This window comes from Hoplias malabaricus, chromosome 8 (assembly GCF_029633855.1).
Source record: "Hoplias malabaricus isolate fHopMal1 chromosome 8, fHopMal1.hap1, whole genome shotgun sequence".
Taxonomy (NCBI): Eukaryota; Metazoa; Chordata; class Actinopteri; order Characiformes; family Erythrinidae; genus Hoplias; species Hoplias malabaricus.
Window position 1 is genome coordinate 13,491,030 of NC_089807.1, and position 68,007 is coordinate 13,559,036.

The 68,007-nt window shown below is 37.7% G+C and overlaps 2 protein-coding genes and 1 long non-coding RNA gene across 7 annotated transcripts; 1 reads left to right on the forward strand and 2 right to left on the reverse strand.

Moving 5' to 3' along the window:
- Positions 1 to 28,498: 28,498 nt before the first annotated feature.
- On the reverse strand, positions 28,499 to 33,979 carry LOC136705001 (uncharacterized). Its single transcript, XR_010803990.1, has 4 exons — positions 33,891 to 33,979; positions 29,604 to 29,731; positions 29,312 to 29,336; positions 28,499 to 28,691 (listed from the first exon to the last, which is right to left on the reverse strand). It is a non-coding gene; the product is annotated as an uncharacterized lncRNA (long non-coding RNA).
- On the forward strand, positions 32,357 to 40,931 carry cuedc2 (CUE domain containing 2). 4 transcript variants are annotated; one of them, XM_066678207.1, is made up of 9 exons: positions 32,357 to 32,474; positions 33,832 to 33,906; positions 34,137 to 34,280; positions 35,059 to 35,120; positions 35,217 to 35,335; positions 35,970 to 36,140; positions 37,070 to 37,134; positions 37,576 to 37,636; positions 37,788 to 40,931. In XM_066678207.1, exons 2-9 carry the CDS (start codon positions 33,833 to 33,835, stop codon positions 37,932 to 37,934), a joined length of 843 nt encoding a protein of 280 aa, XP_066534304.1. In that variant the 5' UTR covers positions 32,357 to 32,474; position 33,832; the 3' UTR covers positions 37,935 to 40,931. The 4 variants fall into 4 exon arrangements, with proteins under 4 accessions (XP_066534304.1, XP_066534301.1, XP_066534302.1 ...); XM_066678204.1 differs by having other exon boundaries at positions 32,367 to 32,503; XM_066678205.1 differs by lacking the exon at positions 32,357 to 32,474 and adding an exon at positions 32,519 to 32,654.
- A 2,185-nt stretch (positions 40,932 to 43,116) lies between these two features.
- Positions 43,117 to 60,551, reverse strand: hif1an (hypoxia inducible factor 1 subunit alpha inhibitor). 2 transcript variants are annotated; one of them, XM_066679595.1, is made up of 10 exons: positions 60,490 to 60,551; positions 60,279 to 60,401; positions 59,489 to 59,747; positions 55,670 to 55,920; positions 50,149 to 50,297; positions 48,775 to 48,920; positions 48,094 to 48,200; positions 47,828 to 47,891; positions 45,692 to 45,802; positions 43,117 to 45,379 (listed from the first exon to the last, which is right to left on the reverse strand). In XM_066679595.1, exons 3-10 carry the CDS (start codon positions 59,666 to 59,668, stop codon positions 45,323 to 45,325), a joined length of 1,065 nt encoding a protein of 354 aa, XP_066535692.1. In that variant the 5' UTR covers positions 59,669 to 59,747; positions 60,279 to 60,401; positions 60,490 to 60,551; the 3' UTR covers positions 43,117 to 45,322. The 2 variants fall into 2 exon arrangements, with proteins under 2 accessions (XP_066535692.1, XP_066535691.1); XM_066679594.1 differs by lacking the exons at positions 60,279 to 60,401; positions 60,490 to 60,551 and having other exon boundaries at positions 59,489 to 59,857.
- Between the last annotated feature and the right edge of the window lie 7,456 nt (positions 60,552 to 68,007).

Below are 68,007 nucleotides of genomic sequence, written 5' to 3' on the forward strand. Positions count from 1 at the left end.
GGTTTATTTTTCCTGCTCTAATAAGTTGTGTCAGCTTCTTTTCCTGCCTTATCATTCTGTATTTCAGTTTGCATTCTGGTTCATAAAGTATCTTGTTATATTACAACACTAAAGCTAATAATCAGCAGCCCTCTCTGCTGTGTGAATCTTTTTTTAACAATAAATTAATATTTGCTAGTCCAGATCATGCCTGTGAAGGCTGAAATGGGGAGAACTCAGATATATTTTTGGGCAAGAGTTCAGGGCAGTGTGGTGTGTGTGTGTACTGCCCCTCCCCACCCCCCACTCCAACCCTTTTAAAGGTTTTTTTCCTCAAAGCATCTCCTGTTTTATCAATTAAGAACTTAAAAGAAATCTCTATGGACTGTGGGAAGTGGGGAGTTATTAGTATCCTCATCACACAATAGATGTCGAGGAGCTGAAACTAGTGGGCCACTAGCAAATACAGCACATAATCCAATTTGAGACATGTCATGTATCATGTCTGGTTTCTGTAGTGTTCAACAACACATAGGGCCACTTAGGGTCTAAATTGGAGGTACTAGTTAAAGACAGGATAAATCAGTTTTTCTGGCTGGAAAAATGTAATCAGGAATGTACAGAGATACATTTTTAATGCTGGAAAATAAACATGGTGCACTTTCAAACTCAGGCAAACCAACCACGCCTCTAACTACTGATTCTACAATTACATCGCAGGAACTTTAATTAGGCCTGGGAAATGTTGTGTGTGTGTGTGTGTGTGTGTTGGTGGGAGGGTAGTTCTTAAATTGCATGGGTGATATTTTAGGACTTTAGTGGGTTTAGTTAGGTTTTATCTACTTTTAAACCAAGAATGCAAGAGCAAATGTGTGTGCTCTGAATTAAAAAGTGCAGAAGTACACATTAAGAATTAAACCTGTTAAAAACATAATCCGCTGTCGCATAACCAAATCACAAATGCGTATAATCATACTGCTACCCTCTTACTCCCTCTTAAATTCTTTTGAACTCTACATTTTGGTGGGTTTTTCTCAACAGATTAATAGGCTTTAGCCTCGGTTCTGTCCTGCAATGATCATCCATAACATATCAAGTCCTGTCTCAGTATGAATGAGTTTAAATCAATTAATATAAAAACACATATTTTAACTCTTGCCTTTGGTACAGCTTAAAGTGTTCTCTTGGTTTTCAGTCCAGCTTACCTTTAATATAGTTTTAACATCCACTTACTTGGCTTTAATCGGTTTTCAATGCTGTCCTTGTGTTTATATTTGTCTGATGTATTTTAATCTTAGTCTTGATTTAACTTGTACTCTTAATTCAGACGTCCATGTATGTTTGTTAACCTACCTGCCTCAAATGTGCTATATACATAAATGTGACTTGACTTTCAGCTCATTTTATGTTCTCAAATGTGTTCTGGATAAACTAAACATGAACTAAATTCTGTTGTTTATTTCTGAAATTTTATATATGTTTTTAAAAAAAGAAACTCAGTATATTGGTCAAAATTGTCCATCATTGTTTCTGTCCATTTTAAAGTGGGAATAGCTCAAGTAAATAGTGGTCCTTCACCACATCTAGGCTAGGGTCAGTCTACTGAATGAATTAAGGGGCACAACTTAGTCAAGAAAGTGCTCTTATTTTGACTTTACTATGTTCATAAATATCTACCCTACAATTTAAGTTCAGAGACGCTTCATCTATATTTAACTGCCACATAAACAAGTGCTTTGACAATAAGGCTCACTAGCTTTGTGATTTGTTAAGTACCTTTTGCCTCCTGTCCCTGCTCTGTTCTACTGACATTTGTGGAATATAAAATTCTCAACCACAAAATGGATGCTACCACTGACAAAAAAGGCTTATGATTTGTTGAGCAAGCAATAACAGGCAACTGATGAATATTTTGAGGAGCTGAATGGTGTTTATTGAGCAGCTGGGAGGCACTAGAGATGCGTGTGTGTGTGTGTGTGTGTGTGAGAGAGAGAGAGAGAGAGAGAGAGAGAGAGAGAGAAGGAGAGGGAGAGTGGGAGAGAGAAAGAGAGAGAGAACAGGGGAAGTGTTTTAAGAAAGGGACGAGGCAGTGGGTAATGCTTGAGTGGCTGTGAATTAGAATTAGTGGCATAAATTGATTGCTATAAGCGGGCTGGCAGACTGGCGGGATGTTCTACCTGCTCTTGATTCCTAAAGATTTCCCTTCATCCAGCATCACCTCTGGCTCACTCCTCAAGTCTATGTCACCCAGAGTGCTTTAATGACTGCTTGTGCAAATTTTTAAAATGCAGTTTTACAAACATATTGCTTGCAACATTTGAAGTCTAATAAATGTAGCTACACTTACTATTTGATTTGATCCATGACTGTTCCCAATGCTGTGTTCTAGCAATATTTTATGAAAGAATTAGTAAAGAACATTTTAAATAAACGTCTTAAATAAACGACAGCTTAAAGACAGGAGAGGTGCTGAGGTGAGTTTCTGATTTGTGTTGATTGGTGGAAACTTTCGTGTTTTTAAATCGTGCACTTTATTTAAAAATAAAGTCCACTTCCTTTTTGCACTGTCACATTTTAACACAGTAATATCCCATTTTAACAATACAGTGTTACACCCGTTTCAGCTCTAAATGAATACAGTATTTTTTACACAATGAAATATTCCATAGACATTTTCATACATTTTCCATGTTCATAAGTATGTTCATTGTGCCCACAATCTAAATGACGAAATAATATCATTCATTCATTATCTGTAACCGCTTATCCAGTCAAAACAAAATTATATTTTTAAATAAGTTGAAGATATGTTTTAAGGTTAGTGTTAGGGTTAAATCTGTAAGTTATCAGTTTTATCTGTATGTAATGTGCCACAATGCTGTAAAAGGAACGTGTGTGTGTGTGTGTGTGTTTGTGTGTGTGTGTGTGTGTGTGTGTGTGTGAGAGAGAGAGAGTGAGAGAGAGAGTGAGAGAGAGTGAGAGAGAGAGAGTGAGAGAGAGAGAGAGAGAGAGAGAGAGAGAGAGAGAAATTATATAAAGTTTATAAATATACTGTGCTATTATTTTGTCACATTAGGAAAATGAAGATGTATACAATGCATTTGTCAGTGACCCTCTGAAATAGGTCAAATCTTTTATTTACGTACTAAATATTAAAGTACATAAACTGTTATGTCTGTAAGATTAAAACAAAAATTATTTTTTGCTTATATTTATAGGTTATGTAATAAATATACAATGGATTTATTAGCTCATTGCAAGCTGCAATTAAAATATGTGATAGGGAGAAAACATTTTGAGGAGAATGAATGAAGGTTAGCTTGACACCACAGCTAGGATCTCGGACTAGTTAACTAAATGATTTACAAAATAGTAAAATTTAGAAATGTTATTGTCATAGTCAAATGTCAAGACAAACAAGTACGAACTGAGCCGTTGCAAAAACAAAACAAACAAACAAAAAGTTTATGTATCAGATAAATATTACAGCTGAATGTATTAATGCTTTCTTTGCACTGTAAAAGACAGCATATTTTAAATTTCTCAATCTGTGTGTGGGTGTGTGCTGTGTGTTTGCCCCTGGAGACTGAAGCTGCCAGTGTAAAACCGCTCCAGTATTTGTTGTCAGGGCTGAGGTCACCAGACCAGTATTGACCTTTGCAGGCCTATTTCAGTGATGGGCATTTGTCACTCTGTGGAGGCCGATGTGCTGTAATAGATTATTGACCAACACACAAGTCTCATCTCACCATGTGGTCTGAGCCCTGCTGCTTTCTTTATTACTACAGAGGAAGCCTCCAGCCATGGAGAAAGAACCACCTCATTCACATTTCACACTCCAAATGCTGAATTACACACATAATGCAGAGTGTAAGGTAAAGGGGAGGACACTTCTGGAACACGGCTCTTCATTTCAGCATGGGTAATGCTCTCTCTAGCATCACGAGACACATGTAACTGCACTTTATCTCACACAACCAACTGCCTGTCCTATGGGTGACTGACTGAAAAAAAGCACGCTGAGCAGGCATTGGCTGAAAGAGTAAACCAAACGCCAAGTAGTGCGCAAAAACATAGCAGTGTGAAGCAGAATAAACTAAACATTTCAAACTAAGGAAGCTGAAAAAAGTGCAGCAATTTGCTCCATATTGTGTTTTGTTTTTGGCACAGTCTGGAATTTTTAATTGTATGATAATTCATCTCGGAGCTCTAATTTACCCCCCACTGCTTGCTTTATATGTTGGACCATTTTGTGAACCATTCCCCAGAATGCTAAATGAGCTACCAGTTAAAAAAAGCCTGTCTTCCAGCTAAAGCACATATTTATGGGCATATTTGTTAGCTTTTTGTCAACACTAAACCTTTGGGCAAATGAGTGTCCGTATGCGATATTTCCTGTTAACAGAGCAGAGTTCTATGAACTTCTATACTGATGTCCATGAGACATCCTCTCCAGAATCTCAGGTACTTTCCTAGTGTTACTTCATGTTCAGCAGCATTGAAAAGCAACCACACTACTAGATTACGCACTATGTAAAGATTATTATGGATTAAATCTAAGGGAATTTAACAGCACCAAACAGTAAAAAAATCCTATCAAGGCTTTAGCATAAAGAAGCTGTGCTCATGAAGAATGGGTTACTACAAACTTCAAGATGCTGTGATATGGAAAATAAGGATATGGTATTTGATCAGTACTTGCCAGGACTAAACATATCCTTATTATTAACACTACCGTGTTTCTGTTTTGTATTTCTTATGCAAATAAATACTACAAATGAATGGCAGCTAGTAAGTCAATGGCAAATGAGCCTCTATTCCCACTGTCCACAGTGGTATGATATTTTTGATGTGGCACTGTAGGTCTGCAATATGTCCCCGCACTCTTGCACCGTGTAATAACTACCCGCTGTTCAGAGTCTTTGGCCCTGTCTGTCAAACAATTCAGGGACATTTAGTATTATTTTACCATTGCTTATTTAACCGCAGGAGGCCTATTAATTTCACTGAGTTCTGTCCTCTCCAGAGGCTATCAATGTACAGCGGGTGCCCCATTATTTCAATATATTTACATCAGCAGTCAAAGAATAATAGACTAATAGCCTCCACCAATAATTCACCACGTGAAGACAAAAACACAATCAAAGATCACATTATAGGCTTCACACAAATATCCCCAAAGCACTGAGTGCATCAACACCACTTCTCAATCACAACTATTAACATTATGTCAGTAATATTAGGAAATGTGTCTCAATGATTTATTTTACTTCTTTAACACTTCCAGAGGGTATATAACAGCAGGATGCTGAGAAGAAGTCTGCTGCAAGATGAATTTGGGCTATTCTTGGCATTGTCCCAAACATGTCTGACCCTTTGGGTGAACTACATCCCCGTCTATAGCGCTAGGCTAATGGAGGTTTATTTTCTATTGGATGCCGCATCCTCTTGGCACAGATCAGCCTGGTTTGACTGGCTGTAGAGGCAGTGCCAACAGAAAACATCATAGAATATTAACCCTTTTTGTTGTCTGGCATCAGCACCAGATGGTGCAGCACATCGGAGCACGGTAACAGCTGTCAATTTCAAGGTACTGCCTCTAGTGGAGCCTTTTTTTACTCACATGGAGTGGGAGAAGATTTTTAAAACATAATAAGCAAAACTGAATCGGCCTGCTTCATTTGGGAAGCAAAAAGAAAAAAAAAAAACAGCCCGTCAAATTCCCTACTGTAAAGAAAACTACAGACACGTATCAGTAGCACATGCAGACTTATCCACGCTGCTTGGGCTGGAGATGTAGTGTGTTAGAGGGGAGAAGTCAGTGGAGGTTTGCCCTCCCTCTTGAGAGCACACACACACACACACACACAAATACATACGATGAACACTGAGTCCTGCTCCCTGGAGTCACTGCTGACTCCTTTTAAATTAAAACTGAGTCTTCCAAATAAATTCCTCATTGTGGGCCCTCAAAGCACAGGAAAGTTGCATTTCGCCCAAGTGGCGGCTTGGGAATTGTCCTCCTAACCCACTCCCAATTCTCTGATTTACATGATAAAGGCAGAGGCTCGGCAAACTGGCCCTGGAGCGCTGCTGCTTCTCATTTATTCATTTCTTTACCAACATCACTCGCCTTCCATCCGAGGCGAGTGAGGAAATCATAGGAGCAATTTAGATTTAGTTTTACATACTCCCAGCGAGAGGGGACAGGGAATTGCCTCTGTGTAGACTGTCTCCCTCTCCACTCACACCTGGCAGCTCAGTAGGACTCTGAGAGGGAATAGGCTGGAGAGCACAGAGCAGTGCCTGACCTGTCAGTCAGCATTGCGACACAGATGCTGCCCCATTATTTCTTTAAACCTATATTACCCTCTCAAACTTTGCCTTTGACACTAATACTGCATCTTTAAAGCAGAGCTGACAACCTGTGCTGATAGCTGATCAGCCATGACACCTGCCTCAATTGCACACATGATTTCATTTACAGTTTTAAATGTACATCACCCTCCCAAACTTGATTAACCTTTGCCATAAATAAAGACCCTTAAGGCTGACAGCATAATAAGACCATAACTACTGATAGCTAATCATACCCACCACATGGCTCAACTGCACACCTGACCCCAGCACACTTTACAGACCATGCCCCAACGATCAATTGCAATGGCAAAAGTTTCATGTAAATTGATATCAATTCTACACCTGAAATAAATCAACTGGGAGCTGACCTCAACTCCCTCATCAACTAGAATGGCAGTCTTTTTTATACTTGTCTTCCTGTCCTTTCCAGTGAATTCTACTGATGTCCAGGCTGCAGAATGTCTTCAGAGAAAACATTAGCAACTCCTCAAATTGCCAAATCTCACTTTTTTTTGTACTTTTAAAACGTATAATTCAGTTACTCCAAACACAAATTTCATACCATGCATTTAATATATGGCAATTTGAGGTACTGGTTAAAAACAGAAATGCAATACACTAATGTCTTGGAACACTGAAATTAACCTGAGAGTAAATATTAAATGCTGGCACTAAGGACAGGATTATGTGGAGAAAAAAAAAGAAATTCGTTTTTTCGAAACAGGATGAACAATACAGCTTAAAGAAATAGCATGTCATTTGCATACAAATTTATCATTGAGTTTCAGTTTTAAAAATTAGCCTAGTTTACTGTTCAGATCTTCAGTGTGCCCAACTAAGCTCCCCCTTCATTTATCTTAAATGGTATCCTCCCCCAGAAAGATTAATCGAGGCTGGAATAAAACAAAATGGCTCCCAGGGGGTGGACGACTGTTTGTTATTCATGTTGGTCTGAAAACGGCAACAGTAAATCCTCTAAGTTGTTGTTAAGCTGAGGGTATTACCATATGTGTGCCATTTCCATAGAGTGACAGCCCCCTTGGATCAACTGGGGACTATTGATCCAGCAGCACTCCATTTCAAGTTAATTGTGCTTGAAATGAGGTGCACACTCCCGAGCATACCTTTGTTTGAAAGGTGGTTATTTATTTTTATTTGGCCGGATGTTGATTTCTGAGAGCAGGAAATATTCCATATCCCAATCATTCTTTTCGCTTCACAAATGTAGTGATTAGCCAATTCAAATCTCTTGATAGGTTAAATATTGTGCCGTTTTTGTTCTAGGGATGTCTATAAGATGCTTAGACAGAGCATTCTTAACAGCTGCTCAAAATGACTCTCTTAAATAAGCATGCACAAAGAGCACAGATAAAATTCAGAATCAGGCATAGAACCTCTTACATCCCGATTGTTGCTTGACTTAGTCAATCATTCATTGATCACCAAGCATTTTAGATTCTAAAAAAAAAAGAGGAAAAACAGCCTCAAATCATTTCTAGCTGAGGAGACCAAAAAGTTATGTATAAAGCAGTCTTGTCTCTAAGAGCAGCATAATGTGCAGTCGCTTCCAGAACACTTCCTGGGGATTTTCTCCAAGAACCCAGTTTAGCGTTAATTCCTGATCAGAATGTAATGCGGCTGCTGTAGAAACCTCATTCAGGTGGGTGAACCTTGTCTGAGACACCACCCAGAGAATATGAGTCGAAGCTTTGTGCACTGTATAATCTCTGTCATCATTAAGGCCAAAGCCGATTAGTGTATGTGACACGTGCGAGGCTGTGTACCTTCAGCTTCTGACAAAGATGCACAGAAACAGGATGCACAGGAGGAAAGAAAAGCAAACTCTCATTAGCTAAAGAGGGAGAAAGGGAGAGAAGGGGAAAAACAGGATAAGCTCAGTTACAGACCAAACAGTGGCACTCTCTTGGATTACAGTCCTAAGTGGCTGCGGCATGGTAATCCCCACCGAGAGACAGCAGTGAATAGAAGGGAAATGAGAGTGGATCTAAAAGAGAGAAATGACAGAATATGGCTCACTCCTCTGCTGTGATTGAGTTTTTCCTAAGGCAAAACAAGCCACTAAACCCACCTCATCTTCTCAAGTAATTATGGTTAGGCCTGCTCCCACACCAGGACGGACGTTTCAAGGCCTTTATCAGAAATAATATTAGATCTAAACAAATAAAAGGGGTGTAATGGATCGCATTAAACAGACAAGCATACTGAGACAGGATTTAATTTGCATGCCAGATTAGCCTACTACTGGTAGCACTGTAGCCTCAGGGGCAGCCCCCCTTTATTAATAGGATCTAGTCCCTTAAAATCCATTAAGTCAATTGAGGGAAGCCATATATAATCTGATTTCAAATCCACCATGAAAATGCTTAACCAGTAGCCTTTGCCCCAGGCTGCCTTTTGCAGCACTCTGAACACCATGCCAAGCAAAGGCGGCTAGGCCAACAACCCGCGGAGAGCTGCCCACACAAGAAAAAGCAAAGCCATGCACTGCAAGACAACCCAGACCTTCATTATCCGCACTATACCGTGTACAAATGCCGCATGCCACAGATTAAACCAGGTCCAAATTAACATGCACCACATTAGTGTTCATACTTCATCCTAAAAACATTTTCAAATTTTCAGTGTTCCTCAAAATAGCGCACACTACTAATTAATAAGGCTGTGTTTTGTTAAATAATATATACTTAATACCAATAACCAGATACCTTCTGTAAAATTATCTACGGGGAAAGAATGGGGGTTTAAAACTATAATGTGAGATGCTGGAAGTGGGTTGTGGATTGTTGGTGTACACCAACACCTTAATTAATATTAAATATATTCAAACCATCCAGGATGTTGATCAGATCAAGTTATTAAAGTGTAGTATCTAATCACATAAATACATATTGGCACTCTATGGTATTGGTTTAATCTCACTGTTTTAGTCAGTAAAACAAAAGGACCATAAAATTATGAAAATTAAAAAGTTAATTAAAAGCCTGGGTATTTAATTAACTACATTTTTCAGTATTTTTTAGGGAATCAACAGTGGTTCTTCTAAGGCTATGAAGGCACAATGCAGAATGCAGGTTTATAAAAAAAAAAAAAAAAAAAAAACACACTACATAACCTCACTAATGCAGCTGTGCTTGAATTCAAGCAAATCCTCATTCCCTTTTTTTATTATTATTTGTCACATTCAATTTAAACAATGTATAAGTATAGTTTTAGCATAACATCATTTATGAATAATATCAAGCCTTACAGAGATACAAAATACAAAAAAATTAAGACTTCAGCATTAACTTTATTTAAAAGCCTGGACCCCACAACCACAAAGCCGATGGGCTGCAGAGCTATGTAAAAGATGAGCAGGCAGAGTGTATTGTGTATTAAAGAGGATGGAAGGGTGTCCATGGGCAGCTGTTTTTGGGCTTGGTGGAGCTCACTGCTGGAGGCACTCTGCTCTGTGCCCCCAGCACACACGGCCTGACATGGTCAGGGTCATGCCTGAGTGCCCCGGCCTGCCGCCCATTTACAGCTGCTCTCCCCTCCTCTCTCTCTCTCTCTCTCTCTCTCTCTCTCTCTCTCTCTCTCTCTCTGGGGCAACTGGGGGATAGACAGTCAGAAAGCATAGATCCACACTGGGCAGCTGCACAGGCCAGGAGGACGCATTCGTTTTGGGAAAAATTCATGTAGTTTATAATTGGAGCCAGAACTGGAGGGGATGTGGAGAACATTTCAGAAAGCCAACAAGAAGGCATGCATTAAGCCCTGCTTGTTTTGGTTCTTGACATGAACAGACGAGTGCTTTTGTTTGTCCATTTCCCCTCTATGAATCAAGTGTGAAATGTAAGAGATTTACAGTAACTTACTTTTTTTTGATGTTAAAATGGTCAAGAATAATCAGGATGTTTAAAAAAAACCAAAATACATAAGGTATCATTTAAAAAAAAAATCTTGTGTCTGTGAAAATTTAAAATTATAAGTAAAAACAACTAAATTCAATGGTATATTTTTATTTTATTACAAGTTATATAATTTGGGCTATATCCTTACAACCATTTTTCATGAAATATAACGGAAAGCAGATGATTTTAAATGATGTAAAAAATGAAGTTACTAGATTTTTAAATTACTGATAACATTCTAAAACAATGATACACTTTTCTTTCATATTCTGCAAATGAGACATCTACGTTATGAGGTAAACGATGTAAATCCAGTACCTACACTAGGCTGCTTGAAATTCATTTGATGTGAGCCTGCAGAAAAAAAAAAGCCACATAATCATTTCCCTTGCATTATGACTAAATACTGACGTGCTGTTTATTCACCATTTCATGCAAAGTTTTTATAAGGTCTGCCAGCTGCTTCCCTCTCCAATGGTGCATTATGAAAATACTGATGTTGGCCCTGAATTACATCTGTGTTCTTTTCCTGTCTGAATCCCATTAACATATAAAGTACTGCAAGAGCGAGGTTTGATAACAGTTCATGCATTAACACTCAAGGGAGGACCGTGCATCCCTGCATTTCAAACACCAAACGCTCCCAAGTGCCATGTTGTATCAACAGAATCTTGCAAATCAGAGCCGCTTTGTCTCCTTCCTGGAGGAAGCCCCCCCACCAACATCCCTCCCTCCTGACAGCTGACCGTAGTGCAGTTTGCCCATCACTGATTAATAAAATCTCCATTCTCCCAGCCGGCACCCAACCAGCACACACACACGTTGTCTTTGGGTGTTGACAACAACATCAGCAAGCAAACCATTCAGCGTGGCTACAATAGCACTGCAAGCTGAATGAGGCTCCGCGGTGAGCATCAGCGCTCATTTCATTTGTAAAACACCAACCACAAGGAAAAAAAAACCTTAATCGAACGAAGCAATTAGTAGCCTTCCTCCTGAGGACTTTGCTTTGCCCCTAACCTTTACACAACGGTTTATGTCAAAGGATTTGTCACCTCCACTGTGAAGCCTTCTTGGCTTTTCAAAAATACACAATAGGAGGAAAGAAAGGAAAAAAAAGTCCTCCAATCCTCCACTGAGGATTTGGGCACTTATATAACTCCCAATTATCAAAACTTCTCCAGGCAGCCTCACAGCCCTCTGCTCTGTTTATATGACTCACAAAATATCTAATACTCAACTGTGTATAATGCCAGTGTGGCCACATGACTGCAGCAAAGGCTCTCGCACTTTCTGCCCCACTGAGTCAGGCATAATGGGTGTCTTGAAGGCTCCAGGCTCAGGCCAGCAATGCTAACAAAGCCTCGGTGGCTTGCAGGGAAGAGCATGTCTTCAAGCAACTTGCCAAAAACTCATTTTCAGGAGCACTCAGGGATTTCTGCAGGATGCTTTGGTAGCGCCATGACATGTCCGGCTTTAGATATCATGGCACAGAGGGGATTTGAGGATGCAGCGTAAAGTGTAAAGTACCAAAATAAACGGCTTGAAGATATTTACAGATATTTACCAAAAGAAAATAAACCGGTAGAAACGATTTTCCCAAAGATAATTTAACTACTGAACATTGAAGTCACTATAAGAGTCAATGTACAATTATATTTCTTTTTATTATTATTATTATTATTATTATTATTATAGTAGTTTTTGTTCAAATCACTTTTAAATTCTTTGTTGACTAAACCAAATCAAACTGCAGAATTTAGCAGTAGCAATATTTTCTGTATATATACAGAAACAGAAAATAACCACGAACCGTATCAAATGTGATGCACCTGCTCTTGAGGGTTAAATTACATCTGTTTAAAATATGGAAATCAACTGGGAGTAAGGCTGAGGGACTTATACTTTCCTCAGCCACTCCTGTCTCACTCACCAAGTCTCCCTCACTTTCTGCCTGTCATTCTCTTCCTCTCTCGAGCCTTGACTCTTGACTCTCTCTAGGGCCACATTAATGTACCTGTTTACCTGATGGGTGGTCTTGAGCCGAGCTCAAATAAAGCCCCTTTCCCTGCAGATCTAAGTGTAGAGTAGCTGCTAATCCGATTTCAGGAAACAGCCAAGCCGCCCTCTAGCTTCCCAGCTTATTTCTACACCACTGTTCGAAGGAGGTGAGGGACGGAGAGGGTGGGGGGTGCAGAGTGCATCATTCAGCAAATATTCAAAGCCAGACTTCGGGACCACCTAACCTGTGGCTTTTATTGCCGACCCCGTAATGAGGGGGGGAATATTACCTTTTCACTGCCTGTGCTTTCTTAACTACGTTCTGCCCTCACAGGGACATTACAGTGGCCAAATATAAAGCCGGGTTTCATGGAGCCCGGGCTTATCTGGCCTCTGAAAGTATGTGAGACATGCCGATGAACAAAGGGCCGTCTCTCCGCCAGCAAGCAGGGTGAGGGGATCTCTTTCAGTGGCCACAGATTGCCCTGTGTTCCCTTAATTGACAGACCCTGGCCGGCTGGGACAGAAATGACATGCAGCTGCCCCGGCAAAGCCCGCGCAGGTAGACCACCTTTCAGCAGGGAAATTGTCTCCAATCCTCCATTCTGCATGGGGGTCCTCTGCTCTGGCCTCACAAGCTTATCTTGCCCTACAAAATCATCAGAATAGGCAGGAAAACATAACTGGCTCTGACAATTCACTGTACATTTCAAGCCGTAGTTTGCTCACAGAACAAAGTTTGATTTCAGGCCTTTTCCATCTCTGTAGAATCGAAGAATATGGATTTGCAATTTTAAACAATTTTTGTGCAGAAATATCATACACCAACAGCTAAACATGTTGTAGTGCTTCAACAAAGGCAGTGTCAGTAGGATACACCACACAAATGCTGGGGAATATGGGATGGCACTCTGCTCCTTTGCTTGCTTTTTCCCTTCATTCAGTCTGGGGAAAGCATGGCCTCAGCTGGCCAAATACAGGCAATGCAACTTGTTTCTGAAATTCTCTTTCCAGACTCAACCAGATACAATAATACAGAATTAAGGAAATTACATATATATAAAACAACTAATAGTGACTTACTGACTACAACATTTATTTATTTATTTATTTATTTATTTATTTATTTATTTATTTATTTATTTATTTTAAAGAGATGGTCACCAAAGGCCTTGTAGCAGGACTGAAGCCAACTTATAGCGGTAAAGCACAATACATTGCACAATAAGATGCCAAGTGAAGCAAAATTTAAAAATATCACGTTTAAAAAAAATTCAAATTCAAATGCAATAAAAGGAGCTGTGTGAAGTAATCGACTGAAAAATAGACACATATTAATTAAAGAAAATCTGGAAATGTACCGTTAAAACAATTAACACACTTACATCAACAGCTCATATTCAAGAAATTTTGAAATAAAAAATGTCTGATGGCAGCATTAAATTTAATTAATTCCTCTCCACCACGGTCAGTGACTTGCATCTCCCAATGAACATCTCATATTCATGTTTTTCCTATAGTCCAAACAGTTGCTTACAATTAAATTATTAAATCACCATATTTGTGGAAGCCAGCCAAACCCAACTATTAGCACAGTTATCACTATTCATAAATTCTGAAGAAAAAAAAAACAAAAAACAAGGATTTGCACTAAATAGAGAATAGCCATGCACATCACTTGACAGATGACACCAGCTTTAAGAGCTTCTTGCAGCACGGGCCAGTGTCTATGCGCATACAGTACGCAAGTGCATCAGGAGACATGAGTGTCAGTGCTGATCCCTGGTGTACTGTCAGATGTCAGCAAGCCCTAGGGACTTCCCTTTCAGCAGGGAATACAGCCGGCCATACGGCATCTGTCGCTGCCGCTCAAATCAGCTTCCACACCAACCTCACCCACAGCACACCGGACCTGCACTGCAACACAGCCAACTGCTGGTCAGATTTAATAAGGCTCCTTCAGACTTTTTCAGGGGTTTTTTTCTCAGATGTGTGAAAAATCATGCTTTGCATGATTTTTTTATTGTTTTCTTAGAGGTGGCCAATTCTGAAAATATGCACTAGTAAAATATTCCCTGAAGGTATTATGGTTTCAGGCTACTATCCACAGCATAAACAAGATTAATCAGACATGAAGCCTGCTCACAAAGGAAACTTTTTATTATAACTGACTGTGCACAATCAGAGACCACCCTTCACCAATTTTATGTCTAAAGAGACATTAGGTTAAATTATTTATTTTTCTAGATATATATCTGAAATAAGATACAAGTCAATCCACAGGCTGCATGAGGAGGAAGGTCAAAGATAAAATAAAAATGGGAAAGAATAAGTGTTTCCTAAACAGAAGTTCAATACATTTTCAAATATATAATTTATACACACTTTATTCAGATGAGAAAAAAATCCACAGGTGCATCTGTCCATCTTTCCCCTGTGAGAAGAGTGCGTAACGGTCTGGGTCTGAAAGGATGTGGTGTTGTCTAAAAGCTTTTACTAAGAAAAGGAAATAGACATAAAAGAAGCTAAACAAAGAATTAAACAAAGAAGCTGCTGGTGTTCGGAGAACAATGAAAAGACCACCTCGGAGTCCAGATCTCAACATCATTGAATGCGTTTGGCATTATTTGGATTGCGAGAAGCCAAAAATGCAACATGCTTCTGAACTTTGGAGGTGTGGAAATGATCCCTGCTGTCTGCAAACAGAAGATTTACTTGAAAAGTTAAACGCATGTTATTTAAATCAAAATGGAGACTGTAATAACAAACTTACACACTAAAAACTGAAAAAGGAGTAAGCTGTTGAAGCATATGTGTAATTTTATGTTAAACTTATATTATCCACTTTTTTCCTGACACAAATAAACATAACTTTTATTTAATAATTAATTCTTAATTAAGAAAGGTCTCTGATTGCCACACTGTAATTTTCATAGTTTACCAGTTTTTCCCAAATAAATCGAATTACTCTGAAAATGTGTTGAACACTGGTTTACATTTATTTTGTCTAAAGATTATTAGGAAATAAAGAATATTATTGTCACAATAATATGAGTAAATTGTTAAACAAGATATATTTTACATATCACTCACCCCTGTCTTCTGTTAATGTTTTCTATAAATAAATGTAACGTGGACTGACACCTTTGAAAGTACATCACAAGCTCAGGTAACATACTGCAGTCAAGACAGCAATGCGCTATCTATTCCTAAATACTCCAGGTAGTGAGTGTATTTGATGTGGGGCCAAGCAGGATAGTGGGGTTGGGGGGGAGGGGGGGCGGGGGACACAGCGGAGGTAACTCCAGCCTGAGAGAAAGAGCAAGATAAGACCGTCCCATCTCAGCCCAGCCTCACTGTTACCTGAGGAACGCTGCCTGAGTCAATAAAAGCCCTCTTGTGTCTGTCAGGGTTCTTTCAGTGCTCCGTTTGATGGCCCATCATTCTACCACTGCCCAGAGATGACCTTGATCCCACACTTAGCCACAGTGTGGCAAGAGCCCATAAACATGGCCTATAGAGTCCGGTTCTCAGCCCCTTAACAGCCCTGCACATTACAAACAAAGGTAAATAACACATGGCTGTGAATGCAACAGGGGCCATTTGCTCTGATACCTGGCCGTCTGCGAGCCCCCTTGAGGGAGTGAGTCTTCATTACTTGTCTCTGAAAAGAGAAGTGCAATGATAGCCAAGCCTACAGCAAATCAATAACCTTCTGTTTTATGGAGCAGGTATGGGAGAAAGCCAGCCTCTATGACTATTTAAACAGAGAATGGGCATTCTTAAAAGATAATTGCAACCCTTTGGTGATACTCATTACTAATGCATCCGAATTAGTTAATACCTTGAGTCTAAGAAAAGACTTAATATTAATTTCATTTTAATGTCAAGTCTACTATGATACTACATCGTGAGTTACGTAGTTTTCAGAGTTGTGAAATATAAGCCACATTCCTGCCCTTTGTGTATAAGGGGTTACACTTTACCTTTATCTACATAAGACACTAGAAAATACTGCAGGATATAAAACATGTACTTTGTTAATGATTATCTTTATAAGAAAAGTTCTAAATCTGTTTCCCTTTATACTATACTCCTCCAAATGTTAGAAATTGTAAGATAAACATGCAAATGTCCTGCTCTATTTTCTCTAGTTTGAACTGTTAATCTCCAAGGGCAGTTAAAAGAACAGCTCAAATCTCCCAAGTAAGTCTCAGCTTGGTGAAGTGGTATGAGGTCCTCTCCACTGGCTCCTGCAGTACTCAGAGAAGTGACTTTTGTCTCAAGCACTTCACATGTTATTGCAAGCTCAGTGGAGCTTTTACCAAGAGACTAACAATAGCCACCATCACTAAAGAGTTTTCTAGCTCCAGCAGGGGCCCATGAAACTTACCAAACACAGTATGAACAGCAATAGAATCTCAGTAAATAGCGAAAGATATCTAAAACTGACATTCAATCAAAACTGAATTACAACAGCTTCTTAAATATCTGCATAATTTAGTTACTAAGATGTAAACAAGTCATAGGTGTATGATATAATGTGAAATAATTGTTTTTCAGGATAATGAGGACAGGCCAGATGAGGTTCATGATACTTTAAGAAAATATGCCTAATATGCTGGTAAACAAGATGGTACCATTCAAACTGATTTCCACATGAATGCCTAGACCTTGAGTTTCTGAGCAGAAACATCATACCACACCCACTAATCTTCTTTCTCAGAGCATCCTGGTACCTCAAATAATTGACAAACTTGCATCCAGTAATCCATGTGCTATAAAAGAAAATTCATCTCATTAGACCAAGTGACCTTCTTCCATTGTTTTACACTGAAGATCTTTGTATGTCCACTGTAGGTGATTTTGACAGTGGACAGTGGTCAGCTTGGACACTCTGACCAGCCTCATACATTTCAGTCTGTGTTGTAACACATTCCTCCCATAACCATCAGTCAGAAAATTCTGTGCCTTTTCTGTGAGATTCTTGTGCTACAGTAGCTTTCCTGTGGGTTCAGAGCAGACAAGACTGCCCTTGTGCATCAGTGAGACTTGGGCACACAACGACCTGTCACCAGCTCAAACCTGTGTCCCTAGATACTCACCACTGCAGACAGAGAACATCCCAAATTTTGCTCTTTGGGGCCAAATCATTTGACCATAACGATTTGGTCCTTGACAAATTAGGTCAGGTTTTCAGACCTGCCCATTTCTCCTACATCCAATATATTAAATACAAGACCCGACAATTTACTCTCCAGTATATCTCAGACATGTACTATGTGATGTTATGAAATAATATATAGTCGCTGTCCAATTGAAAACATGTATGCTCATTTCTGTGTTTACTACATGATTAAAACACAGCACCTTTACAGCTTCACATTTCTGGACGAATGAACCAATAGAAATGCTCCAAAAGTACAAATGCTCAAGAAAAAGAATAAAATCTTTTTCCGTTCACTTCCATTAAAATGTCAAAATGCTTTTTCCTTCTCCTGTAAAGATACTATTTGGAAGATACATGTTTTAATTGGGTGGCATGGTGGTGCAGCAGGTAGTGTCACAGTAACACAGCTCCAGGGGCCTGGAGGTTGTGGGTTCACTTCCCGCTCCGGGTGACTGTCTGTGAGGAGTTGGTGTGTTCTCCCCGTGTCCGCATGGGTTTCCTCCCACTGTCCAAAAACACACGTTGGTAGGGGGATTGGCGATTCTAAAAGTGTCCGTAGGTGTGAGTGTGTGAGTGAATATATGTCTGTGTTGCCCTGTGAAGGACTGGCACCCCATCCATGGTGTATTCCCTGCCTTGTGCCCAATGATTCCAGGTAGGCTCTGGACACACCGCGACCCTGAACTGGATAAGCGGTTACAGATAATGAATGAATGAATGTTTTAATTGGGTGGCACGGTGGTGCAGCAGGTAGTGTCCAGGGACCTGGAGGTTGTGGGTTCGAATCCCGCTCCAGGTGACTGTCTGTGAGGAGTTGGTGTGTTCTCCCTGTGTCTGCGTGGGTTTCCTCTCACGGTCCAAAAATACACAATGATAGGTGGATTGGCGACTCAAAAGTGTCCGTAGATGTGAATGTGTGTCGCCCTACGAAGGACTAGCGTTTCCCGCCTTGCGCCCAGTGATTCCAGGTAGGCTCTGGATCCACCACGACCCAGAACTGGATAAGCAGTTTCAGACAATGAATGAATGAATGTTTTAATTGGAGAGTGACAATATATTAGGGGTGTCAAACAATTTTAGATTACAATGGTATATAGTATATAGAACAATGTAGAATTCATCTGTTTTATATGTATGGCTTTACTTAAACAAATTTAATCCATGTTAAAATATTAATAATAATCATAAAGATGATGTTTGCATAACAAGACAGAAAGTTTATAAAAATCCTGAAATGTCTGCTCCAGCCATATTCAAATCTGAAACTAAACAATCATCTGAGATTACCATCTTCACTTAATATTAATGTCAATTTATCCTCATCAAATCCTGGCAATGTGCTATGTAAGTGGGGGCAATTTTCACACAGTAAATTAACACACAGCCAGTGCTTTACACCTCTTGTGACAATCCTACTTTATATCTCTTGTGACAAACAACATACTGTAAGTGAATCAATAGTAATATAGTTACACCACTGTTAGTGCTGTACATATGCAAATTATATTTTTTCCTTAATCAACTAAAGGATATGCATTATTTTGTCATTTGCTTTTCAACCATAAATCTACTTATATTCTACTTATTTACACCATTCAGCGACAGTTAAATTGATGCAGTACATGATACAAAGACATCACACATAACATTCATAGCAGTGCTTGATAGTGTAAATAAGTAGAACAAATTTACTCATGCCTATAATTTTCCAACTATTGGCCAATGATTGCATTTCAGCCCAAGTGAGTATTACATGCTCACTTAGCACCTGAGATCAAGCAGAATGCTGAGCCTTCACCTCCAGTGGCTACTTGGAAAAGCAAGACTCTGTGAACTCGACGCACACCATGCAACATCTACCACAGACAGCCTCTAGTGAATGAGATATTCTGCTAAGAACCTGTTTGTGTGTGTGTAAATAAACAAAGCCAGGGATCGACACGGCTTCCGGCTCAATTCTACTGGCTAAGACATTACACTTTTTGGCCACTGAAAATGCAGACTGGAGTGGCCATTTGCCTTAGTGATTCATTTTTGTATTATGTGTCTTTTTAAACAAATCTATGAGACAGAAATAATCAGACAAATCAAATTTAGTAGCAGCTGTGTGCTGTAACCAACATAATAGCTAACTAGACAATGTGGGGATTGTGATGGTGCTACTGTCCAGCAGGTCCAGCTACACTCATAGATGCTTTTCCATCACTAATATCACTCTGTGAAATAATAGTTCCATTACCACTGCAATAGATAGGCCAGCTCCACAGGGGGACCATAGCACTGCTGATTCCTTTTTTCAAGTCTTAAATTTCTAAGTAATATAAAACTTTTTTTAATTCATATTAACAACCAACCTGTATTATAATCTTGTTTTTCATTGTGCTGAAGGTGCATTAGAGTGCAGTCAGTGTGGCTGAGAGGTGTTTTGTGTATTCACAGGCAGAGAAGGACTTAACCCTGCTATCCAGGGGTGAGAATACAATGGCTCAGGCACCAGGGGTCTGAAACTATACACTTTAATAAAGTCACCAATGGCTAAATGAGGAGCTGCGATCGCACTCACATTACCAACAACAAGGGCCGCACTATGCCACAAGGGGTTTTGTTTTCCACAAATATGCTAAGCTAATGCAGACCCAAAAACACAGAAACTTGATCACAACTTGGGTTGGTCAGGTTTTAGCTAGTGCAGAGTCCCCCCTCCCCTTCATTTGAATCAACCACCAACACTAAGGTACACACTAAGGTTCTAAGGTACACACACACACACTATATATATATATATATATATATATATATATAAGCACACTGAAACGCAGCTCAGCTGTTATATGAAATGTAATTACTAAACTCACTCACAATTATTTTACTTCTTATATTCTTTGTATTTATAAAAACCCAACTGCAGTTGTACGTATTCCTGCCTTTATACACTGGTAGATATACATGATTAATATTATCCATTTCCTAGACCAGAAACTAGGCACTACAGGCACTTGAGCACAGGAATCTTTTTCCCCTAAGTTTAACTTTAGAATGAATAAATGTTTTGAGAGATTGCTACATGCCACTCCCACTCACAGAGTCACGTTCACAATCAAAGCTGACCACACAGAGGCAAAAGTACAATGTATTGGCAGGGTGAATATAAAATGTATGTTTTAAATACATCATGCATACAATTATATTGTTCTATTGAGCTTGCAGAGTATTTCAAGTAGTGGCATGTTTTAATTAATTCAGTAAATGTAATAAGACGACATGAATTTAAAGTGTAATATTTTACTATTTTATTTAAATGTAATTACATTACTGTATACCCTTACTGTGCATGGACAAAAGACATGTACTCAATTCTGTTAAAAAGCTGCCTGAAGGCTACCCAAAGTTTACAGTTTACCTAAGTGAAATGTTGTTGGCTCAAGTTTTTGTCATTTTCTGTCTGGCCCATCCTCCTTACATAGAGAACATGAGGGGAAGGGGAAGAAAGGCAGAGAGAGAAATGGGAGAAAGAAAGGCAGAGAGAGAGAGAGAGAGAGAGAGAGAGAATGAACACAAACTTTGGAGACTCTCCTTTGGGCCTCCCATTTGGACACAAGAGAGGTCGCAACCTCCCTCTTTATTTTTCCCAAGGCTGTTGGGCTAATGAAGTAACAACAAACTGGGCCGGCGGCTAATTTGGAGTGGCATTTCCTGGCCCCTCTTGGCCCACAGAGATGTGTTTCATTTTCTCTTATCAGTGCTTCAGTCATGTGGCTTTCCGCATGGACGCCCCTGTCTCCCCACATCGTTGGCCTAATGGAAACTTCGTTAATGTCATTAATCTGCCGACTAGGACATGCACTAAACACACATCAGCCTGTTTGTACCAGCTTTAGGGGGAAAATGCCAGGGGCTGTTTAGACTTGAGCACCACATAAAGACGCACCAATAACGAGATTTCCTCATCTGTACCTATCTGAGCAGTGGTAGGCTTTGGCAGTGTGTGTTCTTTGTGGAACTCGAGTCACAATTTCTAACCAAAATGTACACACGTCGCCTTCTCCAAATTTCACTTGCATGCCAATGTTCCCAGTGTTATAAACCGGAAGTGACAGTTTGATGAGAACAACATGAGGAGTTATCACTGTTCGAATAATGCATGCAGAGCCTGCGCAAACATGAGTGTCACCACTTGCTTCAGAAATGATAAATGGAATGTTCAAATTAGTACCACTACTAATATAACCACTAATATTACCAATATATGCTGACAAACGGTCCACTTGTCCTCCATCATCCATCAGAGATATAGCACCAGAAAAAAAACGAGAGACAAATTAGACTAAACCCTATACAATACATATCCATAATAACGTTTGCTCTAAAACCACTCCTCGTGCTTCATAAACTGGCACATCTTGTGGGTCGCCTTCCTTTTGCTTCTCTGTTGTAACACATTTCCGGAAAATTCCTTCATTTATTAAATTCTCCTTGATGTCTGTGTGGTAGCTGTCACGATGAGCTGGCACACAAAGAGACGCTCCTTCCCATCCTCAAATCAAAACAGAGGGCCTGCATAAAGCCACCTTAATGATGAGTCAGGTGACTCAAAGAGGCCTCTCTAATTAAGAGACTTCATTCACACATTCCCTCCACTCCATGAATGGCCACTCTCAGACTGACATGTCATATAGCTCCATTCATAGCAAGCAAAAACAAGGGTGGGGGGAGGAGGTGGGGGGTGTTGGGGCAGAGCTCAGCTGGGAGGGGATGGGTAACGGAGGGGACATTTTCTTTTGTGCCGCGTTAAGCTTCTGGGGCCAAATGCCAGCAGGCTTACCCTAGTGCTGGCTGCCCATGTGTTTCTCCTTTCTCCCACATGGAGTAATTAGGAAGATCTTAATGGGTTTCCAGGTTTATTAGTGTCCAAGAAAAGCTTCAAATGTCACTTTAATTAAAGGGGATTCTGCAGACAGCTTGTGTGGCAATGTCACCCGTTCAGGAAAAAAAAAATCCTTGTTTGGGCACAAGAGTAAGAACAGGCCAGGCCCTCAATACACACAAAGAACCCTGAAGTCCTAAATGGAGACAATCTAGACCTGTGGTCAGAGACAAACTAGATCATTTGACCTCGACAGAACATTAAACTGACAGCAATTATCTGCTTAAAATGCCACACAGACACATACAAGTCCCCTCCTTTCATATCAGCCTCAGCAATCCTCCTCCAAAAATCCCGTCCCATTGAAAAAACTCACTCCCAAATTATTTTGGAGGATAAATTTATTCCTGGCATATCCTATGCTCGTTCATGCAGAATATAAAATCCTAGATTATTTCTTGCTTGGTTAACTCGCATCCGGTCTCCTCGTTCACAAAGCCACTCTAATGTTGCCATTAGTTATGCTTCTCTGGTGGCCAAAAGATGAATCCTGAGGTCCTCGCATCCAATAAATGTGTACATGAATGGTGGAGGGAGATAAAATACATCACCAAGATAGAGAAGAGGCCAGTTCATTGCTGGAACATCAACGTGGAAGATAATTAATCAATATGAAAATGACATGGCCTCCGCTGTTAAATCTACAGCTCATAAAAGCCTTTCTTTTACTTTCCCTCAGATGATGCTCCACTGTTTAAAATAAAAGATAGGTACTTAAAAAAAATAGGTAAATGTCACACAACATTTTTTAAAATATATAACAATGAAAATATAAGCTATATTTCATCTGTTCGGATGTCATATCAGATATGCACACCTTTAAAAAGAGTTTATATTCAATAATTTTAACTAATACACAAACTGAGAGTTTATAATCTAATGTAAAAATCTGACTATACCTTTTATTGTAAAATAAAATCTATTAACTAGAATAAATAATCATTCAAGATTTAGGGATAAAATAATTTTTACTAATTAATATGTAGCAAGTCATTGATTGACAAAAGTCATTGGTGCTCCTTGTGAAACAGAAATTTTAAATCCAAGACTGAAAGCAACAATTGTTACCTTGTTTGCAAAGAAAGACAACATTTCTTAGTTTTATGGCACACGTGTGTAATCGTATTGGCTTGGAGCCTGGAAAGGTGATCTGATAATTGGTCTCAGGGGTAACAACAGTGTGTCAAGGGATTGTCTGTTGAAGATAAGGGACAGGAACCTGTAATCGTGTATTTTATGAAGTGTCAGTTTGACTCAACATTGTACTCTCACAAACATAACATCATAACTAAAAATTATCTTCGGTATTAAGACAAAGTGAACTCTAATCACCTTTAAAGTATCAAAATGGCTGTACATGCATTCACCAATTAATTTTTATCAAGATATAAATATAAGAATTAAAAATGTACAGATAAATCAAATGAATACAGTGATATTAAATGAAGATACAGTTTGTATACTCTTAGAAATCACCACGCTTTCTAGTCTAACTCAAACTTAGGACAAAGACTGCTGCCACTTTTTCATGCTGCGCAATTGCATCTGCTAGCAGCAAAGCGAAACGGCAAGCTTTATTTTCCTCAGACAGTAATGCTAGCGTACCTTTGGCACAGAAAACCAGTGCCTCATACCTCACTCAGGGCAGCTCAGTCAATGGAACAAAGTTAGAAGAATGGAATACAGTCACAGAACAAAACACACATGCCACAGTGCCAGTGGAGAGACTATGGCTGGAATTCCACTCTGTGCAAGATGAGCAAAATGGTGACAGGAAAAAGTAGGATGGTGCCTTTACTCCTAAGCTACGCATGTTTTCAGCCAAGAATAATTTCCATTTTCATACGCAAGACTATAGCCATGGAATACATCCATCAGTGTAACTACCTAGCTGCAAGCATCTGCCTGTGCTTAGTCTGCACTAATACAACTATGTTTGCTATGTTACAGCAAACAATTCTTTCCATTTTATCATGCACAGTTTAGAAATGCCAACAAGGCAAAACAAGGCTGAAAAATCTGATAAAATCTAACAAGGGCTAAAGCAATTTCTTAAATATAAAACAAGGTAGTAGTTGAAGTTTGTAGAGAAATCACATTTCCATTAAAAACAGCGTTGTTCCTTTATGTGGATTTATAGTTTACTGCTTTTTTAACATAACTGTCCTTCAGATTGTTTCATGATGAGTAGACCAATAGAAATACTCCAAAATCTTTACAATTTGTCGTCCATTGAAATGAAAGGTTTTTTTCCTTCGCTTGTAAAGTTGCTATTTTGGAGAAACTTGTTTTTCATTGGACAGCGACAATATTTCAAAAATATACACATGTCCCACTGCACATTGTTTAATAATAAGCCTTTTCCACATTAATATAAAATTATGAAAATATTAATGAAAAATTATATAATAATAATAATAATAACAACAAGTAATGTTGAATGCAGACATTTTAGCACAGTAGATAGTATACAATAACCCATCATCAAATATTTGCTTCTAACACTGGTTAAACCGATTCATCAGATGGCATTTATTTTTTAGCAATATGATCCTGATTAAACATGCCTGGCTAATAATAACTTTAAGCAGACTGTAGATGGGTTAGAGCTGCAGTATATGGTGCTACTGCGTCTAACTGCAGATGAAGGTTGAGCTGTTGGCTCAGACAGCATGGTCCGCCCTTATTTATGGATTCCTAGCAGTGGCATAGACATCAGTCCAGCCCAGTGTTTTGACGGGACACTAATGTTGAGCTCAGATGAGGAATCACTTTAAGGTGCTTTCTGACACAAGATAAATGGCATTTGACCTGAAGACACTGAGAGGTGAGGAGCCTTGTGGCACTGTTGTGGTGCTGCTTTGAAAACATTTCCTGTGTTGCTTGAGTGGCACCACACATTTAAGCCCCTTCAACACAATGCTAAATTATATTCCCATTTGGAGAGTGAAGGCAATGGAATATAACTTAATGATAGAACTCTGTTTCATAAAGACAATAATCATGTGTCTTTATCAAAGGAAATTGTATAAAATTAAGTAATATTCAATATTTCAAACAAACCTCCTCAAATAATACATTTTTTTGGTTTATATAAAATACAATAACTTTTGCATAGGACATATATATACTTTTTAAGGTGATGCTGAAATGGATTAAGAGGCAAAGATGTTGATGATGATGATGATATATATATTTATTATTTAATATAGAACAAATATATATCATGTGATAAAGAAAACAAATAAAATAAAGAAGAACATGTGCAGTAAAACTTTTAAAAATTAGTTAATACCTAATTTAATGAGGCAGGCCCAAACTTTTGATTATAATTGAACTGTCAAACAATACGCAGCTTACATCTTACATCTAACAGCATCTTACAATTTCTTTGGAAATAAAAGTTCCATTAAGCTTAGTATTTGCATTTAATGAACTCAAGCCAGAATTCTAAAAGAAAAATAAAACAGATACTATAAATCCACAAATGCACAAAGGTTCTGAACTGCATGTATGCATGCACAATTTCCTACATTCACTCAGCCACCAAATGATCAAACCTGATGACAGTCTAAGTCTGAGAAAGAAACAGAGCTTACAAAAGGGAAAGTGACAGGCCCTTCTACAACAGATGTTTCTACCGAGGGGAGTCTACTCTCCACTGAGCAGTCTCACACATGAGAGACACCCAAAGCTTTGGAAACAGTCCTGAAAATGTATGTTCACTGGTAAGTACGCCATCTCCCATACTGACTAGCGCTTAGGCAAAAACATTCCTGCCATGTGCAGATTTACAGGGGAGCATTCAGATTCTTGTGAAAATATAAACATCTATTTATGAAGCTGATGGGACTGACATCTCTATTAGCACAAAAACAACGAAAGCAGGCTGTGTTGCACCTTATCATAAAAAGATAAGCTTCTATCGATCCATAATCTGGACGAAAGCCAGACTATTGACAGGAAGACAAAAGACGTCGACGAGGTCATTTGTCAAAAATGTTGTGCCCTTACTCTATCATGGAAAGTGAAATTTTCCCACTGGAAGTGATAACACGCTTGTTCTTCAGTTTCAGCAGATCAATATTAATATGTAGGGGGTCCTGAAGACAGATGTGAGACACAGTTTTAACCATTGCACTACTGAATTATACACAGACTAATCTAGAAACCACTTACTGCTCTGTACAGCCTGAATTACATGCTGTAGTTTTCAATGTCTGTGTCACACAAAGATAACCTACAATGCTAATGTGCTGGATAACGATCTCAATTTCACAGCTTTAATGCTGAGTTTCTGTGTGGACAAGCTGACCTTTAAAATGTTTCTAAAACTAACAGTAAAATGAGTAGCTCTCTTTCCGCAGTGCCGAAGTCTGGGGCCAATCTAGCTGCAAAGTAATGCAAGTTGATGCTCAGAGAACAAAAATAAAAATAAAAATATAATGAGCAATAATATTAAAAATATATACAGAAATGAAAGAAAAATCATTTTCAGAGAGTTGCCCCTTTAACCTCTGTAGATAAACTGATGGAAATAGTAGGAGATAAGTAAGTATACTGAATGAAAAATACTAATACCTCCAAGTTTATCATTCTTAGCAGTGCAGTGAGACACAGACGGGGCTCATTTCTCCTCTAAACTAGGCTAAAGCCATGTCCACCTCATGAGACGGCATTATGCCTCCTGTTCATGGTGGGTCTTGGGGAGCAGTGGCCAGTCTGGTGCCCATTTCCTTGAGACAGGATCTAAGCAGGAGCCAGACGGGAAGGCAAGCATGGCTCGCAGGAGTCCGGATAAGCCAGCTCTGATGGCTTGATACAGCTCCAGACCCCCAAGCCTGATACGCTGGCCACAAAAGCAGCAAAAGTTTCCTCAGTGTGTTAGTATACTTCTAGTAATTGCTAGTATACTTTACAACTGCTCTTACATTTAATTATAAATTATGAATATGGCTATGCTCATCAAATTCTACCTTTACAGCAAGTGAATGATCATGCTGTCCACAACAATTCATCTAAAATAGAATATTTTTTTTATAAATATTAAGGCTATCGAGTTTAAAAGCAAATTATTTTAATTGAACTGGTCAAAAAAATACTTTTAAAATTTCATTAATACAATTAATTAAAATAAAAAAATACAATGTACATTGTACATGTACAGTGACATGCATGAGGTAAACTTCTTTAAATAAGAGGTGAAAAATCTATGATTGTTTCAATAGAAAGTAACAGAGGATACTGTGCTTTACGTGTTTATATTCCTGTGCCTTATTTCTCAGGAAATTCACTGTTACAGAATCAGCTGGGGTTTTCTTTTTTTCAAACACACAAAGTTTGAAAAATGCAATAAAATTATATATTCAAGCGATTCAATTACAGGACAGATTTGCTTAGGTTCTATCCAATTCTGTGCAGAGCAAACAAAATCCATTGATTTGATTTTGACACTTAGGTAGTTTAATTCAAGGTAATATATACATTTGAGCTAATACATTTTGTAATGCAATAATATACATTCAAGAAAATATAATAACATTTAAATTTGAAATCACTGTGCCTGAACCGCAAATCATGCATTAATAAAATAATTAGAAAAGTGTTCCAAACGACAGCTCCTGGTATTATTGTCTAAAGTTGAGTAAAAGGTAATTAATTTGGCAGTAAATTATTTGCACTCTGTTTGGTTCATCTAACGAAGGAGAGGAAATTGCAAATCAGACCTGAAGTCTTCCTACTATTGTCTCTAATAAGATGGAAATCTTTTACACTAAGCACAATATACGCATTGTGTATCCTGACCGTCCTTTGTGATCATGGCATGCTTGAGTGTGCCACTTGCTGCGGTAAAAATTTGAATGTTACTTTTTAATAAAATAATGTTTCAGACCTATTTATTAATCTCTGCTGAATACAAATGTACCTATGAGAGAACGGTAGAAGAAAATGTAAAAAATGAGTAAGAAAGTTCTTTTAGAGTAAAGCACATTTAACTATTTGCATAGCAGAGCCTAATTTACTATGCAAACATACTTACTATGTTTTATGTATGGATTTTTTCCTTCTCATTAAACTTCAGTGTAGTTAAGGTGATAAAGGTGCCACTGTGATAGACAAACTTTGTGTTTGAAATGAGAGTATGTACTCAGTAAAGCTGTTCACAATAATGTGATGTGCTTGATGGGACTCTGGTCCCTGCAGGTTCATTGATGGTGGTCTCTGTGGCCCACCTCGTGCTCCTGGGTTTTGGCACACTGGCAGATGGGGCACATCATGCCATCAAGTGGAAAACGAGTAGATGCCAAGAAAAACTGAACAAGGGACCCCACCACAACTGTTTCTTCAAAAGAAACCAAAGAAAAGTTGGTTGAAAAAGAGTGTTTCAAGATTACACAGTTTTCTTTTTAATAACAATTAAAGTGTTCTAAGGCTTTTAATTTTTCTGTTTTCCTACAGCCATTTTAAGGATAATCAAAGTTTATGTAATAATTGTGTAATTTGTTACTAACTAAAGACAACTTTCTTTTAAAAACATTAAAGCTAGAACATATTGTAGACTAAATTATGTAAATGTTTAGTAAATTAATTATTTGGACTTATTGGACTTGGAGTTATTTGGGAGGGTATATTTCACGGAAAATAATTATGTTATGAATTTAACAACCTATTATTTATGTGGTAAGCAAAACGTTACAATTATTATAGGTTTGAACAGTAGTGTACTTTCTGAAGTAGAATGTGACTCAATGCAGCCATCTAGTGTCAAGCTGGGCTGTGTATTTGTGCTCCTGAAATAATGTATTTCATAAGGTTTAGCAAAGACAGCATGAAATGAAAACGAAGCCATTTTGGTTGAAAATGTGAAACAGAATAGAATTTCAAAATGCTTTGTTCAATATCTATGAAATAATCATTCTTATGACACCCATCACTCAGGTCAAAAATAGAAGAAGATCTAACCTGAGCTTTTGTCTTTTGATCCCTCCTGAAAGAAAAGGGCAGGGAAATTTTAATATAAATCCATATAAATAATTCTTGTGCGTCTTTGTGTGCATGTTTTTGCTTGTTGTTTAGCATCATTTAAAGTTGTTTTAATGTGATGCACATTTTGTAATCTTTTCTATTAATCTTCACTTTGTGTTATTAATTATTTTGATATATTTTAACACAGTCTACTCTGTTGTTCTCCACAGAATCAGGATAGGTTACATTTACACATTCATTTCGTAAGACAATTCCATGTGTCTCTGACCTGAGAGGGTTTAAACAGAGTCCAGCCAAGTTGCAACGTCTTCTCCGAGACTCATTATCAGCTACATGTACTGTGTTTCCTGCTCTGGGCAGAGAGAAGCATGCAGCTGGCAAGACAAGACTCTAGAGCTGAAAGTGGAAACACACACACGGACACATAACTGAAGTTACATTAATTATGTAGAAGAACACATTTATGGTGCCAGTATGTGCTCAGGAGGCAAGACAGTGTGAACTAATATAACAACACTTAACCAGCCATTCGAGACCATTCACGTCTTGTTCACTCTTTTATAATACCAGTTTACAAGGTGTGATTCATATACTGACAGTTCTTTGTCTCTTATTATGTAATAAAGGAACCCAAATAATTAAGCACATCAACAAATCAATATATAAGTCAGAAAATAAATGAATTTGTAAAAACACATTTATACAAGTAAGACAAATTTGTGAAGGATATTGTCACTTTGTGACACTTTTGGTTTGATATTGATTTTTTTTTAAAACAATTCCCTTTTTGTGGGAAATTTACATAATGAATGAGCCAAAAGAAATAGTCCAAAACTACTTGGAATTTCATTCCTTTCCATTAACTAGCACTGAAATGTATGTATCTCGCTTCTTGTGAAATTATCATTTTGAATCTACAAGGCTTTATTCTCATTCTTAGAGCAGAAATAAAACATTCTGAAATGAGTACAAGTATGCATTTCATTTATTAAACTGGGGTTATAATTAATAATAATGTACCAAATATTTCTTTGCAGACCAAATGGTAAAATGGCTTATCCTCTTATTTAATACTACCAATGTGAGCAATAAGATACAAAACACATGATACAAGTTCCACATGTCAAAACAACGAAACCCAAGTCTTGCATTCAATCGTGCAATCGGCTGCGGCAGCGATATTTTGCCCAGCTTGTAAGTGATACTGAGACTAATTAGCTAATAAGCCTCACTCAGCCCATGATGAATATTTGAAATGGGAATATTTGTAGACTGTTTGAGTTGGATAAACAGATGTGCATGTATGTGTGTATGAGAAGGGGGCAGAAGGGAGTTGTCAATTATTCGAGTAGGGGTTTCCAGTTGTCCAATCGGTCAGTGTGGCTGCAAGTTTTGGATTCTAACCAAGGAAATATGATTCTACTTGTTTAATCAAGTGGTCTTCGTCTTCAAACAACTGATCAGATGTGCTCTGTGTGTAAGACTGGGCACTCCTGAACTAGGATATCAATTAACAGCCCTGTCTGACTGTTTAAACCTGCAGCCTCTCACACCTTTATTGCTTACAATAATAATGTGAAAATATACAGTTAAAAAGAACATGAATTTTGTCAAAGCTCTATTTTCAAGCTTTTCAATTGTTGAAGTCTCACTATGTTGTTAATCTTTAAATAAAATCTCAAAAGTGTGCACTTCAAAAAGGGTCTTACAGCTTTGGACAAGAACTGAGACAGGACCAGTGGGTCCTATAGACTAGGACTACAAAATCCTAATCCTGAAGACCCAACATTATACACCTTTTGACTAGCACATCTGATTCATCTCATATCCAATTATCCTGCTTCTCCTGGAACACATTAGATACAGCAAAGTTAAATGTGCATGTCCCAAAGACTGGCCTGCTCTTGGTATTATAGGCTAGATTCCCAGGTATAGATTATTTAAAGCCTTGGAATAAACAGCTGTAACTCACACTTATAATTGTTAGATGTATGTGGTTTCTCTTACTACTTGTACTGGGGCAACCCCAAAATTTAGAGGGGCCTACTTGCCAATCAGTTGTACAAGCACAAATGTGCATCTTGTAAATAGTCTGTTCCCTAAATATATTACTACCATGGATGAGAACTTAATTAATTCATCTTCTGTAATTGCTTATCCAGTTCAGGGTTGTAGTCCAAAGCCTACCTGGAACCTGGAATCACTAGGCGCAAGGCAAGAACACAGCCTGGAGGGGGCACCAGTCCTTCACAGTGCTACACACACTCACACTTGTTGACTCTTTGAGTCGCCAATCCACCTAACAGTGTTACCATGGGAGGAAACCCACACAAGGACAACACAGACAGTCACCCGGAGTGGGACTTGAACCCACAACCCCAGGAGCCTAGAGCTGTGTGACTGCGACATTATCTGCTGCGCCACCATGCCACCCATGAATGAGAAATGAAAAAAATGTCAGTCATTTTAAGTGCAGCAGCACAGTGGTGCAATAGGTAGTGTTGCTGTCACTCAGCTCCAGGGCCCTGGGGCTGTGGGTTCGAGCCCCGCTCCAGGTGAATGTCTGTTAGGAGTTTGGTGCGTTCTCCCCGTGTCCGCATGGGTTTCCTCCAGGTACTCCGGTTTCCTCCCACGGTCAAAGAACACACATTGGTAGGTGGATTGAGAACTCAAAAAGTGTCCTGCAAGGGACTGGTGCCCCCTCCAGGCTGTGTTCCTGCCTAGCGTTTCCGGATCCACTGCAAACCTGAATTGAATACGCATTTACAGACAATGAATGAATGTTTATGTGCATTTTCTTTCAAAAATAAAAGCATGTCTCCTCAGGTTTAAGTCATTTGCTAAAACTGCATCCATATTTCTTCCTCTAAAGAACACATGGTTTACACTAAAAATGTAAGGGATTTGTGTAAATACATTTTAATCGAACCATTCATAAATGACAGTCTTTAAAATTAGCTGCGAGGTTAGGGAGATGCTGTTAAATCTGGGGTGGAGGAGCGGTTATGAGGTAGTGTTTGAACTGAGATACAGGAACAACTGTGAAGTGAGTTTTTGTCTAAGTTGATGGAGCCGCTGTGAGGTTGCTGTTTAAACTGAGGTGGAGGAGCCGCTGTGAGGAGTCTTGCCTCTAGCACGAGTGCGTGTTTACATTCAAGAGGAAATGATGTAAGACATTTTGAACACTGGCCGGCGCGGAGGGTTAACCTCGGGCTTTTCAGCTTGTGTTAGGTTTATTTTTTTTATCCTCGACAGCCTCATCTGCGACAGTTTTAGATTTTATTTTCTGTTAGATTCATTAGAATTGTTTTGCTCAAAGGTAAGGGGCGCCTGTGTCGTGGCTAAAGCCGTGTGAGCCTGCAGCTAACAATAACACACAAGCTTGCTACATTAACGGGGTAACATTTCCAATAAGACGTTGGCGCTTTCATCATTTCCAAAACATTAAGAAACAGTGCTATTAAGTGCAAATGGAAAAGCGATTTGATTTTCCAAATACGCTGATGCTTATAATGATTTGAAGCTGCTATGTGCTTCTTGTTCGAATGGTCCCTTCCACCTTAAATGTTAGAAGCACATTCACAATTTAAGGTGGAAGGGACAGTTAAAATAAAAAGCTAACTTCAGCATCGTCTTTATACACCAATTCCTCAACTAACGTTAGCTGCCGGGCTAATCTAGCTCCAAACAAAAGCGGAATGAGTCCACAGTAAACAACAAATATGTATATATACACTATATGATCTGCTTGTCAGTAGCGGGCAAACAGATAAACGGATTAAAATAGCTAGCGATACATAGTTTTGGCATAGAGATAGATGGTTGATTTTAAAGGAGACCAAAACTAAAGTGTCTTATCTGCTGTGCTTTTGACCGTGTCCAACACTGGTCTTACAGGGAGAGTTTAAACGCTTAACGTGGAAAAAAAGCTTAACCTGAAAATGTACTAAAAAACCTAGGAGCACCAAGTCTTTCTCAGTTATACTGGTAATAAGTGCTCTCTGCTGCGGAAACAATTAGCTAACCTGTATCTCAGACGGAAAGTAAAACAAAATACGTTATGCCTTTTTTCCTTCAATTTAAACCCATTAGTGATATAAAGAAACATCTTAATGTGACGTAATGTACTAAAACAACGACCAAGGAACACCAAACATTTCTTAATTACTAGCTAATGATCACAAGTGCTCTGTATTGTTTAAACAATACACAAGTAGCTAGCTAACCCGAACGTAAAATGTTATTTTTTGTTATCGCTAAGCGGTTTAGACTCTCCCGTCATACATCTTTACTGAGAACTGACCTCTCTTTACTCTGCCAACATTGCCCTTGTCAACGTTTATAACGTCTGCACCTGTAAATTAACACGGGGATTTGCAGCTTCAAGTTACCAATGTTAGTTATTTCTGTAGTTGATATTTCCCCTCATATATTAAACCCAAGATTTTAGTTTATGGTCTAACCAAATGTTTGTCGTTTTCGGTTTGTTTACTTAGAATGGAGCTTCAGAAAATCATCCATGATGCTTTGTACGACTTCGTTAAGTCACACATACCACAAGCAGATCTGAGGTAAGCTACATTTCATCTTCATTCTTCTCTCCGCTCTCACAAGAAAACCCTGCTGAATTAGAACAACATCCACTGTCACATACACCATATTGGTCTATGCCGTTTTCTGCTTGTCTGGTGCAGGGTAATTTCAGCATCCAAAGTACAATGAGAATGAGAACTGCTGCTAACTACTGTTTTTCAGTAATGTTTTTACTGAAATTTCCCATTTCTCAACTTTTCTTTCGTAGTACTCTAGATGATGTGCTTCTTTCATATATCACGGGTGTGCTGGAAGATCTGGGATCACAAGCAAGTGTCGAGGAAAACTTTGACGTAGAGGTGTTTGTTGAGATGCTGGAGGCATACATTCCAGGCTTTTCTGATATTGACAGGTAAACATTATTGTTTTAAACAGAAATTGTTACTTGTTTATGATCTTCTGCTGGAGGATTGTCTTCTTATTTTAAACTAAAATAATTCACGTTTTAGTCTGAGGTGACTTCGGTTTTGGTACTTTAATGTGACACTCACCATTAAAAAAATTAAGTTAAATTCTCAGTGTTTTCTTGCCATTCACAAGCTCTCCAGTTCGCTTGTGTGCTTGAAATCAGTTTAATGTGTTTATGAAGCCCAGGTGTCAGTAAATGGTTTAAAAAAAAAGTTTCAGTAAGGCATTCTTGGATTTCTCGCTCTCTCTCTGCTCATTGAAGAGCGAAGGCATTACATTTTACATAGTTAAGAGAATGCAAAAGGTTGAAAAGTCTGAACCAAGATGAGGATGTGTAATACTAATTTATTTTTTTACTTTTCTTATTACATAAGGTGGAATGTCTCCAAATTCTGGAGACAGCTAACTGCATTACAGAGTGTACTAAACAACACGAGTTACACATGCGTTTCTGTGTATCTCTACCTTAAAAACACTGAGCATCTGAATTTAAACAAACCAGAGAATTGCATTTCCCCACAATGGTAGATGTTCCCTTTAAGCCATGGCCACAATTAGTAAAATGTGGAAACAAAATCCCATATTTGAATCATGTTTCGATATTTTACTAAACTTTTATAGTCATCAGTCATTCATCAGCTCCATATGTTTTGTGATTTAATGTAGACAGTCATTATTCAACACATTAGTAATGCATTCTTCATTTTCCACTTTTCCCTCAGTGTTCAAGTCTGTGAAATGATGTTTAATTTGGCCTCAAAATTAGCCTTGGCACGCAACACAGGTAATTTCTCAGACTTCACTATTATTTATTTGCTTTAAAACTACCATCACAGTCCAAAGATCTCTGTTATAATATTTGTGAATTTTGTTGTTTAAGAATCATTAGAGATGAAAATGGAAAAGAATAATGGGCCCTTGTCTACTGGTTCAACCCATGAAGCCTCAGTAAAGAAGATGCACAGCCACTCATCACAAACAGAGGGAGCCACAGCCAAGGTATTGAGTCTGGGTTTCTGCAGTCCCAACAAAGAAAAACATACATAAACCAAGCAAGAGTTATTTATTAAAAACAAAAAAACTATTTTTTCAAAAGTTCTTTTATAATTCTTTACAATATGTATGTTAAACCAGTTATTAAGTAGAGGGTAGATTGTGTGTTCCAAATGACAGGAACTCTACCTGAATATAGCATGAGTACTGAGTCAAACATTTTATTTACTGTCATATTTCCACAATTAGAGGACCTGGCAAAAATCTATAGAATCATTATGCCTTTTGTTTACTTGGTAGCAAATACACATAATCAGAAACAAAGAACTAGTACATAATTGCTTACTTATTCATTTATAATATATATTCACTCATTATTCCTTAATTTTCTCTTTTTGATTTGAAAGAAATTTGCCATTAATTCAAGTGATTTAGCTTCATCGGTTTCAGGTGTGTTTAATAAAGCTAAACTTCAGCTGTTAAACAGATATTTTTTTGTCATGTCTGTGATTTTGTTTATTTGCTATTAAATAAAGATAGGGAGACATGTTGTTAATGAGGTTATTCAATAATTTTATATTTTCAAATAGAAAATGTACTGGAAGGATTTGATTTGTGTGTGTGTGTATGTGTGTGTTAGATGAACATTTCTGAGTGGGATAAACAGGAACAGCACCTTCTGGAAATGTTTCCTAAGTGCAGCGTGACAGAAGCCAGAAGTGCATTATCTATTGCTAAAGGAGACATCGAGGAAGCTGTTCGACTCATCATTGAGGGTGATGTACAGCTCAATCACACCCTTCCTCCCAGTGTAAGTAATCTGCTCATGGTGATGTTTCTGTGTGGCACCCTAAAGCAGATATAGAGTTAAACGATAATTTAAAAAATAGTGACTTATATAAGTTCCAGTGGCTGGCAAATATATAATTACACTGCTAGGTAGTGTTACACTAGTTAGTTACTTTATCATATCTTAATAATACCCCCACCCCAATCAGTTTTTCTTTCACATTGAATAGACTTACTTATTTGTGGCTCAGATCAAGTATACATAGATACATATTTTGGTCCCATCTAAAATGTCTCCATGCACTGGCTGATTACTGCTCTGTCCCTAACCACACCACCTTCGCTTTACCTTCTACACTAATGAGTGCCCTTCTGATAATGAGGCAGTATTATTTATACGTTTTGTAGTGCGCTAGTGTGCCGTTTGGGATAGAGAAGGGTAACGAAGTGGGAAATGCATAAAACCAGGACCATCACTGTGTGCGACTGGAGAGAGGCATTATACGTTTTTCTCCCTCATGTTCAATTCTGAACGTTAAAACATACAGAACCACTGATAAAAGTATTATATTAAGCGATGTTCACTGATGGAATTTTCACCGAAGGAGCCTGGTGTGGTTCTAGTAATGAATTTAGACTTTAAAGGTTTGTCATGTTTTCTATGTGTAAGCAGTGAATAAATTATCTGGTCATGTCTGTCTCTAATTTATACTGCCAAACGTCCTGTAATTGGTCAGAAAGTCCAAACAAGAAATGTGTTCTCACACTGCACACAAAATAGACCTTAATTCAGTTTGATCCAGACCAAGACCACCTCTTTTGGTCGGACCAAATTCTGGTCCCTTGATCAGGACAGTTTCCTAAGGTTCAGAACAAACAAGCCAGTGTGAAAACACTCTTACTCTTTGCTTTGAAGAAACGCATTGAGTTTATGCAAACATTTGTTTTCAGGTAAACCAAGGGAAAAATGTATCCCCCCAAGCAGATGAGAAGCTTAAAGCAAGCATTTTGGAAAAGTGAGTCTTCCCTGAATTAATAAAACCTTGTTATATTTTAATCTTCTTTAGCTGTTCATTATACATTTATATATATATATATATATATATATATATATATATATATATATATATATATATATATATATATATATATATATATATATATACATAAAGGTTTAAATACAATGTATTAGAATGGAACCTGTAAACAGACCAAGCCTGGAACATCATTGACTCCACCATTTCATTTTGTTATGGTTTAATAATTTTGTTGTGGTTTAATGCAGTTCTCTCACATGCAGTTGCATAAAGAAAATGACTGTTTGTTTACAGTTACTGATGATAGCATATGTTTGTGCACAAATTGTAAGCCATTCTCTATAGACGTGCCTGACTTGTTAGGGAATATCAAAATATTTTCAAAATGCAGTGTTGCCATTGTGTTATTTTTTTCTTCAGATATATGCTAGTGGATAGTGAGGAAGATAAGAAAATTCACAGACCAGTAATACCAAAAGATGTGAGTATTTTTGTTGCTGATTAAGATAAAACGTAATTTAAAAATTAAACTTTTTTTTACAAGTTAGATTAAAGTTTTTGATGAAAGTTTAAGGAAGTGTGTAGAAATTAACACTGTTACAAATGTGTAATTGTAACTTTTTATCGTGTAGGCCCCAAAGAAGTTGGTGCGTTACCATGGCAGCCAGGTGGTGACTACCAAGGGAGAGCGCTATCATCTAGTGAAGAAGGATGAAACAGAGGAAATGAAAAAAACTTATGTTAGCCTCAAGCCAGCGCGCAAGTATCGTTTTCATTGATGATGAGCATCCAGTGCATCTGTACAGCTTCAGTGGTTTTTACAGTTTATTTATTTTTACAGATGGTAAATTGTGTGGAAGTGTGTCAGCTGCTGTGAAATTTTTTTTTTTTTTTTTTCTTCCCCCTACCCCCTGTGTACACTTTGGGCAGTTTAACTTACTACATCTGATCTCAGCTGTACTCACTGACCAATTATTTTTAATCTATTCGTGCTACTTTTTTTTTAACAGTAAGCATAACTTAAGTAACTAAAAACTTCACATGGCAAGTGTGTCAAAAATGGCCAGATGTTATACTTCTGTTACAGTAACAACCGATTCAGAATTTATGATTGAACTCTACTGCCCAAATGCACTCAAGGTTAAAATAGTCACCCTTTATTTTTTTATGCAGATGTATAAATTACCAAATGATTTTGCAGACATTGTTATTACTACATAGGCACGTTCGCTCAAGCTGGGCTCGAGTCAGAACACAATCCAATGTGAATATACATTTTAATTTTAAAGTTGAACTCCAGTGTCAAATTTCATTTATTCATTGTAATGACATTTTGTTAAACTAACTTTATTATTTTAAATTGCTGTAATGTAAAAATACTGTTTTGATTGGTGTTTACATGAGACAAATTCTGTTGTAACACCCTTTCCTTATAGTCCTTTTTATTTTACCAAACTTTAATGGACCCAATCACCCAATAACACTACAGTACATTACAAAAAAAGGCCAAATTTTACTTAACCCTTGCCTTTAAAACTAAACCTCATAATGAACATGGCAGCTAGATATCACCAGTAATCATTAACATGTAGTTTTTACATTTAAAAAAAATAATGATTTTAAGGACAGCAGAGAGTTGATATCCAGAGGCATGCTTCAGGTTCATGCTTTAATAGGAGAGTCACAAATAGTACATCATATAAGTAAAACTTGTATGTGTGTTACATTTTGAAATGGGCAGCTCAACTAAACTGGTTCTAGTCTATCATTGCAAAAGCTTATAGTAACTTGGCACAAACAATGGAATATATTGGAAAATATTCACTCAAAATGTTTACTTTGTAGCAAAGCATATGATAAAGTTTTGTTCCTACATTACAGTCCAATACCTGGACATTCAGAATTCATGAACTATACCACAAATTAAATGAATTTAATAACTTTATTAATGGAAGAAAATGTAATTAATATTGAGTACTGAGCCTTTAATTTGCATTTCTACAAACAAAAACTGGCACAAGTCTAAAATGCGCATTAGTCTGCAGATAAATGTGGGTACTGAAAGAGCTTAACTAGCATTTGGATTCGGTTAATTTACATAAAGCATGGCCCAAACGAGAGCTGTCACTCGAAATGTAGGAACTTTAACCCTGAATGTTAGTTCTCAGCTTTGTCTTTGTCTATGAATGGAAAACATAGAAGTAGACCAAGGATGGCATCAATTCATCAGGAAAGAAAACAGAAAAGGCTCAATAAAATAAAATCAAATGAGCAGAATAAGGAGCCAATATTTGGGACAGAGCTGATGGAAATTGGACTTACAGAGAGAAAAGCCGAAAGAAAACTACTGGTTATACTTAAACAGAAGAAATGTTTACATTGAGCTAAAGAGAAGCAATAAGAGTGTGGATGTTTGGATGGAAGTGATATGCAGTGGTGTCTCAATCCTGCATTGACCATGGGAATATTGCTGGAACTATTGTATGAAAGGTGTTTTAGCACAGTAGCTTTCTATTTGTTTGTTTTGAGTAATCATGTGTTTTGTTACACATTTATCTTGGCATCATGTGACAATATAAGCATAAACGCTTTCTGATTTTGTGATAGGAACAAAATACCATTCATTTTGTTGATTATAACTGGAATTATTTTTGAGGAGGTTGAGGAAAGACATCTGTGGAGGAAACACATTAAATCTGTCTTAACCCACATATTAGACAACAGCTCCATGGGCACTCTGCACTCAGATGAAATAAATATTGATATTAATATCAGAGGTGTAAACTGACCACATATGAATATCTCAGATTTATTTTAACAGACTGGGATTGGCAATGAGAAATTATATTAAATATTTACTGAAAGTGGTTGGGATATCTAGGCATGCATTGGGATTTTGGTCACTTCTCTCATTTTCCTTTAGTAGAAAATGTGTTTGGTGGTGAAGTCATTTTTCAGGATGATAATGCATCTTGCCACAAGAGTCTCATACTTTTTTTCCTTTCATCAACAAATTTACATGAATATCCTTCATATATGGTGATTCCATATATTTTGCCAGGGGTTGGAGGGCTGTACTGGATGTTAGCTGTATGCTAGTAGTTGTAATTGGATAAATATGTCCTTAATTAATATTAAAATATTTAAAAATTCAAAAACATCTTAAGGGTCGTGTAAACATTTCACATTGTTTCATCCATGTAAATCCTAGGATTACCTGTTGTTTTGCCTCTTGTGCCCAAAGTTCAAATGTTTGCAGCATTTGCGGCAATGATTCATTTATATTTAATATTGCTTTTTCCAAGTAGAGTCTTGATTGAGAAAACACTTATGCCACTCTCACTTGTTATGTTTAAAAAGTTACACTTTCAATTTTAGAATTGTTACCTATTCAAGTATTTGGCTCTGGAGTTCATCTCTTATGGTCTCTTTTTTACACTGGTTATATATATATTGCATTCACATGGTTATTCTATATTACAAATATTGTGTACTTTGGTGCTTACAGGTCTGCATGGTTTTTGATGATGGGATTGTTTAATGTAACCTGTGCTCACTATTCATGACGTTATGTGTTATCTCAGTGTTTTACATCCGTAACTATGTTGGGGTATCATTTGTGCTTGTTATTCTCAATTTTTCTCAAAGTGTTTTAAAGAGGTGATGGCCACTATTGCCATCCAGGAAACTGTACATTAAAATATACATTCACATATTCATGGATATGGACAATGATTTTTGATTTTAAAAAATGTTCTGTATACTTATTTGAATTAAAGACTGAGTTAAATATCTATTCTTCTGCATATGTTTGACCAGTTTTTTTTATCATTTATTACATTGTACTATGTAAGAAAAATATAAACTAATCAAAAAAAAATAAGATTAAACTCCCCAGTCATTTTTCACATTGCCTAACTTAAATGCATTCTACAGACAACTTTCATTCATTATCTGTAACCACTTATCCAGTTCAGGGTTGCGGTGGGTCCAGAGCCTACCTGGAATCATTGGGCGCAAGGCGGGAATACACCCTGGAGGGGGCACCGTCCTTCACTGGGCAACACACACACACATTCACTCACACCTACGGACACTTTTGAGTCATCAATCCACCTACCAACGTGTGTTTTTGGACTGTGGGAGGAAACCGGAGCACCCGGAGGAAACCCACGCGGACACAGGGAGAACACACCAACTCCTCACAGACAGTCACCTGTCTGACTGCGACACTACCTGCTGCGCCACCGTGCCACGCTACAGACAACTTGTTACTGCAAATTTCTAAATTCACTTGTTGGTCACTTTATTAGTTCTCCCTTCCTTGTAAATGCATTTGTCAAAAAAAAAAAGACTCCTTTAAGAAGTGAATAAAAGACATCGATTTTGTGCTTGTAGAATGATATGATGAAGCCATGTGCTAAAGGCAACAATGAAGTAATTGTCAGGGGTAGCTGAAAAAGCAAGTCAATTGTTGTGGATAACAAGTCTCATTAATTAATTAATTGATTGTGCAAGTGTACCACTATGGGTGGTAAAAGGGAATCTTTAGCATATGTGAAGACGTAGTTAGTGATGTACCATATAAAGTTCACATGGCATCATGCATGAAATAACAGGTAAGGCCTTAGGGATGCCTATTTGGAGTTAAGATGATTGATATTGGTCAAGCTGTTGATGTAGTTTGTAAAGTCCACATAGAAAGGGTGGCACTGAGAATGCATTCATGGTGCCAGTGTGGATCTAGAGCTTGATTCATTTATAGGTCTGTAATGCGAGCTTGGAGGGGGTGGGTCTGAGATGCCAGATGTAAATGTTGAGCCTTCTGGAGCTTTTAAACGAGCTTAAATTAATAAAACACCCAAAAAAATGTGGCTACGTAATGAAATGTTAAAAGCTTGTGAGGTAGTGGCCGTTTAGGAATCTGTGAAGATAAAAGTTTGGGCACTGTGTGCACCTCCAGTGAATAAGTACAGGATTTTGTCTTCATACAGAGAAGTTATTAATTAGGTGACTGGTCACTGTTTGCCATAGGGATGGGCGGTATCCACATTTTTCATACCGTAATACCGTCTCAAAATATTATCTCGGTATACGGTATTACCGTGGGGAGGGGGTGCTGTCAGGCTGCACCTTATATCTTAGAGCACAAAGTCGAGTGAATTTAGCTAAACACAGCCAGACAGTGCCAGTGCACACCGACACACGTATTGACGATAAAAACCCGTTTCTGATCAGCAACTGGTGCTGAAGGAACAGAATAATTCGAAAATAAGCGAACTAAGACACCGCTGGCGCTAACGGGCACTTGTGGTTTAGCACATCACAGCTGATTTTTTCGCGATTTGAGGCTCAAAACACACATATTTAGAGGATAAAGCCATATAGCTACCTGTGAGCACAAAGTCAAGTGAAGGATTTTCTGAGAATTATGTCTGATTACAGCTAAATTCCTATCTTTTTACCCAAACTCAGCGCTACATTTATATAAGTGTGATGGGGTACTGGGCTTGTGTTTTTCTCCACCTATTTTCAGGCCGTGACCTCAGCAGTCATTGAGCTCCCACAGCGCCCCCTCCCTGTGGCTCTCTTAAATGCACATGAACATTTTAGCCGAGTTTTAAAGACACAGAACCGAAATTTGACACATCACACACAAGTCATAAATACCGCTCTCATTTTAAGATACAGTCCACATTTTTAAATATCGTGGTATACGGTTTTATCGTTATACCGCCCAACCCTAGTTTGCAATATGATTGGGAGTTGTTGTAAGGCTCCATATGGCGTTTTTTGAAGAGGAACCACAACACTCACCTTTCAACAAAAACCACAGGTATGAGTATTTTGGATGCTCAGCTTTCAGTTATGAGCCTGGCCTTTTACATACAGTTGCATAAATTACACCCAAATAAATACAGCTTTTAAATGTAAAATGAACGAGACACATTTGTTGTGTCTAAAAATGGTCTTTTATTAATTACATGCACAACATGTTGGAACATCGTTTTCAGTAGCCATTCAACTCCAAATCCAAATAGCTATACAGCAGAGCAAATAATTCAAGCACACAGGAAATCAATGAATTAACATGTTTTGTATAATATATTACAAAGAACTGAGGCAGGACAATGATATTTGTGTTTATACATTGCAACTTGCTTGTGGTAAAACCCCAGTATTTGCTCAATTTCAGAATAACAGCTAAGGAAGTTTTCACTTTCAAAGACTGCCAAAAATATCTAAGAGCAGACATCTTGGTGATATTCCCTACCAAAATGGAGAAGAGCTCCTCTTTCTTTATTGAGGAGTTGTAAAGAAAAGCAGATTGTGTACTGTGTCATTACACATTACTCGTATTAAACTTTAAATGAAAAAGTAAGGTGTGATTTCTGTCCCTGAATAAAGTTTGGAGTCATTATTTTGCAGGCACTTATTAAAGCTTGCAGAGAATTTACAAATATAAAGAATGAAATGCTGCCCAACAAATAGACAAACATGAGCTGTATACATCAAAGATTCATAAAATGTTCAGGTTTGAAAAACTTTTTTTGGTGTTGTTTTAAGTATCCCTCATAATTAGAAGTTATTTTTCTCATTTCAGTCACCAAGTCTAAGACATCTCAGTCACCAAGCCTGTGACTATGATGAGTGGGCTAAAATGTTTCAAATTAGTATTAAAAGAATTCAGACAGAAGTTTCAGCCATTACTGTCTGAAAAATATAATATTATTTTCCATCAGTAAGAAATCACAAGCAATTTGTCCAAAAGTCCTTTAAACTTTCTCTTATTTGAATTTTTGTTCCATTTTAAGTTGCCAAGGACTCAGAATCATGTTAAGTGCTATACTAACCATCTGTTTCTTTCAAATGGCATTATAAACTATGCAAATATTGCCACAGAATATTTAAGTCAATATTACCTATTACTTGTTCAACTAAATCCATGTTAGGAAAATTAAATGGCACAAATGCAGGTAGTTATATTACAACTGTGATTACTTTTATACCTTTGATTTTATGCTTGGAGCATTGAAAAATGGTAGAATGTGGACTGATTCAATTAGTTTTTTTTGCATCATGGCTGCTGATTTGTTTCAGATCAAGATATATTCATCTACAGTAGCATGGCCAATGATGATGGTGGTGGGGTGTGATTTTGGGTTATATAAATTTTTACACATGTTAAAATAAACAAGCATGGTACTCATTTCAGATTATACATCATTCTTCGGTCTGATAAATTTGTTTTACAATCCTGTGAAGGACAAATTAATTTCTACCCATAAAATAGTCTTTATTGTATTGAGACAGCAACAGAATTATTCTTAATGCCTTGTAAATAACAGTACATTAAATTACATATTTGACCTCATTTGCAATTACAGTCCTGCAATTGTACCACATGTAAAACAGGGTTACATTCAAAAAATATACAAGTCAATGTAAAAGTAAATAAAATATGCCTGAATTTACACAATAATGAAAAACAAAAACGTAGAAATACTCAAACTTCATTCAACATGCCAAGTATGACAGGGTCAAACAGTCCTTCAGTGTTTTAAAACAATACTTCTTGCTGACTGTTCCTGTTAAAATTACTGGCAAAAACATTGTAGGATTTAAAAGGGTATTTTTATAGGCATGAGGGAAGTCGGCACTAATTTCAAACGTCATATTACAGAATACTGTAAAATTTACCAGATTTACAAGAGTAGCTCTAATTCTGTTTCACAGAAGCACTCTTGTATCTGTCATATTTTCTAAATGTGCTTTGCTTATGAATGAGGACTCAGGATTGCAGGAATTCAGTCTTTGCTTATGGCACCTTACTAGTCCTAAGATAATGAAACAATTTAAAGAGGTGCTAAGGGTAATTATTTCTCTGCTTTAAATGCTATTCTCCCTTTCCACTGAAATATCACTCAGTAGTATGCATTATGCTTATAAGGATTCAACAGATGGATGTCTAGTGGTACCTTCCTTGAACAGATTTAGAACTAACAAGAACATAGCTTGAGACAATCAAAGCAGACTTAAATACAGGCAGCAAAAACACTGCCAGATACTGTCAATTCAACAGTCTGAATGTACAGAGAAGCATACATTCACATCCCTACCCCTTTTACAAACAGCATTGCCCCAACAGCACACTAATTACTCACAATTAACTAGGACTTTGCTCATATCGCCCCTTTATCATCGTGTTCAGTAATGGGCCAACCTGCAGAATAAGGAAACATATAAACACTGTATGTTACACTGGATTTTATTTTCATTGTATAGCCCATTTCCTTTATAGAAGAGCGTCTTTAATCCTCTATTCATAACTAATAAATCTTTATATTTTAAACCTATTAAAATATAACTAACATGCTGAATTCCATTCAGCTTTAAACCAGGTTAGCTACAAATACACCTGTATGTAGGCTATTGTCAGGGTCAAAATATAGAGGGACTTTCTACAAAGCACTAATCCGCTGAAAAGTTTAAAAATAGAAAAACCTTATGATTAACTGCTCTACTTTTTTCCTACCTCATGTGGGTCCCCCAGGGCCTCTCCTAACATCTTTTCTATGTTCCTCATTATGGCCACCTTCTGATGTGCTTTCAGTGGGTACTCTATCCTCTTTGGTGTGGGAGCTCCCTGAAAAGACAGCAATCATAAAGTATTCTTGTGATAAAAACAGAAATGTTTTGACAGTATATTAAATACAAATTAAAACATAAAAGCAGTGGTTTAGAAATCCACTTGGTTGTTTATTAAAATGAAATAACAGTAATATATTTATTGTTGTACTTAAACCTATTAAACGTTTTGTTGTTGTTGTTAAATATGCACACATTTTGAAATGGATGCCTGCAACATATTCCAACAGTTGGCACAGGGCGATTCGAAAATATTTTGAAATGTTTTATTAGAAAGGATGTGTCCAGTCTTGCCCAAAAAAAAAAAAGCACATTTTTGCCCTGAAGGAGATAGACCATGCCTAAAGCCAAGCACCGATTAGAGGAGTATAAGAACCCACAACACGAGGCTGTGGCCCATCAGGGATGAGTTTGAGTAGTGTTTCTTTTCCAGAACATCAGCTAACAGCAGTACCAAAACTCACAAATACTGTTATGGTCAAAATGCCAACAAATTCTCACAAAACATTGCAACATCTAGCATTAAACCTTCACACAATAGTAGAGTATGTAACTGCAGCAAAAGAAGTGGAAAACTCCCTTTTAATAATTTATGGGAAAAAATATGAAAGACCAGATGCTACAACCTTTGGACATTTAATGTCTTTGACTTCTGATTTGACCTTTTGATACAGCGTTTGATACAATTGACCATACTATTCTACAAGAAAGACTAAAGAACATGGTCGTAATCATAGGAACGGCCCTATCATGGTTTAAGTCTTACCATACAGATCTTACAGCTGTAAAAGATGTGAAGTATTGGATGTCTCACAACTTCCTTCTACTAAACAGCGACAAAACAGAGGTTCTCCCTCTAGGTCCAAAACCTGCTATAAATAAGGTATCAAACTTAATACAACATTGAAGCTTTCTCCTACAAAGCCCCTCAGCTGTGGAACAATCTTCCAGCTAGTGTTTTGGACACAGACACAGTCACTATTTTTAAATCTAGCCTCAAAACCCATTGTTCTTCTTCTATTATGTTAAGGTAGTTGATTCAGGAACTCATGGACATGGGGAATCATGGTAAACTCGGATGATGTGCTCAAAATCTCTCTGGTTTGAGGATGGTGGAGCGGATGGATGTTGTTGTCTGAGGATGCTCTAATGTCTGTGTTCTTTCTGGTTTCCCTCCTTCCAGTAAGTATGTTACAGTCAGATCTGCTGGAGTCACTACAATAATGAAAATATTTACATACGCTTTTCTACTGCACTCAACCAAATGAATTGTTTCTCTTTACTCTTTTTTGAGAAAATGGCAAGCCATTAATGGAAGATTGTCTGCTGGGTTCTCCTGTGGTCCACACCAGACCAGCTGCTCACCTCCATCTATTGCTGACAGCCTCAGACCCCTCACTATTACTCCACACCATCAGAAGTAGAAATGGACTTGATTTAGCAACACCCTGACTGATGCTTCCAGCACTATTGTGGCCCCATATTGATACCACTGTCACTATTATTATTATTAACACACTGTATAATGACAGCCTTAACTGGTGATAATGTAAATTTCTATCAGTAGTATGATCACAGACAGATGACAGGTTTCTTTTCCAGCCTTGAGGGAGTTTTTCTTTGCCACTGTGGCCTTTGGCTTGCTCGCATTGGGCTTTGATTCAAATGATCTGTTCTGACACTAATTATGTAAAGCCGCTTTGTGACATCGTCAGTTATGTATGAGTGTGTGTCACCCTGCGAAGTACTGGCACCCTCTCCAGGTTGTGTTCTCGTCTTGAGCCTACTGATTTTGTGTCGGCTCCGGACCCACCGCCACCCTGAACCGCATAAGCGATTACAATGAATTAATTAATTAATGATTGACTGTGAACGGCAGTTTCTTTTTATTTCTTTGCTTGCTCCTTGTATGTTTGTTCCTCGCATGTGCGAGCATAAATGGCCAATAAAGCTTGATTCCGATTCCGCAGTAGAAAAAATGATCTAAGATTCTAATTTCTGCAATAACCCTGCACAGTAATACCTTGTACCAGAAGTTGACAGTGATTGTTACTCCTCCATTTAACAGGGACTCAATATGATGCCACCTAGAGTGAAAAATAAACATACATTAATATATTTAAAAACACATTAAATCTGATATTTGTTTACTTAAATCGGAAAAATTAAATCATTTCCTTTTGTATTTTAGGCATCTTAACACAAGTTCCATGTGATACAGTACAGAGCTAGAAAATATGCCATTTTCTATCTCCTACTTTATATCTACGAATTATTTACATATCTTACCAGTACATTGGGATGTACAGCACATCACCTGGTCCAACAACAGCCTCATATCCCACAACATTTTTAAATTTTGGAAATCTCTCATAATCAGGATTTTCAAAATCAACCTATAATTGAAAGAAATAAGAAATCTGAAAGTTGTAAATATTGCATTTGCTTAAAAAAGGTTATTTTAAAAAATAAAAGTTGTTTTCAAAAACTGAAAGGTATTGTGAAGTATTTTAAAAGGAAAGAATTGTTGAATATAGTTGGAAAATGCTGTATGGCTCTTTGAGTGAAGGGAGTCAATCAAATTTAACTAGAACTTGTAATTATTGCAATAGTCTCTGGGCTTTTTATAAGTGGGTAATTCCACTTATAGAATAATATTTCTTCAAAATTGTTGCATTTTAATATTCTGTTAAGTCTTAATTTCCCAGACACTGCAGTCATCTTGGGATGTACAGAATTGTGAGGTCTGTTTATCTGTCCTGTCTTGTTGAGTCTGATTTGTTTGGTTATACTTCCTTAATTGTGAAATTTATTGTCTTTAAATGTGCTTTAGAAATTTGATTTGACTCGACTCACTTGTATATCTACCAAAAAAGTATTGTACTACTACTGTGTACCTAACCACTAAATAAACTGCTTCATATATATCTGATTACAAATTTAAAATTAAGTTCAACATCCCAGTAATACCTGGCTCTGCCGGTCACACGGATGGTGTACAGGAAACGGGTAGAGACATTCAAACTGGTCTGGAGGGAAGAGTATACACCTCTTGTGACCTTTGATTTGTGCAAAGAAGTTCTGCTGTTCATCATAATGTGCTGGTGTCACATTCCCTGTTCACAACAAAATTATGGGAATGAATACATGCATGATACAAGTTATTGTTGCCTTTCAGAGCTAAAAATAAAAATGTTTCGCTCTCTTCCTTACTTAGCACAAAAAGTAAGGAAATTTGTGTTTAGTAGATTCTTTGTTGTAACAGGGCCCGTGCGATAGGGCAACTTCAAGCTGGTGTTCCACTAAAACCAATTTTTGGCACTATTTGGAGTGAACCCTAGTGCCATCTCCAAACTGAAGGCCAATTTCCATATAACAGGGACACCCTGACAGCACTTGGGTACCGTAAGCAGTCTTATATAGATTTGCATTCAAGGTTTGTAGGATGATATGGCCGACGACTCTCTGCCCAGACAATCCGGAACTAACTGCACGCAGCCAATCTCCGGTCTTATCGGGCTGCCAGGAGGCCTGCCATGACTTCCTTTCACGATCAGGCCCCTTTGGGCTGGTGTCAGCAACAAGTGCACTGGAACCTGAACATGTGGAGGAGGAACGTTATGTTCAGTGATGAGTCCAGATTCTGCCTACGGCACTTGGATCATAGGGACTAAAGATGCGGAGAATGCTATGCTGATTGCTGCACCGATAGAGTAACATCTTTTGGTGGAGGCAGTGTGATGGTGTGGGGTGGCATCTCCCTCGCTGGAAAACGGATCATCACCACAGTCTGGGACTGAACTCTATCCTCCAAGATGACAACACTCACCCCCACAGGGCAGGGTTTATCAGAGACTACCTCCGGAATTTTGGAGTGGAGAAGATGGAATGGCCAGCCAGCAGTCCTGACCTTAACCTCATTGAACACTTGTGGGGTCAGCTTGGGCATGCTGTTCGTGCCAGAGTGACCAACACAGCCACGTTGGCTGACTTGCGACAAACGCTGTTTGAAGAATGGGATGCCATCCCACAGCAGTGTGTGACTAGGCTGGTGACCAGCATGAGGAGGAGGTGCCAGGCTGTTGTGGCTGTAAATTCCACACGCTACTGAGGCTCCTGTTTGTTAAATTAATAAACTGTTAAATTGCCAATATGTCTTGTTTCTTCAAACTTCAATCATCCAGTCACCAAACACCAAATGCGTCAAAGGCAGAATAAGCTGTTTGCCATTGAATCTGGCTAATTTTTCATGGGCACAAACCACATACTTAGCTCTACTACTCATCCCACTATTGTGGCACCTTTTAAAAGGAAAATTACACACACACACACACACACATTTACCTTCCATGCCTATGAGCAGCAGATTAGAGGTTAGCTGTCCCCAGTTTCTTTTGGTTTGCTGTTTGTTGATCCAGTTCCAGTTGAATCCCAGGAAATCTACAACAATTTTTCGCCCAACTGTGTCATTGAGCGTTTGCTGCAAGTATACTCTACAAAAAAAATAAAATCAGGTATTTGTCAAATATAATGTTTACTGGGTTTAGAAAATGTATGATTTACATTTAAACATGTAAGTTTTTAAAATAAATAAACAAACAAATAAATAAATAAATAAAACATGCCAAAAAAAATCTGAATTCAATGAACAATTTCCCCCTCGCTTCTACAGTAAACAATCTAGTAAAACAAATAATTACAAAGCAATGCAACCCTACAACAGCACTATACCTGTCCAGGTGAATTTTATTTTACACTGATCTAATTAATTCAAGTACTGTCTTGGTGAAAGCATAAACAAACAATCCAAACCAATCATGGCAATGATGTTGACAAATGGTGTGTGTATATATATATATATATATATATGCACCATTCCAGCTTACCAATCTACAATACACAGACGTCTTTAACTGAGATTATTTTGTTTACACAAAATCCAGGGTCTTGTTTTATTTTTTTTTATAAATATTGTTTTCAAACTAGAAGTTGGAATACAGAATATAACATCCCTGTCCATTAGGATCAGTTTCAGTGCCTGTGCTTTTAAATGACAAGCCACACACAGCTCACAGCTCACTAGTGAGGCACACAGAAGCTCCTGTTTTATTTGTTTAGTTTTGTTCTCGTCCTTGTCCGTTTTTATTTTTGGTGTTTTAATTTGATTATGCAGTTTAACCCTGCTTTGCTCTATTCCCATAAATGCAGATCCAATGCCACGATTAGACTCTCTGCACTTGACATCAGAAGGGAAGCAAAATCAGAAAAGTTCATTTTGACCCACATTTTCTGACCCCCCCCCCCAAAAAAAAGGACTTTGTGTTCTTATTTTGCACTGTGTGTTAGTAGACACTCCAGCTCTGAAATTTACTGTGAACACACACTTCCATTTTTCCACTTAAAATTTCAGATTTACAATTGTCACCCTTTGAAATTGTGCTAAAATGATTCATTGTCAAGCCCTACATCTTCGCAAGCACATTTTTCAATATACTTTTATAATTACATGGAACACTTTGTAACCAGCAATAACTATAACAAACAACTGTAACTAATAACTAACAATTGTTAACTTCTTATGTTAGTACATTTAGAATTACAAGTTTCACATTGACATGTTTTTCAAGACTGTAATGCACAATATTTAATAATAATGATCTTACTTATATTGTTGTGGTAAAATTTGTTTGATGAAATAAGTGTCTTAAGAATCTGAGAGCTGTTAAACAGTTGGCAAATTTGTTTTCATGGACCAATTCATGCAGCCAAGCACTGTGGATTAACCAATAAAAATGGGTGCTAAACATTACCACTACACGTAAACATCTAGTGTACATGATACAATAACTGTGCAATGTTTCCATTGTAACCAAATTCTCATAATGGTATATATCAACAAATCAAATTAACCTGTTCATTTGCTTATTTCTTTTTTTATCTGCATGTTTCATCTGCGCCTAATTTTGATCAACATGATTATTTTATACATAATTAAAACTATGCAAATGTTCGTTTTAATTTTTTTAAAGAATGTAATACTACTACACTGAATCAGATTACTCCATAGAATCAGCTGACATTATAATTACCTATATGTTACAAATTGTCATTACAGTTTGAACTTACTAGAAATCAACCATTTAAAAATAATTTAGCTTTTAAGAAACAACATCTCAAGGCAATGACTTTGTGATATATGAAAGTACTACATAAAATGTCACATATTTAAAATGTAAAATCATGGATATAGTATAAAAATTTGTTATGTACTGAGAGAAACTCTGGATATATGCAGGCTCATTTTCCCTGACAACAGGCAGAATCTTATTTTTTAAATGCTGAAACCAGAAAACACTTTTTTAAGAAATAAAGAAAATCAATAATCAGAATCCTACGACCAGAGCATTACTGGCATGCTGCTCTCTGGATGGGAATTATGAATCGATTGTGTGAGTTCAGATTTATAAAATATCCAACACATATCTGTTTCATGCAGTGAAGAAATATTTTAAAATCTAGCAAAGATGTAGACATATTTTCACTCATTAAATACATAGTCAATCTTTCATTGCCACTTGAGATTCATGAATACACACTGAACAATCCACATTTTGCATGCTGGCACATTTACAATAAGGGTGTGGTTCAAAATCATAAGTCTCAGAAAATTATATAAGGCAATAATAAGCAAGAGATTATATCCAGGACTAACGTTAGATAGCTGGCCTGAAATTCAGCTGTGCAAAGAACACTAGAGGCACGTGATGCATTATAAAAAAAATAGCAAGCATTCCAATGACTTGAATCATGATCCACCATTTTGTCAGCGCTAATATGAATTGAGAACATACAAGAATTTGTGGAGTTATGTATCGACATCAAAGTGTGATAAGCTTCTTAATATCTAATGTTTTTGTGCCAGGGTATTTTAAAGTATCAAATCAAGGCTCATATTAAAATAATATTACACTTAATACTAAAATCAATCAAACTTGCCCTTAATTTTCTTCTAGTCAAAATGTTTACATTGCACTTGAAATAAACCAAAGACATGCAAGCCTCCTTTTACATCCATGTGTATAAAACTAATGAAAGAATTAATGATTTTTAAAATATATGTTTTTGAGATAACGAAGGATGTGAAACATGAAATAAGTTAAGGGGCTGTGGTGGGTTCAGTGAAAAATCTATCTCTAACCAGTCTGCTGAGCAGTGTACAAGTGTGCTTAATAATCACATGATAATGAGCTATTTAAAAAAATAAACATTATTACCCAATTGTGCTGCTTATTTATGTTCCGCATAAGTGAAGAAAAATTTAAATTTAAAGAAGGTTGCTCTCATATGTTTCTATGTGAGTTTATAAGAGGTCAATTCTCAAAATGAATGATGGGCATTAATTTAAAGAATAAAACAGAAAACAAATTTTTATAAAAGAGTTTAAAGTATTTGGCTAACACTTGCTAATGTACCCAGATCAGGCAAAATAGTGAAATGACCTCCTTGGGTCTACACTCACTGTAACTAGTATCATCTTCGCTTACTAAATATTTGTGTAGACACTGATGTGTTGATGCCCTGTTAATTTGTGTTGCACTGTTATAGAATAATAAACCAACAAAAAACAGATGAGCTATTTGTTGGCGGACCAACAAGGTAGGTGTGTCTAACAGAGTGGAGAGTGAGCTGTGTCTTATCCACTAGTAACACAACAACACACACTACCACCTAATTATCCACCTCATAAATAATATCTTCTCTGTTTTGGTTCTGTAGGGGTCCTGAATATAGAAGCAGACTGTAAGAGAGTGTATGCATAGCAAAAGGCGCAACAGTCTAAATTTTACCTATATGATCCATGGAGATAATAAAATGGACAATGATTCAGGAAACATTATTATTAAATGAACAGAGTGATAGAGTGTTAAATGTTAAACCTAATAATGTTGATGTACAGGTGCATCTCAATAAATCAGAATATCAAAGATTAATTTATTTCCGTTATTAAGTTCATAAAGTGAAACTCATAGATTCATTTCAAATAGAGTGATCTATTTCAAGCGTTTATCTATTTTAAATGTTGTTGATGATGGCTTACAGTCAATCAAAACCCAAAAGTCATTATCTCAGAAATGTAGAGTTTACATATGACCAAGTAAAAAAATATATTTTAAATATAGAAATGTTTAATATAAAAATATAATATAATATAAATATAGAAATGTTGGCCTACTGAAACATACGTACAGTATATGGACTCAATACTTGGTCAGGGCTACTTTTGCATGAATTACTGCATCAATGTGGCACTGCTGAGGTGTTATGGAAGCCCAGGCTGCTTCGAAAGTGACCTTCAGCTCGTCTACACTGTTGTGTCTGGTGTCTCTCATCTTCCTCTTGACAACATCCCACAGATTCTCTATGGGGTTTAGGTCTGGGTTTGCTAGCCAATCAAGCACAGTGATACTATGTTTATTAAACCAGGTATTGGTATTTTGGCAGTGTGGACTAGTACCAAGACCTGCTGGAAAATGAAATCCACATCTCCATAAAGCTTCTCAGCAGAGGGAAATATGAAGTGCTCTAAAATTTCCTGATAGACAGCTGCACTGAATTTGGACTTGATATAACACAGTGGACCAACAACAGCAGATGACATGGCTCCCCAAACCATCACCTATTGTGAAAACTTCACACTAGACTCAAGCAGCTTGGATTGTGTGCCTCTCCACTCTTCCTCCAGACTCTGGGGCCTTGATTTCCAAATGAAATGCAAGATTTACTCTCATCTGAACAAAACTTTAAGCCACTGAGCAACAGTCTAGTCCTTTTGGCTTACCTTGGCCCAGGTAAGATGCTTCTGGCATTGTCTCTGGGTCATGAATGACTTGACACAAAAATGCAACAGTTGAAGCCCATGGCCTGGGTGCGTCTGTGTGTGGTGGCTCTTAAAGCACGGACTCCAGCTGCTGTCCACAAATTTTTGAATGGCCTTTTCTCGACAATCCTTTCAAGGCTGCACTTATCCCTGTTGCTTGTGCACCTTTTTGTACCACAGATTTCCCTTCCACTCAACTTTCCATTAATAAACTTGGATATAGCAGGAGAGTGTCAATGACTGCCTTCTGGAAATCTGTCAAGTCAGCAGTCTTCCCCATGATTGTGTAGCCTACTGAATCAAACTAAGTGATCGTTATAAAGTGTTAGGAAAAATTTGCAGGTCTTTTGTGTTGATTATTCTAATTTTCAGAGATAATGACTTTTGGGTTTTCGTTGGCTGCAAGCCATAATCGTCAACATTAAAAGAAATAAATACTTGAAACACAACACTGTAAAGATTCTATATGAGTTTCACTTCTTGAACTGAATTACAGAAATAAATTATCTTATTGATGATATCCTAATTTACTGAGATGCACCTGTATATGGAAGATCCAAAGAATGGTAGTCTTAATCACTTATATTTACTAAACCTTTCAAGTAGTATTATTATATTTATATAGTAATTGCTACTTCCACAGTAATGCAGGTTGTAAACAAACAAGGAGTCTAAATGAGACAGGGGCACAGTAGACAAATCAGGTCAGTGATCTGCACATCTAAGTATCTGCTTAGTCATACATTGCAGCAGTTTAATTTCCTGGATAGGATTTCTTGTACCTCAACAGCTTCCACAATGTTATCCACCTGCTGTACATAGCATTTCAGTCAAGGCTAAACAGTCTGCAGTTAAACCCGTAAACTGCACAAGTGACCTTAAAAATGTGGGGATATGGATATGTACACAATATGCTGTTTTAAACAACAACAGGGGAAAATTCCCACTAATTCTTTACATATAAAATTATTACATAGCTAGACTTACCTTTCTTTTCCATCTTTCTGCTCTGTTTGATGCATCTTCTCTACAAATCCTGAAAACTTCATTTCTAATCTCTGTGATTTTGGCACAAAGTCCTCAAAGTTCGACATTTTCTTTTCATCATAATACAAAAATTTGTGGTTTTCAGAGATGTACACTGAGAAGTCCCCATTCCCGATGTTTTCTTGCAAATAATTTATGTCCCACTTGAGCGCTGGATACACCAAGTTGGTATCTGTTAACACCACAGGTTCCTGTTTTAAATAAATAAAAAGGGGCAGATATACAGTCATTAAAAAAATCTTTATTATATTAAAAGTAACACTGCAGAATCAATACCTAGCCTCTAGGATCCATTAATAAAACTAGTTTTAATAAAAGGAACACGTTAAATTAAACCTGTCCTTAACCCAACAGAGTCAGAATTACTACATCAGTGGCAGAGGACATTAGTCTGTATGCACAGTCTATATATTTGATTGATTTGATCCTAATTTCTTTTTTTTCTGCAAAAACTGAGAAGTAGTTTGGGCTGATTTCTCCACAGTATTCTAATTTTTTTGAAATCCTGTTTTCATGGGTTTTATGAGCTGGAAGCCCAAATTATGTGAAAATAAACAAATAAATACTTGAAATCATTTAAATTAAATCTATAATCTCTGAAAGTTAAACCTTTTGAAAGGGATTATGAAAATTAATCATCTTTTCCATATTCAAATTTTTTAGAATATATTTCTTATCCAGTTCAGGGTTGTGGTGGGTCCAGAGCCTACCTGGAATCATTGGGCACAAGGCGGGAGTACACCCTGGAGGGGGCGCCAGTCCTTCACAGGGCAACACACACACACCCCTACGGACACTTTTGAGTCACCAATCCACCTAACAACATGTGTTTTTGGACTGTAGGAGGAAACCGGAGCACCCGGAAGAAACACACCCACGCGGACACAGGGAGAATACACCACACTCCTCAGACAGTCACCCGGAGCGGGACTCGAACCCACAACCTCCAGGTCCCTGGAACTGTGTGACTGCGACACTACCTGCTGCGGCACCATGACGCCCTTGGTCTGTGTTTATGTATGTATGTGTATGTACATATATAATGATGTTGTATTTGAAATATATAAAGGACTATTAAGATCTAGATTCAGTCATTTCATTACTTGTGTAATGCACTACATAAGGAGTATGGGGTGATGAGTGATTAAAGCACTGTGTTTCTCTTGTGCTTTTTGACATTTCGCTTCAAACACCTTAAAACATCAACATTACCAAAGGTTACTATAAATATCTAAACATAATAAGATCACGAGGCATAAATGTCTGATTAAAAAAAGTTCTCTAGCTTCAAGGGTATTGTCATGCTTACTGCTATTTCCTTATTCCCATTTACTTACATTCATTCATTCAACAAGCTACTTATGGACAGTGACTCAAGCAAGAATTGAACCCTGAAATCCAGGACCTTAAGACCCTGGAGCAGTATGACAGCAAAACCACATACAGTACATTTCGCAAACTATTTTAATTACTTGTCAGTCATTGATTTGCCAATATGTCCGGTATATTGGCAAGCTTACTTGTGTTGGAGATTTTAGCCCTAAGAGAAAGACAGAGGTGAGTTCTGCCGAAGTACTGAATGAGCTGAAACGGGTTTCTGATTAAGTTCAACCAACAGTTCAAAAGTATCAATTCAGGAAAATTATTTGATATTTGAGGCTGCTATGAATTATGGAACGTCTGCCCATAACTATTGTGCATCTGGTTAGTGTGTGCTACTGGTTATACAGTGCATTATGTGTGACGAATAGTGTAATATTTAAGACATGGCTCACACTTTAAGCAGAAAGTAGGGTGCAATTCAGACAGCCAGAGATTTTACATAAAAGTCATGATCTGTAAACACAATGTGATCTGTATTTAAAGAAGCACAGTTCAAAGACAGTATACTTAAGGTTTTACTTTATCAACCAAGTTGTTTTTTGTAAAGGATAATTGTTAAACAGGTGATATCTACACGTTTCATAAAAGCTGGGACATGAGAGAAGGAAGAATGCTGAATGTAGAATATAGGGAAATGTTGAAAACATAAACAGGTGATGTAATCACACCCTGTTATACCAAAATCAGGAGATATCTAAACCTTTATGAGTACAGACTATAGTGATTTCTGTACAATCACTTTTATCTTCATTCCATTTTATAAAAAGCTTTCCGCGTTGTGTCTAAACAGTAATGGTATGCCACTGTATACATCCAACCTATGTGAACAATAGCATTATTTAGCATAAAAGCGCCTGTCCCCCTCTCTCTGTGTGTGTGTGTGTGTGTGTGTGTGTGTGTGTGTGTGTGTGTGTCTGTTTCAGAACGAGCGAGAGAGAGAGAGAGAGACAGAGAAGAGAAAGAAAGTGAGAAGTGCTACGTGACTGAAGGAACGTACACAGTGCCGCACGTAGGCGGCGGGCAGCGCTCCCACTGCTGCTTCTGCCCGGAGTCAGCGATAAAGCACTTTATACACGGAAATAAACAGGGAAACCTGCAGGACTTCGACTTTAAGGCTTATTATATAATGTTGATTAAATCGTCAAAAATGTTGCTGACTTAATGCATAAAGAATAATTGCGCGCATGTTATATACGTGTGTGTGTGTGTGTGTGTGTGTTACAAGCATGAAACCTTGGCTATGAATTTGAAGTAAGAGAATAACGCTGTAAATGTTTGTGTTTGCATTAGGAGGTGTGGAGCCAAGTTTAGCCCGACGACGTGTGTTGTGTTGTGGGAGGTATCTGAGTTAACGATTAATCGCTCTGTAAATGCAGAAGAAAGGGCTTGTGTAAACGTTTGTACATCATGCTCAAATGTTTCATTATTTTCCAAATGGAAATAAGTGCACACGCATGTGCACAGTCTAAACTGTTACAGTTATTATCAGAATTACATCTATTGAGAGAACAAGAACCACCAAATGTTGTTTTTCCTTTAAAAGTTGTGCCACGGGGTATATTTAGGGTCTTGTTTATTTCTGCTCTAGTCCATTACGCTGTGCCAATTCATATAGCTTAGAAATAAACAGAAACACGTCTATCTGACTAGCTGTGCCTAAAATTTTTGCATAGCTTACTATTGCAGCGCCTCTGTTTACATTCAAAAATGAACGCTATATTTATCCACAACGGAGGGTGCAGCTCCACGAGGGTCCCTCCCAAAGGAAAACACTTACAAGTGCACACTACAAATCAAAACATCAATTCCTTATGGCTAGATTAGTTGTTAAGTGAATTTAAACTAGACTGAGACTGAGTCTCTAGCAGCTCTCTACTTCCTATGCCGTGCATAGGTCAGCGGAGGCTACTGCTCCCAAAACACAGGAGAACCTTGACTGTTAGAGAGGGAGTGTTGCAGCCTATGGCTCAGTTTAATGGCTTTCTTTTCAACATATAAAGTGGAAACGGCGAGTTATGCCTCTGAGCCGCTATGTCACAGTGTACTGACATTACATTTTAGGTAGAAACATTTGAGAGACAGCCTCGGAGTTGATGCTAATGATACAATTTACACTAAGTTAGTCCCAGATAGTCGCAGGGAGCGGGACCATTTAAGGTGGAACGGAGAATTCAAAAGAGAAACCAAGTTCCTATAGCTTCGTAAATGGAAGCATAATTTACAGATTCTAGAAATGAAATACAATTAGTATAGACTGCCTGCGTTTCTAGACCTAAGTAAGCATTACCATAACGGCGTCAGAAACACAGTTGCCTCCCGGTTCAGTTATCGTTAGTCATGATTCAGCACAGAGTGGGTAGTAATTGTTAACGTTACCTCATTATCGATGAGGATTTCTGCTCGGGGGTCGGTATGGGAGAGTCGAGGGATCTGTCTGATCTGAAAAGGGTATTTTCGAAGCTGGGACTCGGTCCAGCCCGAACTGTGAACACTGGGGAAGGCGCTGGCTCCGTCGTTGTTCGTTGGGTCCACTTCTACCACGCTCACTGTGGCCATTTCCTCTGTCTCCTCTCCGCTCCGCTCCTCGGCTCAAATGAAAGAGACTCTCCTCACAGACTGAGCTCAGCCAGTGTTCCTGCTCGGAGTTTAACAGACTCTACTACTTGCGCACAAGGTAAACGCCTCAGAGCTGTTTTCCCTGTCTCTCTCTCTCTCTGTGTTGACAGCTAAGAGCTAACAGGTAAAATGAGCAGTAGGAGGGTTAGCGGAGAACTGTACGGAGGGCGGCGCTGTAGGGCACGAGAAAATACGGAGCCCCTAAAGTGACATTGCTTTTATTTAATAAGATTAGGTAAAAACATATTTGTGCAATTGATTATTTTTCAAGACACTTATTTTATGCATTAAAAAATAAACATAAAATTAAGTCAGATATAGACAAATAATAGAAAAGCTGTTCAAATATTTTTCTTTAAATCACTATTGGTATTCAAAAACTAGATAAAGTGTAGCTTAAAACCTTTTTACAAATTGATGGCTATTTTGGAGAACAGCAGAAATGGTCTCGTGCCCCAAGGTGTGAAATATCATAATCTGACTTGTTTAGCAGGCTCTGAGGGTTCTGGGTTTGTGTACTGACCTCATTTAGAGACAAAAGTTATGTTACCTGAAGCACTCCCATCTCCCTCAACACTTGCTGGTAAACTTTTACAGAGCCACCATAGAGAGCATCCTGACATAGTGCTGCATGGTCTGGTTCACCAGTTGCACAGCACAGGACAGGAGAGACCTGCAGCGAGTGGTGAGAGGGGTGGAAAAAATCATAGGAACTTCACTACCCCCCTCAGCGACATTTACAACAGCCATTTCATACTCACCCTGGACGCACTCTGTTTTTCTCCCCTCCCCTCCAAAAAGAGATTCAGAGACAAAGACAAAGACAAAGACAAACAGGTTGAAACACAGCTTCTTTCCCCAGGCTGTGAAAGCTATCAACGCCCCCAAGCCATCAACCCCACCCCCCAACTACTTTAACCAACCCATCCTGATTGATAATCAGTAGAATCAATGGACAACCACTCATCCTAACGGATAAGCAATTGCACACTGCACTTTTAAATTAAGCCTGTATATATCTTCTGTGTTAATGCCTCTGAACAATCTGCTATTTTGCACATGTATAGATTTTATATTTTAACTGCTGCCTGAGAGAGGATGCTAAAACTGCATTTCGCTGTTTAACACTGTTCTTAACATTGTTTTCTCAGCGACAATAAAAAGCTATTCTATTCTAATTTGAAGGAAAACCCTGAAACTGAAAGTTCAAATCTTGAGATTGAACTTTGAAAAATGTTATAATGTATTTAAAATTAAAATAAGCATATGACATTTTTTTCTGTTTAAAAATCATTAAATATATTTTGCAGGCCATCTTAAAACAATCCACATAAAAAAATCAGCTATTTTCTTTAGGCTTCCACCTTAAGTAACTGACTATGCCAAATAAACAGACACCTTAAAAACCCCTACCACCTTAAAAAGACCCCAATTAGATTTAGACTACTCTGTTCAATAAACTGCTGCTGGAATTTTACATTCCACCTTAAGAATCCAGCCACAATTTTTCACAAAAGTTGGTGGGATATGCTGTTATTCTATGCATTAGACTCTATGTGTATGAGTGAATTGTGTGAATTGTCTATGTGTGTCTGTGTGAGAGTGGCAGTTAAGTTACAGTTAAATGTCAGTGTACCGGAAAGTTCTGCCATAAATGTCCTATGAGAGGATCATATCCTGTTTGAATGAGTGTTGTACTGAAAACCATGCCCCACACTGAAAAACTAATCACATTTTATGAGAAAGAACCCTTTAGCAAACAATTGGTGCAAGAACTGTATAGATTGAGCAAGAACTGTTTGTGTTATGGCAGGGTAAAAACACAGAAACATTTAAAAAAAAGGTGTGCTCACTTGGTCAAACAATACATTTTGATTGCCACCATTAAAAATATTCCACCTTAAGAAACCCACATTTATTAAGACGTTAAAAACAACAACATTATTTGGATTTCCACCTTAAAAATAACCTTAAAAATCTGAAGTCTTCGCTATGGGACGCTGGAAATCAACTCGCTCAGGGAGCCCTGGGTTGCACAGAAGTAGCTAGGGTTCTCATTGATGGTGAAGGGAAAAAACCATCAACATCATATTTGAAGAATGTTATGGCAATTGTCTAAGTATCACCAGGAAAGTAGATCAATGCCCAAAGAATCCTTAGGCCCAAGGAGAAATCAGAGGAATAAAGACACAGAGTCAAGAATTCTTTCCAATCTCTAGTTTATTTGAATATTTGATGAAGTATATATAGGACGCCAGTCACATACTGTACACCCCACTGTCATGTGCCCCTTCTGCACGTACACCAAGCATCCTGTGTACCATTTGGACATTATTACATCATGTCTCATTGCAAAAACCCAGACCTTCCCTTAATTGGCATTTATGCTATGCATGTATTTGTTATCTTCTATTTTACTTCTGTCAGCAAAATGATTGCAGACAGTTAGGTCAAGTTCAAGCTGTAGTCAGGATGTTCTTCAACTTGTTGATTGGACTTCTCACTTCTCTAATCTATCTAGAGACCTATTTCCCCATTTTATTCTCAGAAGTGCAATGTTCAGCATTTTCCCCCCCTCCAACAGTTTCTCCTGGATCGTGCCCTGGGACACAATGTAACAAGTTCTTTAAGGTCACAAGCACAATATGTCCTATATTTCTAATAATTCATTAGTAATATTTAATCAAGATTAGTTATTATAATTACTCACTGAATATATTGGGTTATCATTAATAATATTACTCATTGGTGTTAGAATGCATTTTCCCATCACAAAAAAGATGTTGACTCTAGATAATTTGTTCATCCTAAAGTTTCCAACAATAAACAATTTTTTTCCCACCAGCTCAGGAAGCTTAGGCTCCGCCTTCGGCTCAGCCCTGAGACACCTTCTGGTCCATACAGAACAAAGCAAGGAAGAGGCAGGTTGGCTGACATGCAAATTCAATAGGATACAGTTCCCTTTCAAATAACTAGGTTTCTCATTCGTTTTGAAGAAAAAAAATCTACCACGATAGAGAAAACTAGCTACACTAAGTATAAGCAGAAAACCCAGACTTATCTTTCTAGTGATTTCCCAAAAGATGTGCTCATCGGTATTCTTCCAGAAGGTTGGAGTAGTGTTGCACCTTTCCTTTTTCTGGAGTGGATAGTACATGTTTGAGTGTGTCCGAATGGGTCATGTGATCCTTTTGGTGTGTACAGGACCAGTGATGCACTCTGGCCTGGAATGAGCAGAGAACAAGGTAAGAAAGAGGCCCTTGCCCCTTTTGCCCTCTGGAGTGGATGGTAGATGTTTGAGTGTGTCTGAATGGGTTGTGTGATCCTGCAGAGGTTTTTTTTTTTCCCTTCACCATCAACGAGGAGACTAGAGGTCTAAGCTAAACTTCGATTTAAGACATTGTGGAAGTTTTATTCATTCCTCCAAGTTTTTCCAATAACATCAAATTATTTCCACCAGGCCAGGGACTCTGACTACACCTTTAGTGGGCCTTGGGGAAGCCCCAATTGGCATGCTCAGCCTCTGCCTTATTTCCTGGTGGAAATAATTTGTAAAAATTAACAAATTTGGAATGAAAAATATGCAGAATCTGTGTCTTAAATCAAAGCTTAGCTCAGACCTCTAGTTTCCTCATTCATGGTGAAAGAAAAAAAATCTGGTGGCTAATGGGTCTTCATCGACTTGGTGGAAATAATTTGCTATTGCAAATATTTAAAAATATTTAAAAATATTTGGACTGAACAAAATATGCAGAATCTTAAGGTTAAATTGAAGCTTAGCTCAGACCTCTAGTTTCCTCATTCATGGTGAAGGAAAAAAAAAAACTCAGCAGGATGATGGCCACTGGGGCTTCACCAAACTGATGGAAATAATTTCTTATTATTAACAAATTTGGGATGAACAAAATATGCAGAGGCTATATCTTAAATTGAAGCTTAGCCCAGACCTCTAGTCTCCTTATTCATAGTGAAGGGAAAAAAAAAATAAATTAAAAAACCTCAGTAGGATCACATGACCCATTAAGACACACGCAAAAATCTACCATCCACTCTGATGGCCACAGGGGGGGGGGGGCGCCCAGGCCGGACCAGAGAACAAAGCTTTCAATAGTCTCCAGAAAGCCCTGGTCCTGGTGCTTTGGTAATCCCAGGATGGTGTTCTGCCCGGAGGATCCCCTTGAGTGGTTAAGGTGGATCTACCTGATTCCACCTTAAGCATTCATCAGTTAGGGGAAAACATTACCTTTGGGTCCTGGTACCACATAAGTGATACAATGGGTTTCAATGGGAACAGTTAAGGTGGATCTACCCAATTCCACCTTAAGCATTCATCAGTTAGGGGAAAACATTACATTTAGGTCCTAGTACCACATAAGTGATACAATGGGTTTCAATGGGAACCTTTACGGTGGATCTACCCGATTCCACCTTAACTTGGTCGCATATAAGGCCAGTCAATGCCAGTTGGCTGGTAAGCCCACATGAGCATCCGTTTGGAAAAAGTGAACATTTGGACTGAGTGACGAAACGCAAAGTCGTAGGAAGCCGGAATTTGAATATGCGGCTCAGCCCAGTTTCACAAGCGATATACTTTGTCCAGGTGATGGCAGACCCTACAGTCAAAGAGTTTTGACCAAATAGGTTGACCATTGTATCACATGACTCCTTCAGACACACCCATAATTTGACTAGCCACTCCAGATCAGAGAGCAACCTCTGTTGGACATTTGAATTCTGTGTCTTAAATAAGACCACAGATCTCTATTCTCTTCATTCATGGTCACTTGAGGAAATGTTATCATATTACAATTGTCTGTAAAACAATCTGCCTCTTTCTCAGAGTGTGATTTGGGTGAGCTTTCTGACTTACATGCTTTAAGCTCAGCCCAGTGTGGACAGGGCCGGTGGGATTACCCACTGTTGTTATGCTCTGCTTTTTTGAGCCTGCAAGGCTAACTAGCCAGCCTGAATTTATCTCGTTCTCTGCTACTTTGGGGCTAGATTACATCGCACCAATCCCCTGGAAGAAGAGTAGGATCAGGCTCATAATTTTAGTCACCATTGTTGGCACTGTGTGAGCCAGTCTCAGGTCACTGCCGAAATTCCAAAGTTTTCAACAATAATAACTTATTTCCACCAGGGCAGGGAAGCACACACACAGGACTCCGCCTTTGGAGATTTGATTTGGCTTGCTTAGTGGGCCCTGGGTAGCACAGAAGCAGCTAGGGTTCTCCTTGATGGTGAAGGAAAAAAAACATTTAAGACGTCTGAGCTAAGATTCGATTTAAGATGTTGACTATAGACATTTTGTTCATTCCAAAATCTTCAATAATAACAAATCATTTCCACCAGGTCGGGGAAACCACAGGCTCGGCCTTCGGCTCAGCCCTGACCATAAGTCATCCAGACCCCACATTTGGAGGGTAAGTGCAGTTGGTTACCCACTACTCAGGCAAATAAAATTACCCCAATCAGCCTGATGGTGGCACTACAAAGTAAAGTTTTGTCTTTTGGCACCTATCTCTTTAATGATGGTACTAGGATGACAATTCTTGTTCAGTGAAGTTTTGTGCATTTTTGGCTCATTGGGTTTAGCTCGTACATCCACCACTGCCATATTTGACAAAACCACAAAACAATAATTTTTCTGCTAGTTCTAGATATTTTTAAATACCCCAACAATATAGGTATCAAATTGTTCAGGGGAGTCTCCTGATTAATAAATATCAAGAAACTTTAGAAATTTGTTAAAAATGTGGCAGCCACATGCCAATTAGCCCCCCTGGGGTGGAGCTCATTTCACATAAATGGCTATAGATCAGGATTGCCGGCACATATGCTAATAGAATTTAGCATTTTTGTTAGGCACATGATTCTGTGGAACCAATCCAAATGCTGTGTCAATTAACTGTAAAATCCAAAAATCCAGGACATATATATATACTCATGTTTTAATAGCCTGTAAAATGTTATGTCCATCAACCTCAAGGTGGCAGTATTCAGAAAAACCAAGGATAACAACTTCTGTCTTTACCTTGTGCACAAAAGTTTTTCATACAGATTTCATACAGTGCAAAATTGAAAATTTGAAAATTTTGTATATACATGTCATTATAAAAGTGGATGATTTTTGTTCAGCTCATGAAAGTTTGAAAAATGCCCATTTTAAATTAATTACGGGTCTTTCACCACATATGTTCAAACCTGGTAAAATAATCTTTGGAATCTCAAAGTAAATAATTATCAAATGGTGAGATTTTTGCATGTTTTGGATGGAGTACAACAATCAATCCGGGTGGTGCTGGATGTGTTTTTAACCACTTCTATAACTTTATTTTGGATGTTCAAATTGTGATGAAATTTAGAACCCATTTCCCTAATGTCAACCTGAAACAGAATATTAAATAAACTTACTTGCAATAATGGTGCGTGATTCCATATTACTCCACCATTTAAATAGGCTCAAGATGTGATGGGTGTTCACAGTTCCCTTGTGGCGTAACATGCAAGCAACTGACTCCTTGACTCTTAAGTTCAGTGGTCAAATACTGAGCTGAGCCGCAGTGACATAAAAATGCTGTTAGAACCTTGTACACAAATGTGAGCCCAGTGCAGTGTTTTATTGTTGCTAATAAAACCCCAAAACTGAAAGTATTAGTATAGATTTTTTTACATAGTTGTGAGTACCACAATATATGGTGACATGTCAGGGAAGGAGATTATATGCAGTGACTCTTTCATCATGGTCAGAGACCTGTTTAACTATTTGGAGTCATGCTGAAATGTAGAAACAGATAGTCAATGGCTTAAAAATTACAAAACTGAAAGTATACTTCTACAAATTCACCAATATCCATCTGAGCTACAGCATACCTGCATCATAAAACTAGATGGCATTTTGGAATCCAGAAAACATAAGTGGTGCTCATGACATACTAAATGGTGCTCAAGAAAAACTAATTGGTCCTCATGACTTAATAAGTAGCTAAGTTTGGCTAATGATAATAATAAATTGACACCATGTCCCTTCAGGGGCTCCATAGAACACACAAGTTACTCCATATTAAATATTCCATTATTCCAAGTGTATACAGCAGGGGCAAAAATTACAAAAACAACCTTGCAACAAATGTTATCCTCATTTCAAAAATTACTAAAAAGTAAAATTTAAAGGAAATTTAAAGGAAAGGTGGAGTATGAAGTAGTAAACATGCCTTCATCCTTGGGTTTTTTTTGTTGTTGTTGTTTTTTTTTTTTTTTGGTGTTTTGCAAGTCAAATTCTAAACCTTTTTAAGAAAATATAAGTTGTTCACTGATAACTTTGAAACATTTTCATCAGTGCTTTACTTTGTCAGTTTAAGAGAATTAAAAAATTAATATTGTTTTTATTGCATTAAAAAATTTGTTTTGGTACAGAAATAAATGACAACTTCAGTGAAAACTCAAGATTTTAAATCTGTCCATGTCATGTTTTTCTTTATACATCAGAATATATCTGATGGGCGAAATAAATAGTCAGTGTCATGGCTTAAAAAATTGCTGCTTTGAAACTGTGGTAAGTGTTTAATGGATGACTGGAGGGGGACTTCAAGCATTTCTGTACTGCACAATGTTCCAAGTAATTTAAGACTTTTTCAGTTGTGCCTTCTAGCGTCTAACAAAGCAGAGACACATCATTTTAGTCTATCTGTTTGTATGCATATTGTAATATACCCCTTTATCTCACTTAATAAATATTAATAAATATAATAAATAAATATTAATAATAAATTCAAAGATTTATTCAAATATCACAAAGTGAGGACATAAAAAGGAACTAAAAAATAAGATAATTACATTTAAATATAAGGGACAAACACAAATGCCAATGAATGGAGATAAAAAAAATTATCTTAGTTTCAAATCACCTATTGTCAAAATGTATGCTTTTAAGATGAAAAAATCAATAAGAGAACAGTAGTGATGGGAATTTCGGCTCTTTTTGGGGAGCCGGCTCTTTTGGCTCGGCTCTTAATAAGGAGCCGGCTCTTTCGGCTCCTAAATGGCTCTTTGTTTTACCACTTATTTCCACTGGTACAGAACAATATTACCTACATTTTACATGACTATATGGACAAAATATTATTGTTCAATATTAAAAATAATAAATAGTGTTGCAATGGCCAATTGTTTTTATGGCTGTCTTTTAATAACTCACTGATTGCACTCACACATTCAATTGTATAAATAACTGGATTTTTATTTAAACACCTTAATAAAAAAATCACTTCTAAACTCTG

What these genes read in the sequence shown, in the direction of transcription:
- cuedc2 (XM_066678204.1), top strand. An exon ending in CAGAGGGAGCCACAGCCAAG is followed by an intron (nt 35,336 to 35,969) that starts GTATTGAGTCTG and finishes TGTGTGTGTTAG; the next exon opens with ATGAACATTTCTGAGTGGGA. An exon ending in GACCAGTAATACCAAAAGAT is followed by an intron (nt 37,637 to 37,787) that starts GTGAGTATTTTT and finishes TTTATCGTGTAG; the next exon opens with GCCCCAAAGAAGTTGGTGCG.
- hif1an (XM_066679595.1), bottom strand. Translation starts at nt 59,668, where the DNA reads ATGGCCACAGTGAGCGTGGTAGAAGTGGACCCAACGAACAACGACGGA. An exon ending in CTGTACATCCCAATGTACTG is followed by an intron (nt 47,892 to 48,093) that starts GTAAGATATGTA and finishes TTTTCACTCTAG; the next exon opens with GTGGCATCATATTGAGTCCC. An exon ending in CTGTCAACTTCTGGTACAAG is followed by an intron (nt 45,803 to 47,827) that starts GTATTACTGTGC and finishes CTGTCTTTTCAG; the next exon opens with GGAGCTCCCACACCAAAGAG.